We start from the raw sequence: 72,089 nt of genomic DNA on the forward strand, positions 1-72,089 counted from the left end.
AGGGCCGAATGGCCTACTCCTGCACCTAATTTCTGTTTCTATGGTTATATTAACCAGTCAATCTATTTATTTCATGCCTACAAAAGATCCAATAAAACCATCCTCTCCAGTCTGTCATTGCCGTCTAATCCTGTAAATACGTGGCAACAAAATCACCAGATCCCTTCTTAGAAAATGTCTCCAGATCTGCTTGTGACAATATTATAGATAGACACAGAGTGCTGGAGTAACTCAGCGGGACAGGTAGCATCTGTGGAGAGATGGAATGGGTGATGTTTCGGGTCGAGACCTCACTTCAGAACATGACGTTCGGTTGTCTGTAAATGCATCTTATTCCCCTCTCCTGTTTAAATTAACAAAATCTCCAAAGCCACTCTAACCAGGCCTTTCATTATTATGTAGGCTTCGATGAGATCCCCCCTCATTCTTCTAAACTCCAGCGAGTGCAGGCCCAGTCTTTGTACGCTCCTCATATATTAATATGCTGGGTCTGGAGAGGGTCGAGGAGGTTTACAAGAATGATCCCAGGATTGAGTAGGTTAACCTATGAAGAGCGTTTGTCAGCACTGGGCCTGTACTCGCTGGTGTTTAGAAGAACGAGGGGGGGACCTCATTGAAACGTACAGAATAATGGAAGGCCTGGATAGAGTGGATGTGGAGAGGATGTTTCCACTAGTGGGAGAGTCCAGGAGCAGAGGTCACAGCCTCAGAATTAAAGGACATTCTTTTAGGAAGGAGTCGAGAAGAAATTTATTTAGTCAGAGTGTGGTGAATCTGTGGAATTAATTGCCACAGACGGCTATGGAGGCCACAAGTCAGTTGATATTTTTAAGGCAGAGAGATAGATACTTGATTAGTCAGAGGTTATGGGGAGAAGGCAGGAAAATGTGGTTAGGAGGGAGAGATAGATCAGCTATGATTAAATGGCAGAGTAGACGATAGGCCAAATGGCCTAATTCTGCTCCTATTCCTTATGACCTTTGAACTCAATCATCTCCAGAATGATTCTTATAAACCTCCTCTGGACCCTCTACCACCATACAAACAAAACAATTCCACCAAGGCACACAAACAATTCAATTCACACAAACATCCATCACAGTGAATCTCCTCACTGTGATGGAAGGCAAAGTCTTTTCTCCCCTGCACCATTTTCCCCACGGCCATTTAAGGCCGCCCCAGGTGATGTACGGACGCGCTCCAGGTCTTAATGTCACAAAGTTGGAACCCCCGGCGGGCGTTGGAATGTCCCGCTGCCATTAAAGCCACACCGGGCGATGTACGGCCTTGCTCCGGGTTGCTCCAACCCCGCAACACGGGCTGGAGAAGTTGCATTGTGGGAGCTCCGGAAAGCGGTCTCCTGATGTCACGATATGGGGCCCAGAACTCCTCACAATACTCCAATTGTGGCCTCACCAGCACCTAATACTGCCTCAGAATTACACCCACATCTCTAAACTTCTTCTGAGTCATCGAGTCACCCTGCACGGAAACAGGCCCTTCAGCCCAACTTGCCCACATCGACCAACCTGCCCCATCTATGCCAGTCCCACAGAAATAGGCCCTTCAGCCCAACTTGCCCATACCAACTGGTGGGCCTGTTTCCACGCTGCAAACTAAACTAGGCGGATCAGGCAGCATCAAAGGGTGACAGGGATGAGGGAGCAGTGTGGGAAGGATAGGGAGTGGAAGGAGTGGGTGAGGGGAGGGGGCAGAGGGGGGGAGCTTCACTGTGATTATGTCTGACCCCAGATCTGTCCAACACTCTTCTTGGGATTGAAGCACATAAACACACACACCGTGCGTCTCCCTTTGTGTTTGTCTCCCTGTATGCGTGTATGTGTCTCCATGTGTGTGTGTCTCCCTGCGTGTGTGTGTGTCTCCGTGTTTGTCCGGATGAGTTTGACAGATGTGTTAAACGCCTTGGATTCTCCCGAGCAACAGGTCGCTGCTTGATGGTATGATGTTGATGATGAAATCCCAAATACAGACGAGAGCGCGGGCGGGCGGGGAAGAGGTTGCAGCTCTTTCTAGTGGCTCTTAAAAGGGCCTTTGTTGGACAGAGTGAAATTGAGACAAGAAGGGAGTCTTGCAGGGTCAGGATCCAAAACGTCGTCTGTCCATTACATCCACAGATGCTGCCTGACCCGCTGAGTTTCTCCAGCTGCTTTTCTTCTGACTGAGGAGATTGAAGCTCACCGATCTCCGACAAGATTTCGGGCTGGAATCACATCTCGGTCGCGGTCTCCCTCCTATGCCATCGTCATCAAGGCTGGTCGCAGAGTGGTCCAGTGGCACTGGATCATCTCGGAGCCAACCTGACCTACAGATGTTTGTGTGTAGCTGGATTTGCGGGGACTGAGCGCCGGTGAGTTTGTCACCGTGAACACCATCAATGGAGCAGAATGGCACAAAGTGACTCCCCGCCCTCACACTCACCCCTCACTCCTCAAGGGACCCGATCCGTCGGTCAGCGGCCCCTGAGAAGATATTTTATTCAACTGCGGGAGGGGCGATGTCTTTCACCTTGACCCTTGGTCATGTCTGTAACGCAGACCCAGTCCGGCTGGTGAAGCCTCGCTGACCAGTGGGATGACCAGAGTGATGGATTGTGACTTGAAGGAACCCTGGCGGGCGGGGACGGGTACGCACGTCGAGGTCTCTCTCCGGCCATTTGCCCGCGGACACTGGACTGCAGCGCCGCCTTTTATACACCCCGCCATGGCGTATGGTGTACAATTTTGGTCGCCAAATTATTGGAAAGATGTCAACAAAATAGATTACAGAGGAGATTTACTAGAATGTTGCCTGGGTTTCAGCACCTAGAGAAAGATTGAACAAGATAGGTCTTTATTCTTTGGAGCGCAGAAGGTTCAGGGGGGACTTGATAGAGGGCTTTAAAATTATGAGAGGGATAGACAGAGTTGACGTGGATAAGCTTTTTCCATTGAGGGTAGGGAAGATTCAAACAAGAGAACATGATTTGAGAATTAAGGGACAAAAGTTTAGGGGCAAAATGAGGGGGAACTTCTTTACTCAGAGAGTGGTGGCTGTGTGGAATGAGCTTTCAGTGGACGTGGTGAAGGCAGGTTCAATTTTATAATTTAAAAATAAATTGGATAGGTATATGGACGGGAAAGGAATGGAGGGTTATGGTCTGAGTGCAGATAGATGGGACTAGGGGAGAGTAAGTGTTCGGCATGGACTAGAAGGGCCGAGATGGCCTGTTTCCGTGCTGTAATTGTTATATGGTTAAATGTCCCACCTCCCTCGTTGACCATGGCTTTGGGCCATGGTGGGGGGGAGGGGGTGTGTTGGGGACAGTCCGTCCGATTGGCAGAGACCGCTGTCCGTCTGCGCGAAACCCCGCCAAACTTCCACGTCAAGGAAAGTTGGTGCGAAGCAATTGTCCGCTCGCTGCGGCCACGACCCCGTGTCACCGCACCCCCCCCCCCCCCCCCCCCCCCCCCCCCCCCGCCAAGCCGGACGTTGAGGAGACTTCAGGATGATTTTGAGGGAATGTGAGCTTATCCCCGTCTTATTCTCATTGCTTCACAGTTCTTTCATCATAACTGTGTTAAAACTCTCTTTATGTACATGTCAAATGTTGTCTGTCTAGGAGATGGAGCTGTTCTCTCTGCATTTGGCCTGTCACAGTCACAGATAATCTGGGATTCCTGTACGGTAGCAGAGCAGTAAAGGAACACTGCACTGCCGGGACTTACTGTTTAGCATCAACATCCTGGTAGCACTTACCTAACAGCATTGAAAAGGATGTCACAACCTCAGTGCCAAGGCCCCACTGCGAGCACCAACAAATGACACTTCCATCACATCAGAAGGCTGATTCTGTTGTTAATATAATAATATGAATGCTCAGATTCGGGTTACAGTAAAATCCCAGGGTCAGGTGGTGCTTCTGCACTTGTGTTTACCTCACGACAGCACACTAACTCATCGTGACTGAGTTCTGCTGCGTCTACGAACTATGGTCCATGATTTCACTGTGAATAAAATGCAAAGATTGTTGTGAATGAGGGGTGTCCATCCTTCTTTCTATGTTACCAGTGACGAGCTTCAGTGTTTTGTTGAGACCCATTTGTACTCAGACTGTGTGGAATGATATATTTTGCTAGTGGTTCTGTGACTGGGAATCTGCTGGTAGCCTGATCACCACCACAGTGCTCCATGCCCAGGGCTCCCATTCATTCCAACCTCACCTGTGCCTTAATGAAAGGACCCAGTAGGAAGAGGCAGCTTACAGCTGAGGGTTCTGTTCTGTGAGTGAGGGAGACAGAGATTACATAGATGTTTCAGCATTAGTGATGGCGATATTTTCTTCTGCCTATACCACAGAATGTTTATCGGCAGGTCCAGCGTGATCAGGAAGGCAATTGGATTATTGGTATTTATTGCAAGAGTCTGGAGCTGACAAAAAGGCTAGTGTTGTTCCAATTGCACAGAGTACTGGCGAGGCCACACCTGGAGGAATGTGCACAACTTTGGTTCCATTGTTTAAGAAAGGATATACCGGCATTGGAGAGAGTCCAAAAAGATTAATGGAGTCAGAACTAACTTCGATGTAGACCTTTTCAGACCATCTCACTCATGCACTTGTGTTTACCTCACGACACTGAGGGATACTGAGTTGGATGATCAGCCATGATCATATTGAATGGCGGTGCAGGCTCGAAGGGCCGAATGGCCTACTCCTGCACCTAATTTCTATGTTTCTATGTTTCTATGCCAATTATGGTGCCCATCTATACAATCCCATTTGCCCATATACCTCGTTGCCTTTCTTGTCTAAGTACAGTCCAAATGCCATTTAAACACCATCAATTCCCCTGGCAATCATTCCAGATAACCTGTATCCCTCCATTCCCTGCCTATCCAAAAGTCTTCTAAATGTCACTAATGTATCAGTTTCAACCACTAGGCAGCACGTTCCAGGCACTCAACACCCGCTTCAAGTAAACGTGCCCCGCACATCTCCTTTAAATTGTGCCCCTCTAACCTTAAAGCTATGCCCCCTATAATTTGATTCTTCCATCCTGGGAAAAAAGATTCTGACGGTTCTTCCTCTCATAATTGTATATAGTTCTATCAGGTCCCTCCTCAACCTCAAGTGTACCTGTGGAAAACTATCCAAGTCTCTCAACCTCTCCTGGTAGCTAATACCCCTTAATCCATGTGTCATTCTAGAAACCTTCCTCTGCACCATTTTCAAAGCCTCCATATCCTTGGAACAGGAATTGCACATTACACTCCAAACTAAGCAAAGTCTTGTAAAGCAGCATCTTGACTTCCTGACTCTTATACTCAATGCCCCAATCTATGAAAGCAGGCATACTATATGCTTTTCTTTTTAACCATTATCAACATTTCAAGGCATTTTAGATTTAGATTCCATGATCCATCTGTACTTCAAAAGCTGTTAGAGGCCATGCCATTAATTGTATTACTCTCCACAATTATAACCATATAACAATTACAGCACGGAAACAGGCCATCTCAGCCCTACAAGTCCGTGCCGAACAACTTTTTTCCCTTAGTCCCACCTGCCTGCACTCATACCATAACCCTCCATTCCCTTCTCATCCATATGCCTATCCAATTTATTTTTAAATTATACCAACGAACCTGCCTCCACCACTTCCACTGGAAGCTCATTCCACACCGTTACCACTCTCTGAGTAAAGAAGTTCCCCCTCATATTACCCCTAAACTTCTGTCCCTTAATTCTGAAGTCATGTCCTCTTGTTTGAATCTTCCCTATTCTCAAAGGGAAAAGCTTGTCCACATCAACTCTGTCTATCCCTCTCATCATTTTAAAGACCTCTATCAAGTCCCCCCTTAACCTTCTGCGCTCTAGAGAATAAAGACCTAACTTATTCAACCTATCTCTGTAACTTAGTTGTTGAAACCCAGGCAACATTCTAGTAAATCTCCTCTGTACTCTCTCTATTTTGTTGACATCCTTCCTATAATTGGGCGACCAAAATTGTACACCATACTCCAGATTTGGTCTCACCAATGCCTTGTACAATTTTAACATTACATCCCAGCTTCTATACTCAATGCTCATAAAGGCTAGCATACCAAAAGCATTCTTTACCACCCTATCTATATGAGATTCCAGCTTCAAGGAACTATGCACGGTTATACCCAGATCCCTCTGTATTCTTCAATTCCCTACCATTTACCATGTACGTCCTATTTTGATTTGTCCTGACAAGGTGTAGCACCTCACATTTATCAGCATTAAACTCCATCTGCCATCTTTCAGCCCATTTTTCCAAATGGCCTAAATCACTCTGTAGACTTTGGAAATCCTCTTCATTATCCACAACACCCCCTATCTTGGTATCATCTGCATACTTACTAATCCAATTTACCACACCTTCATCCAGATCATTGATGTACATGACAAACAACAAAGGACCCAACACAGATCCCTGAGGCACCCCACTAGTCACCTACCTCCAACCCGATAAACAGCCATCCACCATTACCCTCTAGCTTCTCCCATTCAGCCACTGTTGAATCCATCTTGCTATTCCTGATTTGCTAGCCCTTGCTGTCTCCTCCCCTTCCTTAACCCTTGAGCTGTCTCCTCCCATCCCCCCTGCCCTCGGGCTCCTCCTCCTCCCTTTTTACTTCCTTCTCCCCCCCCCACCCCCAATCAGTATGAAGAAGGGTTTTGGCCCGAAATGCCACCTATTTCCTTCGCTCCATAGATGCTGCTGCACCCGCTGAGTTTCTCCAGCATTTTTGTGTACCTGCTTTTCAAATGTCCTACCTTCACTTGAAACTAAGCCTCTTTTCAATCACAACGTAGTTTAGTCTCCATAATGCCTTATTTCTTCTCAAAATGGCTGCTCACCAACTCAACTTTGAAGATGCATGGACTAACACCTCAAGACCCTCTGTACATTCTCATAATCAGTGCGTAAGTCCCAGGCATTTATTTTATATGTCCTACCAGAATTTAACTTTCCAAAGTGCTTCACTTCACATTTGAATGGATTCAATTCCATCTGCCACCAATCTGCCCAACCTATATCCCACTGTAGCCAAGAAACTCTTCTCACCATCTATGACTCAAACTGTTTTCATGTCTGTTGCAAACTTGCTAATCAGATCACTAATAATTTATACAACACCTCACATTGAAATCCCCATGCTATACCACTAGTGACAGATATCCACTGGGCAAAACACCCCAACACCAACCACCACTTCCTATCAACAAGCCAGTTTTGGACCCAGTTTGTTTTCCTTCTGGCCCAGCCTACCCATTGGGACCTTGTAAAACTCTTACTGAAGATCATTTTAACCACAGCTACCATTCTAGTTTCATCGCTTTTCCTAGGTACCTCCGCAAAAACTCATTTGTGAGATTAGATCTCCCTTACACAAATCTATGCTGACTCCTAATCAGTCCCTCATTTTCCAAGTGGACATAAATCTTGTCCCTCAGGTTCTTCTCGAATATCTTGAGGTGCTATCCATGCTCCTTCAATAAGGATGTTTCCACTGGTGGGAAAGTCTAGGCCCAGAGGTCATAGCCTCAGAATTAAAGGGCGTTCTTTTAGATAGACGGTGAGGAGGAAATTCTTTAGTCAGAGGGTAGTTAATCTGTGGAACTCATTGCCACAGAGGGCTGTGATGGCCACCAGTGGATATTTTTAAGGCAGAGATAGACAAATTCTTGATTAGAACGGGTGTCAAGGGTTTTGGGGAGATGGCAGGAAAATGGGATTAGGAGGCAGAGATCAGCCATGATTGAATGGTGACGTAGACTCGATGGGCCGAATGGCCTAATTCTACTCCTGTAACATGAACTTCCCCACCACGGACTTCAGTGGTTTCTTGGCTTATCTCTGCTGCCTGATTTGAACAAGAGGACAATGTTAGCTATCCTCATGTCCAGGTACCTCACTCACGCAAGATATGCAGTAAATATAATGATAGTTTCTCAACCACAGACAATAGATGCAGAAGTAGGCCATTCGGTCCGTCGAGCCAGTACCACCATTCACCGTGATCATGGTTGATCATCCACAATCAGTACCCCATTCCTGCCTTCTCCCCATATCCCCTGACTCCGCTATCTTTAAGAGCTCTATCTAACTCTCTCTTTAAAGCATCCAGAGAATTGGCCTCCACTGCCTTCTGAGGCAGAGAATTCCACAGACTCACAGTGTTGATAAAGCATCAAAATGAGCACTTACTATGCTTGATAAACATGATAAATATCAACCATGAAATGAAAATATAGGCCATGGCAGCAGAGACAGCAGTTCCTGAAGTCTCTATGACGGGAAATTGGCAGATTTTAACTGTGGGGTGAGAATGATCATTGTTAGTAAAAATCAGCAATGTCAATTTTTACTGATAAAATTCTAAACCCGCATTTAAATAGTACAACAAAATGAACTGCCACCGGGCAGCATGGTAGTGCAGCAGTGAAGTTGCTGCCTTACAGCACCAGAGACCCGGGTTTGATCCTGACTACGGGTGCTGTCTGCACAGAGTTTTTACGTTCTCCCCATGACCACGTGGGTTTTCTCTGGGTGCTCCAGTTTCCTGCCACACTCCAAAGACATACAGGTTTATATGCTTATTGTCCCTAGTGCTCGTGTACGGGGTGATTGCTGGGCGGCATGGACTCGATGGGATGAAAGACCTGTTTCCGCACTGCACCTGAAACTAAAACTAACTGGGGAAATGTACAACAATTTGTCCCAGCCTATGAATATCACTGCTGGGCAACGGTGTAAGGGTTTATTTACTGGGCTGATGCACAGGGGATTGTGGAGGAAAGTGAGAGCTAACAGACCAGACATTTATCCCCTGGAGCTCAAGAGAATGGGAGCTGATCTGCCTGAAAATGACATTGAGGTTTGACGGGTAGATCTTTCCCGGCCATGGAAACAAGACTTAGCACAGAAAATTGTGAATTATGAGAGGCAGACAGTAGGATGGAAAAATCACATTCTAGTGGCATCGCTTTAAGCTGAGTGGGAGTACGTTTTTCAGAGCTGTGAGGGGCAAGTTCTTTTATACACAGAGGGAGATGAGGGCCTGGAATGCACTGCAGGGGATGATGGTGCAGGCAGACAAAATAGTGGCATTTAAGAGGCTTTTATTTAGGCACATGGATATGCAGGGAATGGAAGGATATGGCTCAGGTGCAGGGAGATAAAGAATAGGGTCTTGGCATCATGTTGGGCACAAACATCATGGGTTGAAGGGCCTGTTCTTGTGCTGTACTGTTTTAGACAATAGACAATAGGTGCAGGAGGAGGCCATTCGGCCCTTCGAGCCAGCACCGCCATTTAATGTGATCATGGCTGATCATCCCCAATCAGTACCCCGTTTCTGCCTTCTCCCCATATCCCCTGACTCCACTATTTTTAAGAGCCCTATCTAGCTCTCTCTTGAAAGCATCCAGAGAACTGGCCTCCATCGCCCTCTGAGGCAGAGAATTCCACAACCTTACCACTCTCCACCACCAGACAAAATGTATCCTTGTCTCCGTTCTAAATGGCTTACTCCTTATTCTTGAACTGTGGCCCCTGGTTCTGGACTCCCCCAACATCTGGAACATGTTTCATGCCTCCAGTGTGTCCAAACCCTTAACAATCTTATATGTTTCAATGAGATACCCTCTCATCCTTCTAAACTCCAGAGTGTACAAGCCCAGCTGCTCCATTCTCTCAGCATATGACAGTCCCGCCATCCCGGGAATTAACCTTGTAAACCTTCGCTGCACTCCCTCAATAGCAAGAATGTCCTTCCTCAAATTAGGGGACCAAAACTGGTTTATGTTCTTCAACCATAGAAAGTGTAACATGCAGCACTCATATTTAGTCCACTCTATCTGTACTGGTTGTAAGCACAGTCAACCTTTTCCCAACACAATAATTCTTTAGGTGAGGGCTTTCAAGTACACATCTGCACTTTTGAAATGTGATGAGCATTTCTACTTGAAACAGGGCAGGGAACGGAACGCCAGCCATTCACCACCATCTGGCTACCATACATTAAATGAATGCAATGGGGTGGGAGATTGCAACCGGCACATGGTCCGCCCCTTTTCGACGAATGCAATCAACCTGGTGTGCACAATCAAATAAGATCAAATCAAACAAGTTGTCCTCTAACTTTAGGCTGTGCACGCCATACGCAAGAATAATAATCAATGCAGCATGTTTTGTCACCCTCAATCCGTAAATCTATTCACATCCTACCCTGCACAGAAGAAATAAAACCCAGTGCATCAAATCCTTCCTCAGTTACAATATTTAACTGTGGCAATGTGCTCAAATCTCCTCTGCATCATGTGTCTTGCACCATTACATCTTCCTGTCTGGTGCTATCATATAAACCTGTGGATGAAGGTATGTGCACCAGGTGGGAGAGTGTAGACCTGTGGATGATGCTCTGTGGACCAGGTGGGGGAGTGTAGACCTGTGGATTAAGTTCTGTAGACCAGGTGGGGGAGTGTAGACCTGTGGATTAAGTTCTGTAGACCAGGCGGGGGAGTGTAGACCTGTGGATTAAGTTCTGTAGACCAGGTGGGGGAGTGTAGACCTGTGGATTAAGTTCTGTAGACCAGTTGGGGGAGTGTAGACCTGTGGATTAAGTTCTGTAGATCAGGTGGGGGAGTGTAGACCTGTGGATTAAGTTCTGTAGACCAGGTGGGGGAGTGTAAACCTGTGGATGAAGGTATATGGACCAGGTGGGAGAGCGTAAACCGGTGAATGATGCTCTGTGGACCAGGTGGGAGGGTGTAGACCTGTAATAGGTCCCTTTCCGAATGGCAGGCAGTGACAAGTGAGGTACCACAAGGCTCAGTGCTGGGACCGTAGCTATTTACAATATACATCAATGTTTTGGATGAAGGGATTCAAAGTAACATTAGCAAATTTGCAGATGACACAGTGCTGGGTGGCAGTGTGAACTGTGAGGAGAATGCTATGAGAATGCAGGGTGACTTGGACAGGTTGGGGGAGTGGGCAGATGCATGGCAGATGAAGTTTAATGCGGATAAATGTGAGGTTATCCACTTTGGTAACAAAAACAGGAAGGCAGATTATTATCTAAATGGCGTCAATTTGGGAAAAGGGGAAGTACAACGGGATCTGGGGATCCTTGTATATCAGTCTATGAAAGTAAGCATGCAGGCAGTGAATAAAGCGAATGGCATGTTGGTCCTTATAACAAGAGGAATCGAATATAGGAGCAAATAGGTCCTTCTGCAGTTGTACAGATCCCTAGTGAGACCACACCTGGAGTATTGTGTGCAGTTTTGGTCCCCTAATTTTAGGAAGGACATTCTTGCTGATTAGGCAATACAGCGTAGGTTTACAGGGTTAATTCCTGGGATGGCGGGACTGTCATATGCTGAGAGAATAGAGCAGTTGTGCTTGTACACTCTGGAGTTTAGAAGGATGAGAGGATATCTCATTGAAACATATAAGATTGTTAAGGGTTTGGACACGCTAGAGGCAGGATACATGTTCCCGATGTTGGGGGAGTCCAGAACCAGGGTTCTCGGTTTAAGAATATGGAGTAAGCCATTTAGAACGGAGACGAGGAAACACTTTTTCTGATAGAGAGTGGTCTGTGGAATTCTCTGCCTCAGAGGGCGGTGGAGGCAGGTTCGCTGGATGCTTTCAAGAGAGAGCTAGATAGGACTCTTAAAAATAGCGGAGTCTGGGGATATGGGGAGAAGGCAGGAACAGGGTACTGATTGGGGATGATTAGCCATGATCACATGATAGCTGGCTCGAAAGGCTGAATGACCTACTCCTGCACCTATTGTCTATTGTGTATTGAATGATGCTCTGTGGACCAGGTGGGAGTGTGGAGACCTGTGAATGAAGGTATATGGACCAGGTGGGAGAGTGCAGACCTGTGGAAGATGCTCTATGGACACTAGATCTCTGTGAATTGGACAGGAGTCTGGTAAAGGATGATTGTGCACTGACAAAGGGAATGCTAAAGAGATTTGTGCTGCTGGACACAACATGCTGAGCCTGACTTACACAATACAAAATAATCATCAGGGTTTGTGCTCTTCACATCAGCATCAATACTCACTGTTGTAATGTGCTCTGTAAATTGGTGTAGCTGCAATGAACATTGACAGGATTCCATACGCCAGGAAAACATAACGATGTTCTGGCAAAGAGATTCCATTAGAGGCCGTGACGCAGGTAGATGCACGTGCATGTACATATATACCCCACAACCCAAAACATATTTCACTATTACTTCAGTAATGGATCTTTATGAATTTCTGTGCATTTGTCTGTTTATTATTTGTCTAGTTAAGTTTTTGGTTTTTAGGTTGTGTTTATGTGGGGGGTTGAAACGGGGCTTGCTGTCTCTCCCTTCGGGGGAATGCGACTTTTTTGTCGTATCCCCCTTCTCTGCCTCCGTCTGCGCTGAGGCCTAATGGCGGAGCTGGTGACCTCGTGACTCCGGAGGCAGCCAGTCAGGACTCACCCTGGGCTCGCTCCCGTGAGGGCGGTCCAGCTCGGGGCTGGAACGGCGCTCCCGTGAGGGGCTGTGACGCTCCCGTGAGGGCGGCCTGGCACGGGGCTGAGACTCTCCCATGACGGGCTGTGGCGCTCCCGTTGGAGCGGCCCAGCTCGACGGTGGAATGGCGCTCCCGCGGAGCAGCCCAGCTCGAGGGAGGAACGGCACTCACGTGAGGGCGATCCGGCTCGGGGCTGGAACGGTGCTCCGGTGGCTGGGACAGCGTTCTGACGGCTATGACCTGAGTCCGGGGTTCAGCCACGGGCCAGCGGCTGCGTCCGCTGGACTGAAAGGCGGCAGCTTCGACCACCCCGGGCCATGGTGTTTGAGCCGGCCCGTTTGCGGGGTTCGGTGAGCCGCGGGACTGTTTGTGCCATCGCCCGGTGGGGAATCGCATCTGCGCAGAGGGAGAAGAGGAGGGAAGAGACTGCAGCCCTAAGATTTTTGCCTCCACCACAGTGAGGAGGTGCTTGGAGGATACACTGTGGTGGATGTTAATTTGTGTTTAGTGTTGTTTATTATTGTATGATTGTATGTTTGACTGCAGGCACGAAATTTCGTTCAGACCGTAAGGTCTGAATGACAATAAAGGAATTCAATTCAATTCAATTCAATTCCACTGACATATAGTCATAGAATCAGTGAAATAACCCCATCTGCACACCACAGCCATACGTGTCTTTTGGCCCAAATACTCTCATCCCATTTGATGCCTATTAATTTTGAATGCTTCTATGCATCACCTATTTAAGTGCATCGTGTGGGAGAAAGTGAATGAAAACGGATAAAGCATTAGTGTTGCCGTAGTGGGATAGTATGTTGCAGGCACAAGAGACTGTAGATGCTGGAATCAGGAGCAACAAAACAAAATTGCTGGATGAACTCAGAGAATCAATCGACAGTTTTGGGGTGAGGATCAACTGGATTACAAGTTGGCCTTGCTCTGGACAAAACTGTAAATGTAAGTCATGTAGATTCAGATTTCCACGATATTGTCGACACCCTCTGTAGGAGGCCAGCCCAGAGGACAATTGTGAATGATTAGAATTATCTGGCTTGGACTTTCAGCAGTGGAGTGGATGTCCATCCCTCCCAGATCACCCTACTGCAATATTCAGCCTACTATGCAATATTACAATAATCATCAGCTTTACTATGGAGAAAGACAAGAACAGGGATGTAATACTGAGGCGCTATAAGGTGCAGGTCAGGCCGCATTTGGAGTATAGTGAACAATTTTGGGCACCATATTGGAGGAAGGGTGTACTGGCTCTGGAGAGGGTCTAGAGGAGCTTTACAAGCATGATCCCAGAAATGAGTGAGTTAACTGATGAGCGTTTGACAGCACTGGGCCTGCACTCGCTGGAGTTTAGAAGGATGAGGGGGACCTCATTGAAACGTATCGAGTAGTGAAAGGCTTGGATTGAGTGGGTGTGGAGAGGAATTATTCAACAGAGTGTGTGTCTAGGATTGGTGGCCATTACTTCGGAGTCACGTGAGTACTGGGCTGACTCCGATTTCGGCGGGATGGCTGAAGATCATACTGGTGTGCATGGGGTGCATGAAGCACAGGATTTGCCGGCCATAGCTTCCAGATTTCCGATACCCTCGCAAACAGGGGAGCCATTACAGGAAGAGCTGGCTGCAAGTATCAATTATCTCACCTCCCACCAGCTGCGGGATCAGGTGATGACATATACAGCTGCCAAATACAAGGCAACTGCTAATTGTGCTTAGTTAAGTGTACCAGCAGTAAATAACTCAATTTGGGGATACTTTGGAGGGGGCATCAGAGCCCAAAAACTAAAAATCCAGAAAATCCTCAAATTAGTGGCTTTGGGCATAACAGCGTTTGCCAGGTCCGTGGATGGAGTACCATTGTCGAATGAGCAACAGGATGCTCTGGCACTCATGTGCAATGCACATTTTGAGATTACTTGTTTCTGGAAAAGTGCCATACGACCTGCCCTGAACCCCAAGTTTGCGGGGTTGTGTAAAGCCAGCAAAATCCAGCCGCCAAATCTCCTCTTTGGGGAAAACCTACCTAAACAGGTCAAGGACTTGGATGAAGAGGCGAAGGCTGTCGGGCTAATGAAGCTTCCGTCAACCAGCAAAACCTCTCAATTCCGGCAGCAGCACCCCTATGTATCCACCAGCAGAAAGTGATTTCCTGAGACTAGTGAAAGCTCGAAGGCCGGATATTCAGGGCAAATGTCTTTTTTAGGCCAAGGCCTAGACCGGCCTTCTTGGAAGATGCGCCATCCCCACATTCCGGCACCTCTACCCTCCAAATCTCGGGGACAGAAGTAATAACCTTAAAACATGGTAACCATGGAGGTAGGTGGGTCTGGTTCCTTCTGGAACATGGGGTGTGGGAACCATTTACAAGTTGGTGGGAGATTACACTTGTTTTTGGATGCATGGAGCTTAATAACATCTGATCCATTTATACTGCACAGTATAAAAGGGTTCCAAATTGAGTTCCTTCCCAATTCATTACCACCCACACAACATGAACCAAACCGTAACTTCATTCTTTCACAGCAGGAAAGATTGGAGGTGCAAACAGAAATACAGAAGTTGCATTCAAAACGGGTAATTGAGATGTCAGGGCATGACTCACAAATTTGTTTCTAATATATTTATGAGGAAAAAGAAAGATGGAGGATGTCGTATCATCCTTGATTTGACTCAGCTTAACGCTTTCCTGCAGTATAAACATTTTAAAATAAAAACCTTTGTTACTGCCAAACAACTGATTTCCAAAGGATGCTTTATGGCATGCATCGATCTCAAAGATGCATACTGTTCGGTACCTATTCACAGGGATCACCGGAGGTATTTGAAGTTTAATTGGATGGGGCAACTGTGGCAGTTTAAGGCGTTGCCTAATGGATTGACATCAGCCCCCAGATTATTTACCAAAATATTAAAACCAGCTCTTGCCCTTCTCAGAGCTCAAAAATATATTGTCATAGCATATTTGGATAACATCCTAATCATAGGGAAAACTATGGAATTAGCTAAATTAGCTCTTTCAGCCTTTTTTGAGAGATTGGGGTTTCTCATCCATCCAGATAAATCTAAGTTGGTACCATCCACGTTTATTGATTATTTGGGGTTCACTATTAACTCAGTTCACATGTCTGGGACTCTGCCCTGGGCCAAGAGATTAGAATTAATAGAAGCCTGTTACAACTTTGTTGTTACTGAGCAACTATCTATTTGGCAAGTGGCCAGGGTAATTGGTAAATTAGTGGCTGCATTTCCAGCTGCAAAGTTTGGACCTTTGCATTATCAAAATTTACAACGTGCAAAGGAGCAAGCACTCAAAAATCATGCAGGTCATTTCAACAGAGCTATGCAATTACCAGCCGATGCTATTTCGGAATTACAATGGTGGACGACCAACATTCGGCATTACTCCAATACCATTTTAGTCAGCAGTCCTTCAGTTATCTTACAGACTGATGCTAGTGCTCAAGGATGGGGAGCTACTAATACCATCTCTAGTTGTGGTGGCAGATGGGATTTGCATGAATCATAATTTCTTCAGTCACATGATATTAATTATCTGGAGTTGTTGGGAGCATTCTATGGGCTCAAGGCTTATTGTACAAATTTGCATCATCTGCATGTTCAGCTTCAGATTGACAACACCATAGCGGTGGCATATATTAATCACATGGGGGGAATTAAGTCAATATCCTGTGATAATTTGGCTAACCTTATTTGGCACTGGTGTATTATAAGAAACATTTCGATTTCAGCTATCTACCTACCAGGCAGGCTCAATACAGTGGCGGACACCAGGTCACGGAAATTTAATGACAACACCAAATGGATGTTGGACCATAAAGTGTTCACCGACATTGTTGCTCGGTATGGAACGCCGGATATCGATCTGTTTGCATCCCGGCTTAATCACCAATTGCCAAAGTATGTTGCATGGGAGCCAGACCCTGGGGCAGTGGTGATGGATGCATTCTCGCTACACTGGAGAAGATTGTTATTCTACACATTTCCTCCCTTTTGCTTTTTCTGGGGCTCGGACTGACGGATCGAACTTTGAACATGATCACTGTGGCATGGAGCGATGCCACCAAAAAGCAGTACATCAGTATTGGGGGTTCAGTATTGATGTGGATAGAGAACTGGCCAGCAAACAGGAAGCAATGAGTAGGAGTAAACGGGTCCTTTTCGCAATGGCAGGCAGTGACTAGTGGGGTACTGCAAGGCTCAGTGCTGGGACCCCAGCTATTTACAACATATATTAATGATTTGGACGAGGGAATTGAATGCTACATCTCCAGGTTTGCGGATGACACGAAGCTGGGGGGCAGTGTTAGCTGTGATGAGGATGGTAGGAGGCTGCAAGATGACTTGGATAGGCTCGGTGAGTGGGCAAATGCATGGCAGATGCAGTATAATGTGGATAAATGTGAGGTTATCCACTTTGGTGGCAAAAACAGGAAAGTAGACTATTACCTGAATGGTGGCCGATTAGGAAAAGGGGAGATGCAACAAGACCTGGGTGTCATGGTACACCAGTCATTGAAAGTAGGCATGCAGGTGCAGCAGACAGTCAAGAAAGCAAATGGTATGTTAGCATTCATAGCAAAAGGGTTTGAGTATAGGAGCAGGGAGGTTCTACTGCAGTTGTACAGGGTCTTGGTGAGACCATACCTGGAGTATTGCATACAGCTTTGGTCTCCTAATCTGAAGAAGGACATTTTTGCCATAGGGGGAGTACAGAGAAGGTTCACCAGACTGATTCCTGGGATGACAGGACTTTCATATGAAGAAAGACTGGATAGACTCGGCTTGTATTCGCTAGAATTTAGAAGATTGATGGGGGGGTCTTATAGAAACTTACAAATTCTTAAGGGGTTGGACAGGCTAGATGTAGGAAGATTGTTCCCAATGTTGGGGAAGTCCAAAACAAAGGGTCACAGTTTAAGGATAAAGGGGAAATCTTTTAGGACTGAGATGAGAAAAACATATTTTACACAGAGAGTGGTGAACCTCTGTAGTTCTCTGCCATAGAAGATAGTTGAGGCCAGTACATTGGCTATATTTAAGAGGGAGTTAGATGTGGCCCCTGTAGCTAAAGGGATCAGTGGGTATGAAAAGAAAGCAGGTATAGGATACTGAGTTGGATGATCAGCCATGATCATATTGAATGGCGGTGCAGGCTCGAAGGGTCGAATGGCCTACTCCTGCACCTATTTTCTATGTTTCTATCACCTATATTAGGAAATGGGAAACATTCTGCTTACGGTGCAACATCACGTATAACACGGCACGTGTGAGGGATGTTTTAGAATTCCTGTCCAGTCTATATTTTGATGAAAGACTGAGTTACAGTGCCATTAATTGTGCCAGGAGTGCACTATCATCATATTTATTGCTGGGGTCTAGACACCACACTGTCGGGTCTCACGCACCAGTATCGAAGCTCATGAAGGGTATCTTCAACACCAATCTCCCCAGGTCTAGATACTCAGAAATTTGGGATGTGAACATTGTACTGACGCTGCTTTGGCGGTGGGCTCCAGCTGCATCTCTATCTCTGGCCAAATTAACTTTTAAAGTGGTCATGCTCATGGCACTGGTTTCGGCACAACGGGTCCAGTCTCTGCAGAAACTGCGACTGGACACTATGGTAATAGCTACCAATAAAATAACTTTCTATGTGCAGGGCCTAATCAAGCAGAGCAGGCCAGGGGCATCAGGTCTCAAATTGGAATTTGTAGCATACCCCTGGACCTTCGCCTGTGTGTAGCCACACATTTATTACATTATATCAATGTCACAAAAAACCTCAGGGGGAATGAACTAGCAATGTTTGTTAGTCACAAACAACCTCACAAAAGAGTGTTAGTGCAGACCATCTCAAGGTGGTTAAGACAGGTGTTGGCTTGGGCTGGTGTGAACACTGATATTTTTAAATCTCACTCTACCAGGGCTGCAACAACGTTGGCAGCGAGGGGTTTTGAAGTTCCTATGGACCACATCCTTGTGGCGGCAGGATGGTCAAATGAGAGAACTTTTCAGAAATTCTATAACAAACCCCTTTGCAAGCCAGGGGTGTTTGCTAATTCTATTTTGAATTCTGTCTTATAATTTACCCCGAGTGATAAGGGTCATTTTTGTTTCATAGTTATTATTTGTTTTAATAAAGCATCAGCATGCTTTAAATCCAGGTCATGTCTGAATGCATTATAATTTCACTCCTCCTTGGTCAACTAATGCAGTATGTGACGCATGGACTCGTTTCCACGGCATGAAATCACAGAGCTTTGAAATCCTCACGTAGTCACTCACGTGACTCCGAAGTAAAATAGTAAGATTAAACGAGAACTTACCAGTTTGAAGTTTGATCTTTATTTTATGAGGAGTTACGTTGTGGGATTATGTGCCCTCCACTCCCAACCCTCTCTCATAAAAGTCAGCTGGTAGTTCTAGTTTCTCAAATCTTACTATGTTCAGTTCAACAACTGTTATCTGTGATTTCACACCGCTGCTTTGAAGATTGACGCACATGCAGGCTGGCGGGCTCTTCACGTAATCCCTCAACGTAACTTCTCATAAAATAAAGATCAAACTTCAAACTGGTAAGTTCTCGTTTAATCCTACCATTAAAGAACCTTAAAGTTCCTTTAAGAAGGAGGTGAGGAGGAATTTATTTTGTCAGAGGGTGGTGAATCTGTGGACTTCTTTGCCACAGAAAACAATGGAAACCAAGTCAATTGATATTTTTAAGGCAGAGATAGATAGATTCTTGATTAGTACGATATCAGAGGTTATGGGGAAAAGGCAGGAGAATGGGGTTAGGAGGGAGAGATAGGTCAGCCATGATTGAATGGCAGAGTAGACTTGATGGGCTGAATGGCCAAATTCTGCTCCTATGACTTATGACCTGATGAACAGCTTCATTGGAAACTGTCCTCAACATCCTACTGGCTACACATCATCCTGTCTTGGAGATTTATTGCTCCACGTTTGACATTGGTGATCCACAATATCCTGATAAGAGTGATCAAAATAATAAAATCCAAGGTTTTTTTCAAACTCGTACAGCTAATTAAATATTTCATCCAAGAACAATGAGGTCATCCAAAATGTTGGGCTCCTGCCTGCAATTTCAGAAGCAAAATATTCCAACATGATACAAGTTGAAGAGTATCTACAAAAATATTCAAACATTATTGTTTAAACTTACTCCTCTTAATCAAAAACGATCTTTGGAGTTTTGTTTCAGGATGCAAGTAAACCACGAGAATATAAACGACCATTGCTACCACCATTAAAAATCCAAAGCTTTCGATAATCCTGTACGCGATGGGAAACTCTAGAAAAGGAAATCAAAACTTGTGCGAAAAATATGAACTACATGCCAGAACAGAGTTTGCTTTTCAAGATCAATGCATCGCAGTTGTTTCAGCTCTTCCCTGATATTGAGCATGAAATGGGACGGATATGAGAATTTTAATATAGACAATCTTGTAATTTGGCTGCAGGAAAAATAAGTCTAAGGGGATTTAGTTCCCACAAACTATTACAGATGCACGACAGAATGTGTATATATTTATGCAATGGTATATGAACACACTGATCTGTTCAGTATTCGTGCCTACTATGCTCTGGTGTGCTAAAGCAAAGCAAGAATTTCATTGTCCTATCAGGGACACATGACAATAAAACTCTCTTGAACGCTTGAAAGTATTCTAACGGGATGCATTGCAGCCAGGCATATCAACTGCTCTGCTATTCACCACTTGAACTGGCAGAAGGCAGTGTTCACAGCCCAGTCTAACACAGGCTTGGCACTTCATCTTCATGGTATGTTGCTTTAGTAAGCCAGGAAATATTATCAAGGATCCTGTCACCTTGGCTATTCCCTTTTCATTTTTCTACCTTGTGAAGATACAGAAGCTTGAAAGCCCAGATGTCCAGACTTAAATACAGCTTCTTCTCACTTCTATCAGATTCCTGAACTTATTGTTCCTACAGGGCTGCCACGTACTCTTACTCATAACTTTACCTCATTCTGTTATTGTCATTCTTTTTGTGTGTACTATTTCATATTACATTACAATCTTGCACCATTCTGCTCTATTGAGCTTGTATTTATTGTTGTAATATCTTCATGCCTGTATGGACATTGCCCCCTGGTGTATTTGACAATAAACAGATCCAAATGTGAATTGGGATACTGACCTGGATCGAAAATACAGAAGAGTGATGCAAACAACAAAGTGATGAAGCTGAGTAGCTGGAAGAATACAAAGAAAGCCGTCAGCTGTACATGCCGCTTGTGCACTGGAAAGACAGACGGACACTCTTTCACCGTCGGGTACAGATGGATAATACACAAACTCATGATATAATGAGTTACACAGTACAAGTGTTACCTCTGTATGTCCCCAGAGCAAAAAAGATAATGAAGACGGATGCAGCAAAAGTTGTTGTTGTGCTCACCAGAGCAATTATGGCTGAGATAAAAGAGTACTGATTGAGTAGCACCAATCCTGAAACAGGAAACTGAAATCAACCTTTGTAAATACAACGTGCAGAAATTAATAACAACTCCATGTAATGTGAAAGCAGCAAGTAACACGTCACTCCACGGCAAATATTCATTTAACAGTGGCTCCACATACAGCATGGAAACTGGCCCTTTGATGCTGACCAAGATGCTCCATCATTGCTAGTCTAACCTGCCCATGTTTGGCTCAAATCCCTCTAACACTTTCCTATCCATGTACCTGTAGGTGCCATTTAGCTTAGTATTATAATCGTCTGATATTTTTTAAATGGCAAATTACCTTTTAAATGTTGCTTTAGTACCTGCCTCAACTTCCTCCTCTAGCAGCTCATTCCATATACCCACCATCCTCTGTGTGGAAAAAGTTGCCCCTCTGATTTCTATTACATTTTTGAGCTCTCACATTAAACCTAACTCCTCTGGTTTTCTGATTCCCATTCTCTGGGTAAAAGACTGCGTGCAACTACCCAATCTATTCCCCTCATGATACATCTCTATAAGATCACCTCTCATCCTCTCCACAATACATTGCATTAGTAAGACTGGAGATATAGTGAAGGATCCCACCACCTTGACCATTCACTTTTCTCTCTTCTACCTGAAAATACAAGAGCTTGAAAGCCCAGCTATCCAGACTTAAAAACAGCTTCCTCTCACATCTACCAGACTCCTAAACTAATCGTTCCCAGATCAGGAATAAAGTCCCAGCCTGCTCAAACTCCCTATGCCTCAGGCTCTCAAGTACGGGCAACATCCTTGCAAATCCTCTATGCACTCTTTCCAATTTAACAACAGGGTTACCAAAATTGAACACAATACTCTAAGTGCGGTCTCACCAATGCCTTGTTCAACTGTAACACAAGAGCCCAACCTCTATATTCAATATCCTGTAGATGAAGGCCATTGACCATTTTCAGGGAACGATCTCACTGCACTCCTAAATCCCTCTGCCCTGCAGCACTGCTCAGGGCCCTCCCATTCACGTGCAGAACGTACCCTACCCTGCCCAAAATGCAACACCTCGCACATATCTGCATTAAAAACCAACCATTCCACTGCCCTCTTGTCCAACTAATCACCATCCTGCTGACATTTTTGCTAAACATCTTCACTATCTACAATTCCACCTACTTTAATATCATCTGCAAACTTACTAACCATAACTTGTACTCCTCCAAATTGTTGATATAAACAACAAAGAGCAATGGGCCCAGTACCGATCCATGATGCACCCCACTAGTCACATCCTCCAGTCTGAAAAAACAACCTTCCACCATCACCCTCTGCTCCCTTCTATGAAGCCAATTCTCTATCCAGTTGGCTAGCTCTCCCTGGATCCCATACAATCTCATCTTCCCAGGCAGCCCATCACCTGGAACCTTATCAAATGCTCCATTTAGACAACATCTATAGCTTGGCCCTCATCAACCTTTTTGGTCACATCTTCAAAAATCTCAATCAGATTCATCAGACACTATCTCCCATGTACAAAAGCATGCTGACTATCATTAATTAGCCCCTGCCTATCCAAATGCATATATTATTATTATTAAGCTTTATTTCAGACTCAAGGTCCAGACAAGAGACGACATTACATAAAATACATTGCATATAAAAACACCATAAAATACATATAAAAGCTTAGTATATTCCTTATAAAAGCATCATAATATGCAAAAACACAATACATTATTTAAAATCCAGAATAAAAAGAAAGATGCTGTAGTGTCCTACAATGAGACAACGATACCAGTGTCTCCACAACTGGGATTCATAGCGTGTAGTGCTAAACCTTATCTTTGACAAAGCCACGATTATTACATTTTTAGAGTCATTTATCCTGCAAATGAATTTATACATATGATTTCTTAGCATAGCTTCTTAAGTACTGACTCCTGCAGCCACAAACATGTTACTAGCACTACACCATCTAGGTTTCCTTAACAGTGTTATCTTGGCATCATTAGAGGCCACCTTTAGTCTCTGCAAATTTATCTTTCCGTAGTTTGACCACAGGTGCGCAGTATAGAGTGGTGTGCAATATGCTCTAAACAGAGACATCTTCACCACATTTGTACATGCACCAAACTTATGCAAGAGAATATTCACATGTATATACAGCATGCGTCGTTGCCTATAAATATCCTCATCATCTGTCATTTGTTCTGTAATAAAATGCCCAAGATATTTTACCTTACCACAGACACTAAGATTAGACAATAGACAATAGGTGCAGGTGTAGGCCATTTGGCCCTTCGAGCCAGCTAATTATTTTCAGACAATTTAAAAGCAGGAAATTGTAGACATTTATCCTCTTTGGTTCTACAGATCATAACAGCACTCTTACAGGCATTATATTTAATATCATGTTCCACACCATACACAGAACATATATCTTATCCCACAGAATACTCTCCAGCAACTTGTCTACCACAGTTGTTAAGCTCATGGCTCAATATTTTCCAGGCTTTTCCTAGTAGCCCTTCTTAAACAGAGACATTATCCACCCTCCAGTCTTCAGGCACCTACCCCTGACTAATAATGATTCACAATATTCACATATTGCAGTTGTACAGAGCCCTAGTGAGACCACACCTGTAGTATTGTGTGCAGTTTTGGTCCCCTAATTTGAGGACGGTTTTGCTACAAGGTTGATTCTAGGGATGGCAGGACCGTCATATGCTGAGAGAATGGAGCGGTTGGGTTTGTACACTCTGGAATTTAGAAGGATGAGAGGGTATCTCATTGAAACATATGATTGTTAAGGGTTTGGACACGCTAGAGGCAGGAAACATGTTCCCCATGTTGGGGGAGTCCAGAACGAGTGGCCACAGTTTAAGAATAAGGAGTAAGCCATTTAGAACGGAGGCGAGGAAACGCTTTTTCTGATAGAGTGGTGAGTCTGTGGAATTCTCTGCCTCAGAGGGCGGTGGAGGCAGGTTCTCTGGATGCTTTCAAGAGGGAGCTAGATAGGACTCGTAAAAATAGTGGAGTCTGGGGATATGGGGAGAAGGCAGGAACGGGGTACTGATTGGGGTGAGTTGTGAGTCTGTGGAATTCTCTGCCTCAGAGGGCGGAGGAGGCACTGCCAGTGGCCCTCCCTCCCTCCACCACTGCCCCCCCTTCCTCCACCACTGCCCCCCCTCCCTCCACCACTTCCCCCCCCTCCCTCCCTCCACCACTGCCCCTGTGCTGTCTGCTGGTGTTGATTCAGTGACAAAGATCACAGTTTAACTCAAAACAACAATGCAAACAAAATCTCTTCCCATCTAAAGGAGACAGTGCACAGACCTTCAAATCCCGTTGGGTGACGTAACACGAAAAACTCACCGTTGATAGAGAGCATACGAGTGTTCATGCTCTCGCTGATCTTGTTTTTGATCACACAGGTGTACAATTCACAGTTTTGAACTTGATCAGTTTTGATTGTTAATGTTCTGTTGTTACTGGACATTGAGTAAATCTCATTATTTTCAAGTGGTTTGCTTCCTTTAAACCACAAAATTGAATCTGTATTCCAACTATTTGAAACACAAATGAGTTGAGCAACTTTCACTGCAGTCACAGGGTGCTGTAATATCAATGGTGCTGCCAAAATATCTGTTGAAAGATTACATGAGTTTACTTTAGTATAGTTTAGAGATATAGCATGGAAACTGGCTCTTCGGCCCAGAGAGTCTGCGCCAACCAGCGATCCCCGCACACTAACATTATCATACACACACTAGGGACAATTCGCAATTTTACAAAAGCCAGTTAACCTATAAACCTGTATGTCTTTGGAGTATGGGAGGAAACTGGAGCACCCAGAGAAAACCCATGCAGGTCACAGGGAGAACGTACAAACTCCATACAGACCTATCCTGGTCAGGATGGAACCCGGGTCTGTGGCACTCTGAAGCATTAATTCTACCTCTGTGTCACCCTGCCACCCCAAATCAATCAATCAATCAAAAGACTTTATTGTCATTCAAAAATACACCAACAAATGCAAGACTGAACGAAATTTCGTTGCATCTGGCTCACCGTGCAACATAAAAATAACAAAAGGATAAAATAGATAGTAAGATAAAATAGATAATAGTGGCGGCACATTACATGGAATTAAAGGGTCTGATGGATCGGGGGAAAAGCTGTTGCAAAACCATATATAACCATATAACAATTACAGCACGGAAACAGGCCATCTCGGCCCTACAAGTCCGTGCCGAACAACTTTTTTTCCCTCAGTCCCACCTGCCTGCACTCATACCATAACCCTCCATTCCCTTCTCATCCATATGCCTATCCAATTTATTTTTAAATGATACCAACGAACCTGCCTCCACCACTTCCACTGGAAGCTCATTCCACACCGCTACCACTCTCTGAGTAAAGAAGTTCCCCCTCATGTTACCCCTAAACTTCTGTCCCTTAATTCTGAAGTCATGTCCTCTTATTTGAATCTTCCCTATTCTCAAAGGGAAAAGCTTGTCCACATCAACTCTGTCTATCCCTCTCATCATTTTAAAGACCTCTATCAAGTCCCCCCTTAACCTTCTGCGCTCCAGAGAATAAAGACCTAACTTATTCAACCTTTCTCTGTAACTTAGTTGTTGAAACCCAGGCAACATTCTAGTAAATCTCCTCTGTACTCTCTCTATTTTGTTGACATCCTTCCTATAATTGGGCGACCAAAATTGTACAGCATACTCCAGATTTGGTCTCACCAATGCCTTGTACAATTTTAACATTACATCCCAGCTTCTATACTCAATGCTCTGATTTATAAAGGCTAGCATTCCAAAAGCTTTCTTTACCACCCTATCTATATGAGATTCCACCTTCAAGGAACTATGCACGGTTATTCCCAGATCCCTCTGTTCAACTGTATTCTTCAATTCCCTACCATTTACCATGTACGTCCTATTTTGATTTGTCCTGCCAAGCTTTTAGCACCTCACATTTACCAGTATTAAACTCCATCTGCCATCTTTCAGCCCATTCTTCCAAATGGCCTAAATCACTCTGTAGATTTTGGAAATCCTCTTCATTATCCACAACACCCCCTATCTTGGTATCATCTGCATACTTACTAATCCAATTTACCACACCTTCATCCAGATCATTGATGTACATGACAAACAACAAAGGACCCAACACATATTCCTGAGGCACCCCACTAGTCACCTGCCTCCAACCCGACAAACAGCCATCCACCATTACCCTCTGGCTTCTCCCATTCAGCCACTGTTGAATCCATCTTGCTACTCCTAGATTTATACCCAACAGTTGAACCTTCTTAAAGAACCTTCCATGAGGAACCTTGTCAAAGGCCTCACTAAAGTCCATATAGACAACATCCACTGCTTTACCCTCGTTAATTTCCCTAGTAAGCTCTTCAAAAAATTCAAGAAGATTAGTCAAACATGACCTTCCAGGCACAAATCCATGTTGACTGTTCCTAATCAGACCCTGTTTACTCAGATGCTTATATAAATTATCTCTAAGTATCTTTTCCATTAATTTGCCCACCACTGAAGTCAAACTAACAGGTCTATAATTGCTAGGTTTACTCTTAGAATCCTTTTTAAACAATGGAACAACATGCGCAGTACGCCAATCCTCGGGGACTATTCCCGTTTCTAATGACATTTGAAATATTTCTGTCATAGCCCCGGCTATTTCTACACTAACTTCCCTCAATGTCCTAGGGAATATCCTGTCAGGACCTGGAGACTTATCCACTTTTATATTTTTCAAAAGTGTCAGTACTTCTTTTACTTTGAAACTCATAGTATCCATAGCTACTCTACTAGTTTCCCTTACCTCACATAATTCAATATCCTTCTCCTTGGTGAATACCGAAGAAAATAAATTGTTCAATATCTCCCCCATCTCTTTAAGCTCTGCAGATAGCTGTCCACTCTGTCTCTCCAATGGACCAATTTTATCCCTCGTTATCCTTTTGCTATTAATATAGCTGTAGAAACCCTTGGGATTTACTTTCACCTTACTTGCCAAAGCAACCTCATATCTTCTTTTAGCTTTTCAAATTTCTTTCTTAAGATTCGTTTTACATTCCTTATACTCCTCAAGCACCTAATTTACTTCATGCTGCCTATAATTATTGTAGATCTCTCTCTTTTTCCGAACCAAGTGTCCAATTTCCCTTGAAAACCATGGCTCTTTCCAATTTTTACTGTTTCCTTTCAACCGAACAGGAACATTAAATATTCTGTACTGTTAAAATTTCCCCTTTAAATGTCGTCCATTTCTCTTCTACATCCTTCCCATAAAACAAAATGTCCCAGTTCACTCCTTTTAAATAATTTCGCATCTCATCAAAGTTAGGCTTTCTCCAATCAAAAATCTCAACCTTAGGTCCAGTTCTGACCCTCTCCATAATTATATTGAAACTAATGGTGTTGTAATCACTGGACCCGAACTGCTCCCCAACGCATACCTCCGCCACCTGTCCCGTCTCATTTCCTAACAGGAGGTCCAGCACTGCCCCTCCTCTAGTAGGTACCTCTATGTATTGCTGCAAAAACTATCCTGCACACATTTTACAAACATAATAGCAAGAATGTTCTTATTCAAATTAATATCCCAAAACTACACACAATACTCCAGATGTGGCCTTACTAGGGCCCTGTACAACTGCAGAAGGACCTCTTTGCTGGAGTAACTCAATACGTCAGACAGCATTTCTGGAGAACATGGAGCAGTGACATTGCGGGTCAAGACCCTTCTTCAGACTGATTGTTATAGTCATACAACACGGTAATGGGCCCTTTGGCCAAACTTCCATATGCTGACCAAGATGATCCATCTACACTAGACCACCTGCCTGTGTTTAGCCCATATCCCTCTAAACCTTTCCTAAACCTAATCCTGTCCATATGTGTTCTAAATGTTGCTAGAGTACTTCTAGTGGTGGTGGGAGAAGCTAGCAGAGAGGAGGGATGGGACAAAACCTGGCATGGGATGTGTGGATGCAGGTGAGGGGGAGAGCGTCATGGACAGATGTTTGGACAAAGGCCAGAGATGAAAAGACAAAAGATGGTAAGTCAAAGGAAGGAATATAGGTGGAAGGGGAGGGGAGAAGGTTGGTGGTTGTAGATGAGTTACCTAAAATGAATGGAGGAAACAGGCAGGGTGTAATCATACTTTATTCCTGCGGAATGAGCATTTACTTCTCCAATTTCAGGTAGTCCCTGCTTTCTAGTTCTCTCCCATCCCCTTCCCAGCTCTCCCACAGCCCACTGTCTCTGCCTCAAGTCAACTTTATTTGTCACATACACATACAAGATTTGCAGTGAATTGAAAGTGGCAATGCCTGTGGATTGTGCAAAAACAGAACAGAATAGAACAGATTCAGTATTTACATGTTTGAAAAAAAAAATGTTTTAAGACAAAACACATCAGTAAATTAGTACAGTAAATTAGTCCATGGTGAGATAAGAGTTTACAGGCCAGACAGTCTGTGGGAAGAAACTCCGTCTCATCCTCTCTGTTTTCACAGCATGACAGCTTCCTGTCCTGGGCAGAACAGTTCCTAAACCAGATTGTGATGTTCCCAAACAAGATGCTTTCCACAGCCCCAGAATAAAAGCACTGAAGGATCCTCAGAGCCACTCTGAATTTGTTCAGCTGCCTGAGGTGGTAACGGCGCTGCCTTACCTTACTCACCAGTGTGACAGTGTGTGTTGTCCATGTCAGATCCTCTGAGATGTGGACTCCAAGGTATTTAAAACAGCTCACCCTATCCACAGTAGTCCCGTTTATCTCCAGTGGCATGTACATCCTCAGATGTTGTGCCCTTCTAAAGTCAACAATCAACTCCTTAGTTCTAGCGACATTCAAGAGGAGGTTGTTGTTCTGACACCAGAGTGCCAGATCAGCCACCTCCTCCCGGTAGGCTTTCTCATCGTTATCGGAGATCAGGCCCACCACCACAGTGTCATCAGCAAACTTGATGATGGAGTTGGAGCTGAACCTAGCCACACAGTCATGTGTGTACAGGGAGTACTGTTGAGGGCTAAGGACACAACCCTGGGAGGATCCTGTGTTCAAGGTGAGGGGGTTGGATGTATGTCTCCCCATCTTGACCATCTGGGGCCTGGCAGTGCGAAAATCCAGGACCCAGGCACACAGGGAGCATTCAGCCCCAGTTCCAGCAGCTTCTCAGCAAGTCTGGTGGGGACAATGGTATTGAAATCTGAACTTAAGTCAATGAACAGCATCCTCACATAGCCCCATTTCTGGCTATCAAGGTGAGAGAGGGCGGTGTGCAGAACCTGGAAGACCACATCTTCCATGGATCTGATCGGACAGTATGCGAACTGCAGCGAGTCCATGTTGCGAGGGAGGAAGGCCCAGATATGGTTCTTGATCAGACTCTCGAAGCATTTCATGACCACCGAGGTGAGGGCCACCGGTCGGTAGTCATTCAAGCAAGCTGGAGAGGCATTCTTTGGCACTGGTACAATGGTGGATCTTTTGAAGCAGGCATGGACCACAGACTTGGCCAGGGAGAGGTTGAATATTGTGGTGAGCACTGGAGCAAGCTGAGTAGCACAGGACTTTAGTACTTGAACAGATTTACCACCTGGGCCTACAGCTTTCCTCGTGTTCACATGCATCAGAGCCCTCCTCACGTCGTGCTCGGACACCGAGAATGTGTGCACATCCCCAGTGGTGGACCTCCCTCCAGCCTCGCTAGCCAGTCCGCTTGCGGTGTTGTTTTTAGACGGCGAGCTAGGGGTGATGTTGCCTGTCTCGAATCGTGCGTAGAAAGAGTTCAGTTCATCAGCTAAGGAGGTGCCGGCACTTACGGTTGAGGGGGGGCTGCTCCGGTAATTAGTTATAGTCCGTAGCCCCAGCCAAAGGCGCCTGGTGTCCTGCTGCATCATCTGTGACTCCATCCTGTCCCTTAACACCCTTTTGCATCCTTCACAGCCCTTTGCAGTCTGTAGGACTCTGCGTTGTAGTCGTCCATATTGCCGGATGCCAGGCCAGAGTTGTAAGCAGCGGTGCAAGTATTCAAGTCAACGCAAATGGACCTGACCACCCAGGGTTTTTGATTAGAAAAGATACTAACCCTTACCGTGGGAATGATGTTATCGGCTATTGTTGCAATGAAGTCCGTGACCGCTTACGCAAACTCACTGATGTCTGCAGAACTTGCTTCAAACATATTCCAGTCGACATCGCTTAGTGCATCTTGCAGCATGGCCTCTGAATGGTCAAACCACCACATTACATCCCTCGTCACTGCCGCTTCCCGTACTATCCGTTCTTTATAATCCGGTAACAGGAAAATGGCAACGTGGTCAGATTTTCCAAAAGGAGGGAGAGAAACGGCCTTGTGGCCTTTCCTGAATGGCGTGTAGCGGTGGTCCAGTTCTTTTCCCCCTGGTGACACACGTGATGTGTTGGCAGAAAGGCATGATCTTTTTTAAATTTGCCTTTTCTTTTCCTCTCTTCTTCCCTTTTTGAGATTTTTGCCTTTTCTCGTCCTTTCTTCTTCCCGCCCCCCACCCCCCCCCCACCACCTCCGTATCAGAAGGGTCTCGACACGAAACGTCACCTGTTTCCTTCGCTCCATCCGCAGCCTCACCCGCTGAGTTTCTCTAGCATTTTTGTCTACCTCCCATACTTAACACAAATATCAGAAACAAATTAAACAAATTAAACAGCACCCAGCATGCTATGTCCTTACCTAAAACGTCCAGAATTTTTTTATAATAAGACTTCTGCACAGTTTTTTCATATGTTGTTACACTGTTCTCATAAACGCCACGGTCATCCAGATCTACATTGTTCAGTACGAGAGACCCATTCTCTTTGTGATAATTTATCCGATTAATGTAATAATCACTGTAACGAATATGACTTGAGCCAACGGTATGAATCACTATCAAGGTATGCCGATGTCGTAAGACAAGTGACCATTTGTTCACTGTTCCTTTTGGAAGTCTGGTTTCTTTGAATCCTTTCAGTAAAACTGAGGAATAACGGCCGGCAATAATATATTCCACAGTCACAGCAGTAGCGTGCAATTGTGAATAAACTGTAAAACACAAACACATGATGCATTGCTTCTTGTAGAACCTGTGCAACGATGGACTACAGATGAGAGTGCAAGGAGATGGCAGAGGATTAGAGGGCATCAGTTGCAGGGAAGGTTGGACATATTTAGATTCTGATTTGTCTGGAATGTGGGAGGTTATGGGGAACTTTATATAAGTATATCAATGATAAATTGCATAGACGAAGTAGAAAGTCAGACCATTTTGCCCAAGATGGAAATATCACAGGCAAGAGGTGTTTGATGCATCAGCTTTAAGGTGAGAGGGACTACTTTTAATGTTTTGTTTACACAGTGGTGATTTGCTGGAATGCGCAGGCAGGGTGTGGTGGTGGAGGCAGAAATGATAGTGGCATTTAAAGACAATTTTAAAGAAGCACAGATATATGGAGGGATATGGATTATATGCAGATAGACAAGGGTCGGTCTGGGCATCATGTTTGGCTTAGATATTGTCAGCTAAAGGGCATGTTTTTGCGTTGTACTGTTCCATGGTGTTCCAGAGTGAAGGGAGGTAGATGTCCCAGAGCAGAGGTATACATTTAGGAGGTGGGGCAAGTTATCCTGTGGGGAAACTGTTACCCCTGCTTCAGTTCAGTTTAGTTCATTGTCACGTGTACCGAAGTACAATGAAAAGCTTTTGTTGTGTGCTAACCAGTCAGCAGAAAGGCAAAACATCATTACATTGATTACATTAACAGTCTAAAGATATGCATAAGGGAATAACGTTTAGTGCAAGGTTAAGCCAGCAACGTCTGACCAAGGAGAATGAGGGTAAACAAAGCGGTAGTGGGTGTGTCCTAATGGGGGAGGTGGTTTAGGGTCATGTGATGTAAATCCCCCCCCCTACAGTCCTCACCCGACACTGTCCCAACCCAGCCCCACTGTCTCCATCCCAATATTGTCCCCACCCCCACAATGTCCCCACCCCCCACCTCCACACTGTCCCCACCCCACTGTCCCTGTCTCCACTGTCCCCACACTGCCCCTGTCCCCACTGTCCCTGTCTCCACACTGTCTCCTGTTCCTATCCCCCCACTGTCCCTGTGCCTACACGGTGTTCCAGTCTCCACACTGTGTCCCTGTCCCCACTGTCCCTGTCTCCACACTGTCCCTGTCTCCACTGTCCCTGTCACCCCACTGTCTCTGTCCCCACACTGTCCCTGTCCCCACACTGTTCCTGACCACACCATCCCTGTGTCACCACTGTCCCTGTCCCCGCACTCTCTCCTCACTGTCCCTGTCCCCACACTCTCTCATCATCCCCACTCTGTCCCCTTCCCCTTTCTCCACACTGTCCCTGTCCCCACTGTCCCTGTCCCCACACTGTCCCTGTCCCCACACTGTCCCTGTCCCCACACTGTCCCTGTCCCCACACTCTGCCTGTCCCCACACTGTCCCGGTCCCCACACTGTCCCTGTCACCACTGTCCCTATCCCCACTCTCCTCACTGACCCTGTCCCCACACTGTCCCTGTCCCCACTGTCCCTGTCACCGTCGCGACACTGTCTCTATCACTGTCCCCACACTTCAAACCTGTCTCCACACTGTCCCCACACTATCCCTGACCCCACACTGTCCCTGTCCCCTCTCTCCACACTGTCCCACTGCCTCCAATGTACACTGTCCCTGTCTCCACACTGTCCCTGTCCCCACACTGTCCCTGTCCCCACACTGTCCCTGTCCCCACTGTCTCCTCACTGTCCGTCTCCCGTGTCTGTCCCCACTGTCCCTGTCCCCACTGTCCCTGTCTCCACTGTCCCTACGCTGTTCCTACACTGTCCCCACACTCTCTCCACACTGTTCCCACTGCTTCCACACTGTACACACTGTCCCTGTCCCCACACTGCCCCTGTCACCACAGTCCCTGTCCCCACACTGTCCCTGACCCCACGCTGTCCCTTCACTGTGCCTGTCCTCACGCTGTCACTGTCCTTACACTGTCCCAACATTGTCCGTCCCCACACTCTCCCCACTGTCTCCGCACTGTCCCCACACTCTCTCCACACTGTCCCCACTGCTTCCACACTGTACACACCGTCCCTGTCTACACATGGTCCCCACACTGCCCCTGTCCCTACACTGTCCCTGTCCCCACACTGTCCCTGTCACCACACTGGCCCCGTCCCCACACTGTCCCTGTCCCCACACTGTCTCTATCTCCACACTGTCCCTGTCCTCACTGTCTCCACACTATCCCTGTCCCCACTGTCCCTGTCCTCACACTGTCCGTCCCCACACTGTCCCTACTGTCTCCGCACTGTCCCCACAGTCCCTGTCCCCACACTGTTTCCTCACTGTCCTTGTCCCCACTGTCCCCATCACCACTGTCCCTGTCCCCACTGTCCCTGTCCCCACACTGTCCCTGTCCCCAGTCCCTGTCCTCACATTGTCCCTGTCCCCACTGTCCCTGTCTCCACACTGTCCGTCCCCACACTGTCCCTGTCCCCACTGTCCACTGTCTGTCACCACTGTCCACCCTGTCCCCACACTGTCGCTGTCCCCACACTGTCCCTGTCCCCACTGTCCCTGTCCCCGCACTGTCCCTGTCGCGACACTGTCTCCCCCACTGTCCCCACACTTCCAACCTGTCTCCACACTGTCCCCACACTATCCCTGACCCCTGTCCCTGTCCCCACACTCTCTCCACACTGTTCCCACTGCCTCCAATGTACACACTGTCCCTGAGCCCACTGTCCCCGTCTCCACATGGTCCCCTCAATGCCCCTGTCCCCACATAGTCCCTGTCCCCACACTGTCCCTGTCCCCATACTGTCCGTCACCACTGTCCCTGTCTCCACTGTCTCCACCCTGTCCCTGTCCCCACCCTGTGCCTGTCCCCTCACTCTCCCTGTCCCCACTGTCCCTGCCCCACACTGTCCCTGTCCCCACACTGTCCCTGTCCCCACTGTCCGTCACCACACTGTCCCTGTCTCCAGTGTCCCTGTCCCCACAGTCCCTGTCCCCACTGTCCCTGTCCCCTGTCCCTGTCCCCCCACTGTCCCTATCCCCACACTGTCTCCTCACTGTCCCTGTCCCCTCACTGTCCCTGTCGCCACACTGTCCCTGTCCCCACACTGTTCCTGTCCCCGCTGTCCTTGTCCCCACACTGTTCCTGTCCCCGCTGTCTTTGTCCCCACTGACCCTGTCCCCACATTGTCCTATCTCCACATTGTCCCTGTCTCCACACTGTCCCTGTCCCCACTGCTGTCCCTACAATGTCCCGGTCCCCACACTGTCCCCCCCTGTCCACGTCCCCACTGTCCCTGTCTCCACACTGTCCCCACGCTGTCCCTACAATGTCCTTGTCCTCACTGTCTCCACACTGTCCCCACTCTCCCCACACTGTCCCCTTTGTCCCCACCCTGTCCACGTCCCTACACTGGCCCTGTCTCCATTCTGTCCCTGTCCCCACACTGTCCCCATCCCCACCGTCCGTCGAGACACTGTCCCCACACTATCCCTGTCCCCACACTGTCCCTGCCCCCACCGTCTGTCTCCACACTGTCCCTACACAGTCCCTGTCCTCACACTGTCTCCACACTATCCCTGTCCTCACTGTCCCTGTCCGCACACTGTCCCTGTCCGCACACTGTCGCTGTCCCCACACTGTCCCTGTCCCCACACTGTCCCTGTCCCCACACTGTCTCTGTCCCCACACTGTCCCTGTCACCACACTGTCCCTGTCCCCACACTGTCCCTGTCACCACACTGTCCCTGTCACCACACAGTCCCTGTCACCACAGTCCCTGTCACCACACTGTCTCTGTTCCCACACTGTCCCTGTCATCACTGTCCGTCCTCACACAGTCTCCACACTATCCCTGTCCCCACTGTTCCTGTCCGCACTGTCCCTGTCCCCCCACTGTCCCTGTCCCCACTGTCCCTGTCCCCACACTGTCACTGTCCCACACTGTTCCTGTCCTCACACTCTCTCTACGTTATCCCCACACTGTCCCTGTCCCCACACTGTCTCTGTCCCCACTATCCCTGTCCCCTCACTGTCCCCGTCACCACTGTCCCTGTTCCCAGTCCCTGTCCCCACACTGTCCCTGTCCCCACTGTCCCTGTCCCCACTGTCCCTGTCTGTCCACACTGTCCCTGTCCCCACACTGTCCCTGTCCCCACACTGTCCCTGTCCCCACATTGTCCCTGTCCCCACACTGTCCCTGTCCCCACACTGTCCCTGTCCCCACATTGTCCCTGTCCCCACACTGTCCTTGGCCCCACACTGTCCCTGTCACCACTGTCCCTATCCCCACACTGTCACTGTCCCCACTGTCCCTGGCCCCACACTGTCCCTGTCACTATTGTCCCTATCCCCACACTGTCTCCTCACTCACCCTGTCCCCACACTGTCTCTGTCACCAGTCCCTATCCCCACACTGTCTCCTCACTGACCCTGTCGCCACTCTCCCTGCCCCCACTCTGTCCGTCTCCCAACTGTCCCTGTCCTCCGTCCCCGCTGTCCTTGTCCCCACACTGTCCCTGTCTCCACTGTCCCCACGCTGTCCCTACACTGTCCCTGTCATCACACTGCCCCCCTTGTCCCCACACTCTCTCCACTGTCCCCACACTCTCTCCACACTGTCCCCACTGTACACTTTCCCTGTCTCCACATGATCCCCACTGTACCTGTCCCCACACTGTCCAGCACCACACTGTCCCTGTCTCCACTGTCCCCACTATCCGTCTCCACACTGCCCCTGTCCCCACACTGTCCCGGTCACCACACTGTCACAGTCCCCACACTGTCCCTGTCCCCACACTGTCCCTGTCCCCACACTGTCCCTGTCCCCACACTGTCCCTGTCCCCACTGTCACACTGTTCCTGTCACTCACACTGTCTCCACACTGTCCCTGTCACTAGTCCCTGTCCCCACACTGTCCCTGTCCCCACACTGTCCCTGTCCCCACATTGTCCCTGTCCCCACTGTCCCTGTCCCCACATTGTCCCTGTCCCCACACTGTCCTTGTCCCCACACTGTCCGTCCCCACACTGTCCCCGTCACTACTTTCCCTATCCCCACACTTCCTCACTGACCCTGTCCCCACACTGTCCCTCACCAGTCCCTATCCCCACACTGTCTCCTCACTGACCCTGTCCCCACACTGTTCCCCCGCTGTCCTTGGCCCCACACTGTCCCTGTCTCCAGACTGTCCCTACAATGTCCCTGTCCTCACAGTCCCCACTGTCTCCGCACTGTCCCCACACTCTCTCCAGTCCCCACTCTCTCCACACTGTCCCCACTCTCTCCACACTGTCCCCAGCCTGTCCACGTCCCCACACTGTCCCTGTCTCCACACTGTCCCCACACTTCCAACCTGTCTCCACACTGTCTCCACATTGTCCCCACACTGTCCCTGTCCCCACTGCCTCCAAATTGTCCCTGTCTCCACATGGTCTCCTCACTGCCCCTGTCCCCACATAGTCCCTGTCCCCACTGTCCCTGTCACCACTGTCCCTATCCCCACACTGTCTCCTCACTGACCCTGTCCCCACCCTGTTCCTGTCCCTGTCTCCAGACTGTCCCTACAATGTCCCTGTCCTCACAGTCCCCACTGTCTCCGCACTGTCCCCACTCACTCCACAGTCCCCACTCTCTCCACACTGTCCCCACACTGTCCGCAACCTGTCCATGTCCCCACACTGTCCGTCCCCACAGTCCCTGTCTCCACACTGTCTCCACCACTGTCCCCACACTTCCAACCTGTCTCCACATTGTCCCCACACTCTCTCCACAGTCCCCCACTGCCCCCCCACTGTCCCTGAGCCCACTGTCCCTGTCTCCACATGGTCCCCTCACTGCCCCTGTCCCCACATAGTCCCTGTCTCCACACTGTCCCTTTCCCCACACTGTCCGTCACCACTGTCCCTGTCCCCACACTGTCTCCTCACTGTCCCTGTCACCTCTGACCCTGTCCCCACTGTCCCTGTCCCCACTGTGTGCTGTCTCCCTGTCCCCACACTGTCCCTGTCCCCACACTGTCCCTGTCACCACTGTCCCTGTTCCCACATTGTCCCTATCCCCACACTGCCCCTGTCCCCACACCGTCCCTGTCCCCACAGTCCCTGTCCCCACTGTCCCTGTCACCTCACTGTCCCTGTCCTCACTGTCCCTGTCCCCACTGTCCCTCTCCCCTCACTGTCTCCTCACTGTCCCTGTCCCCACTGTCCCTGTCCCCACTGTCCTTGTTCCCACTGTTCCTGTCCCCGCTGTCTTTGTCCTCACTGTCCCTGTCCCCACACTGTCCGTCTCCCCACTGTCCCTGCCCCCATACAGTCCATCTCCACACTGTCCCTGTCCCCACTGTCTCTGCACTGTCCCCACACTGTCCCCACTCTCTCCCCACTGTCCCCACTCTCCAGTCTCCTCTGTCCCCACCCTGTCCACGTCCCCACTGTCCCTGTCTCCACACTGTCCCCACGCTGTCCCTACAATGTCCCTGTCCTCACACGGTCCCTGTCCCCAGTCCCCACTGTCTCCGCACTGTCCCCACACCCTCTCCACTGTCCCCTCTCTCCACACTGTCCCCACTCTCCACAGTCCCCTTTGTCCCCACCCTGTCCACGTCCCCACTGTCCCTGTCTCCATTCTGTTCCTGTCCCCCCACTGTCCCTGTCCCCACACCGTCTCTGTCCCCACTGTCCGTCACCACACTGTCCCTGTCCTCACACTGTCTCCCCACTATCCCTGTCCCCACTGCCCCTGTCCGCACTGTCCCTGTCCCCACATTGTCCCTGTCCCCCCACTGTCCCTGTCCCCACACTGTCCCTGTCCCCACTGTCCCTGTCCCACTCTCCAAACTGTCCCTGTCCTCACAGTACCCGCTGTCCTTGTCCCCACTGTCCCCGTCTCCACTGTCCCTGACTCCACACTGTCCCCACGCTGTCCCTACACTGTCCCTGTCCTCACTGTCCCTGTCTCCACATTGTCCCTGTCCCCACACTGTCCGTGTCCCCACTGTCCCCGTCACCACTGTCCACGTCCCGTCCCCACTGTCCCTGTCCCCACATGGTCCCCACATGGTCCCCACACTGTCCCTCTCCCCACACTGTCCCCGTCACCACTGTCCCCCCTTTGTCCCTGTCACCACTGTCCCCACACTGTCCCTGTCCCCACATTGTCCCTGTCTCCACACTGTCCTCACCCACCGGGCCAGACCCAGGACAACATCAACCAAATCCGGAGCCACATTTTTCCCGCTCGAGCGCCAACCGCCGGCCACCAGACGTTTCCCGTATCCTCGCGCCGTCGCCAGAGCGCCCCCCAGTGGTGAACCAGCTCCAGAGCCCACCCCCCCGCAATGTGCGAGGTCAGGGTCGGGCCGTGCTGCTGTTTCCATGGTGAGCCGGCCGGCCCGCGGGAAATGAAGCGACTGGGCCTGGATGTGGGCCGGTGGGGGGATGGAGAGAGAGAGAGGGAGGGGGGGGGGGGGAGGGAGAGAGGGGTTGCAGGGGGGGGGGGGGGGGGGGGGGGGGGGACGGAGAGGAGAGGGGAGAGAGGGGTTTCAGGGGGGGGGGGGGAGAGATGGATGGGAGGGGGGAGAGAGGAGAGGAGCGGGAGAGGGAGGGAGGGGAGAGGATTGAAAAGGGGAGAGAGGGAGGGGAGAGAGGGATGGGAGGGGGAGAGAGGAGGAGGGGGTGATAGAGGAGAGGGAGGAAGGAGGGGGGAAGGTTAGAATTTCATACTTCCGTTGTTGGCACATATGACAAATATTCTGGATCGACTCTTCCCTCCTCTCTCCTCCCTTCCCGTGGCATCTGGAGTTCCTGATCTGGAAGCTGTTGGGGGATCTAACCCACGCAACAGGGTGTCGGGGTTATGGGGAGAAGCAGGAGAATGGGGTTAGGAGGGAGAGATCGATCAGCCATGGTTGAATGGTGGAGTAGGCTTGATGGGCTGAATGGCCTAATTCTGCTCCTATCACCTGTGGGCTGATAACAACCCACCCCTACCAGTGACGGAACTGTTCTCCAAGAGCCGTTCTCTAAGATCAAGTTGCATTCCCTGGATTTGTTGCTATGCTTTGTGTTTTTCGTGATATTTTTGCTTTTCACCCAGTCCCGTGTGCTAACCTGTGGCACTGTTGCAGTTGCAGGGATGCTGGCCCGTATATTAGCCACTCCGTGGCATACTTCTCAGCTGCCCGCTGCTGCAGCTGAAGGCAAAGAAAGTGAGGATGAGCAAAAGTGGGAATACGTCACCCGAGCTTCTGAACATGTCGTGGAGGGACTGGACACTAGACAAGACCTATTGAAAGTAAACAGGCACTTTGAACAGATGCGTAAGACTGGTAGGGAGAGAGCGGCATGGTGGTACAGCGGTAGAGTTGCCGCCTTACAGTGCAGAGACCCGGGTTCCATCCTGACTACGGGCGCTGTCTGTGCACCACCATCTTGGTGCTGAGTGATGCTCTATCTAGAGCTTTTCAGCGTATTAGACCAAATCCTGTACGGAGTTTGTACCTTCTCCCCGTGACTGCTTGGGTTTTCTCCGGGTGCTCCTGCTCCCTCCCACATTCCAAAGATATGTAGGTTTGTAGGTTAAATGGCTTCTGTACATTATCCCTAGTGCGTAGTGTAGAATTAGAGATTGGGAGCGTGAAGTGGGGGGAACTAGTGCGAATGGGAGATCCTTGCTTCACACAGACCCGCGTGACGTGGGGGCATGGGGGGGGGGGGGAGCGTGACATGGGGGTTGGGAGCATGGGGGGAGCATGGGGGGTTGGGTGGCAAGGGGGGTGTGAGAGAGGTGGGTGCATGACAGAGGGGCAGGTGGGCGCACGGGAGTTCATGATGCACGAGGTGTGACGTGCAACTGTGAGGTTGGATTGTTACGTGCGACTGACGTTCAAACATTATGCGTGACTGACATTTGACCGCTACGTGCGACTGGGACGTTCAAACGCTACGTGCGACTGGGAATTTTTGTGTTGTTTTTTTAGTCAAAAAATGTATTCAATTATTAATTAATAATATTTCCACTACAATGAAACAAGCCAGAACCCACCACCATAATACAATACCAACATATATCCATAATAAACTAATATACAACTATGATACAATCCTTATTGAGGATATATTCAACACCCTGCGGAGCCCAGCGGTCCCGGAACTCCCCCAGGGTACCCGTGGACTGGGCTTATTCTCTTTCTAACCTCACCTGGGCATGGACGTAACCCCGGAAAAGGAGCAGGCAGCCGGCTCGGGTAGAGCCCTCCACCGCCTGGCGCCTTGACTCACGGATGGCCAGCTTGGCCAGGCCCAGGAGCGACCCAACCAGGACATCTTCAGCCCTACCCTCTCCCCTACGCACAGGGTGTCCAAAGATGAGGATGGTAGGTGGAAATTGCAGCCAGAAGGCAAGGAGCAGCCCCTTTAGGTATTCAAACAGTGGCTGCAGCCTCACGCACTCTTCAAGATTCTTCCAGCCCGCAACAGTGGCAGGCAGCTGGCGAGTCTGAACCGCGAGAGAAACAGGTTGCATGGAACACCTCGGTGCAATACCCTTCACCCCAGGTCCCCAATGTAGAGGGGGAGAATCATTGCGTAGAGGGATCCCCACCGGGGCCCCCCCTCGCGACCGGAAGGCAACACCGACCGCCACTTGGTGTCTGGACGGTGGACCAGGGTGAGCAAGTGCAGGGTGTGGAGGAGGAGCCCGTACAGGACACGCCTCCCTGCATCTCGGAAGGAGATGAAGGGTGTCAAGGAAAGGCGGTTCAAGTTGTGTGGGACTGGCTCCCGGGCTGGATTACGGCACCTGGGTCCGATGAATAATTCCGGCTGAGCGGGGGTTTGCTCAACCATAGGTACTGCAAACATTTGAGCCCCCACGACACCCGGTGGGGCAGGACAAGGACCGGCTGCGCTCACGCCCGGGCCATCACCCTATGCCGGCGGAGGGTGGGCCCGGTCGACAGCAACCAGGTTCCAGACTCAACAAGTCCCTGTAAATGCCGGGCATCCCCAACAGGATCACACGGCTGATGCCCACCATCGGGATCCGCGTACCTCCTTGAAGGCAGCGGCCCTGTTAGAAAAAGTGCGTCGCCAGCACTTGCCACTTGGGTGGATGCCATGAGTACAGGTATCTGCAAGGTCCTGAGGTGGAGAGCTGCCAATTTGGTGCAAATACCCTCCTCCGGGAGGGAGTCCACTTGCCAGGGACCCACCAAGAGTCCAGAACATTTCCCGCAGTTGATCCTGGCAGAGGAGGCGGCCGAGAAGACTCGTTGGCACTCACGCATCTTCTGCAGGTCGAAGGGGTCGGTGACCATGAGGAGCACATCATCGGCGTAGACCAAGAGGACCATCTCCATGTCCGGCTCGCGTAGAACCATGCCAGTCAACTTCCTCTGAAGCAGACTTAGGAATGGCTCCACATAGATGGCGTACAGTTGGCCTGACATGGGGCACCCCTGACATACTCCTCTGTGAAAGGGAATGGGGGCTGTCAAAGATCCGTTGACTTTCACAGGGCACTCTGCGATGGCATATAAAAGCCTTCTCCTGAGCGAGGGGGAGAAAGGCAGTGGGTACACCGGTCTCCTGAGCCAGGTAAACCAGGTCCCGGACCAGATGGATATTGTCCTGGATGGGGCCGTGAAAGACTGGTCAGGGTGGATCACTTGGGCCAGCACTATGCCCAGGCAGTTTGCCATTGCCTTGGCAAAGACCTTGTAGTCGGTACAGAAGAGGGAGACTGGGCGCCAGTTTTTTAGACGGCAAAGATCACCCTTCTTCGGCAGAAGGACCACGACAGCCCTTCACCAGGACTGGGGCATCTGTCCGGTCGCCAGGCTCTCCCTCAGTACCATGGTGTAGTCCTCCCCCAGAAAGTGCGGAGGAACTCTGCTGTCAGTCCGTCCAGACCAGGGGATTTGCCCCTGCGACTGGGATGTTGGATTGCTCTGTGCAACTGGGATGTTGGATTGCTACGTGCAACTGTGACATTGAAGCCGTTACGGAAACCTGGCAGAGACGGACAGGACTTGCAGCTTTAAGTACCAGGGTACAGGCCTGCAGCAGAGACAGAGGGGGATAAATGAAGAGGGGGTGTTGCTTTACTGATCAAGGAGAATGTCACGACAGTAGTCTGAGAGGATATTACTGATTTGTCCAGTGAGGCGATATGGCTGGAGCTGAGAATGAAAATGGGGATAGTTTAATTACAGTATGTGCAAGACTAATAGGGTTGTCACAGATATTGGAGATGTAACATCTGTTCCTGTATCTCCTCTCTCACATCCACACAGCAACGTTCAGATTTGTGTTGCCGAACATCAACATGAAGCAACCAGTCGGCTCGTCGGTGCTGCTGTCTGTTAATCCCAACAGGTTGAGGAGGAAGGCGGTGTGGACGTTTCGCAATCATGAACGTGAGCTGGCCATCCTGGAGCACGTGTCCTACAGTAACATGGTGTCCTTCAATTCATACTTCGGATACCGGGCTGATTATGATTTATTGACTGGTTCACTTTTAGTAACTAAATTGGAATTGACAGATGGTGGCCTATATGAAGTAATTTTGAGTGAACTCACAGATGACAAGACCATTAAATCCAAAAATGTCTATTATTACTTGGAAGTGCAGGGTATGTATGCCTGACATACATGCTCAACAAACATCTCTCTCAGTTGGGGCAGAAGGTGGTTTTGGGAAAGAGCCATACTTTGATCCACCACCCAGCTTCTTAGATGGTAGATAGAATTTATTTGCCACACAACCAGGGTCGGTGGAATTTGGGTTGTCAGCAGCGGTACAATAATAAAGAACACACCACCACAATAAAAATGTAACACAAACATCCACCACAGCATTCATCACTGTGGTGGAAGGCATAGAACTTGGCCAGTCCTCCTCCATTTTCCCCCGTGGTCAGGACCTCCACCCTCCGCAACCATTGCTGCGGGCGTCCAAATGGTAAGGGACAAAGTCAAAGTCAAGGTAAGTCCAGGATCGGCTCTTCCCCACCGGAGACCGCGGCTTCAGGTTGGTGTAGGCCGCAGGCCGGCGGTCGAAGATTTAAGGTTCCCGCCGCGCCGCAGCTAGAAGCACCGCAGGGCCGATGGTCGAAGCTCCCCTCCAGGGGTGATGGTAAGTCTATGCCGCACCCGCGGTAGAAGTTGGCCGTGGGCCAGCCGTGATGGCTTCTTCCCCCGGGTCCCCCACGAGGGATCCTGGGCTGCGGACGCTGCGCCACCTGGAGCTCTGCAGACTGCGGCTTCAGGCTGCCGGCTGCTGCGGGCCAGCGAAACGGAGCGTTCCCCTCCAGCGAGGGCTCGCCCGCTCCACGCCGAGAGTCCATGTTGCGCCCGCCGGTGAAGCCCCGGCCGCGTCTCCGGAAAAGGCCGCGCCGATCCTCGTTGTTAGGCCATGGGGGAGGCGACCTGGAAAAAGTCGCCTCTCCGTGGAGGAAGTGACCGAAGCGGTTTCCCCCTTACCCTCCCACACCACCCCCCACACAAGACACACAAAGGAACATTAAAACAAACTTTAAAACATACTAAAAATTGAAAAGACTAACGTGCTGCTGACAGGCGCTGCCACTGCAGCGCCCCCTACGACTCCCCCTTCTATCATTGTCCTTTCAGTTTCTGGTCTTCTGTTACCTTTCTGACTTTGCTGACACAGCTGCCAGCAGCTTCTTCACCCATGTGGAGGAAAGGCAGGGCCTCGAGTGCCAAAGATTGGTGGGAAGCTAGTGGATTGGGCAGCTTTTAAAAAACAACGGAAGGCAACCTAAAAAGCAACATGGGGACTAAAGATGACATATGAAATTAAGCCAGCCAATATTATAAAAGAGGACACCAAAGGCTTTTTCAGATATATATATATATATATATATATAGAGTTAAAGAGAGGCAAGAGTGGACTTTGGACTGCTGGAAAGTTGTAATAGGGAATGGCAGGTGAACTGAATAAGTTTTTTGTCATCTTCGCAGTGCAAGATACCAGTAATGTGCAAGATGTTGCCAGGAGTCATGAGGCAGAAGTGACATACACTTACTATTACTGAGGAGAAGGTGCTTGGGAAGTGAAAGGTCTGAAGGTGATTAAGTCACCTGGACCAGATCATTGACCACACCCCAGGGTAGCTGTAGAGATTGTGGAGGCATTGATAGTGATCTTTCCAGAATTGATCGTCAGGAGTGGTTCCAGAGGACTGGAAAATCATAAAAGACGGTTGAGACAAAAGAAAGGTAGACAAAAATGCTGGAGAAACTCAGCGGGTGAGGCAGCATCTATGGAGCGAAGGAAATAGGTGACGTTTCGGGTCGAGACCCTTCTTCAGAGACAAAAGAAAAGATGCGTTAGGTCAGTCATTTTGACTTCTGTGGCTGGTACCATTTTAGAGTCCATTATTAAGGGTGAGGTTTCAGGGTACTTGGAAGCACATGATAAAATAGTGCGGAGCTTTGCTGATAAATGTGTTGGAGGTTTATGAGCAGGTAACAAGCAAGATGGACAAAGGAGAGATGGGTGGATGCTGTTTACTTGGATTGTCATAGGCCTTTGATAAGGTGTTACATGGGGGGCTGCTAAACAGGTGAGCTACTTGCTCGGATAGAAGTTTGGCCGACTGGCAGAAGGCATAGAGAGTGAATAAAGAGCAACTTTTCAGGTGTGGTTCCACAGGGGGGGCGCTGTTGGGTCCGCTACATTTCATGTTTTAAAAAAATTATCTATATAATATAATTATATTATGAAATTGTAATATCTCATTATATGGAATTGAAGGCTTTGTGCCCAAGTTTGCGAATGATACGATGATAGGTGGAGGGGCCACGTAGTGTTGAGGAAACAGGGGGACTGCAGAAGGACTTGGACATGTTGGGAGAATGGGCAGAGAAGTGGCAGATGGAATATAGTGGAGCAAAGTGTGGAGTCATGCACTTTGGTAGAGAATAAAGTCATGGACAATTTTCTAAATGGGGAGAGGATTCAGAAATCAGAGGCTGGAAAGGACTTGGGAATGCTGGATTTCCAAAAGAAGAATTTGCAGGTTGAGTCAGCGGTAAGCAAGGCAAATGAAATGCAATGCAATCCTTCATTTCAAGAGAACTAGAATATGAAAGGAAAAACATAACACTGAGGCTTTCACACGGTGAGGCCACATTTGGAATAATGTGAGAGGGATGTTGGGAGAGGCTCCAGAGGAGGTTTGTGAGAATGATCTGGTGATGATAGGATTAACATATGATGTGTGTTTGACGGCACTGGGCCTGTACTTGCTGGAGTTTAGGAGGATGAGGGGGGGAGTCATTGACAACTACCGGATAATGAAAGGATAATGAAAGATAGAGTGGATGTGGAGAGGATGTTTCCAGTAAAGAGAGTCAAGTACCAGCGGTCACAGACTCAGAATAAAAGGACATGACTTTAGAAAGATGAGGATGAATTATATGAGCGAGAGCTGATATAAATATAATTAGCAATCTGAACACAGATTAGGTTTAACCAACTTTGTGTTGTTACTTTCTGACAAAGCTGCTGCCTACCCCAAAGATGTATCAGAAACCTGACTATATCATGGATAGTGTTCAGCTGATCTGCTTTATGCAAGATAGTAAAAACATCCACGCCGAAAGGACAAAAAACAGTGTGTCATTGATGAACAATTCCCATTTCGACATGAATAATGATGGCACTATGCTGCTCATTAAAGACCTGAAAGTGTCGGACTGTGGCTCGTACATCTGCCGAGTGCACAATGACATCAGCGCCAATTTCGCCTCATGCTTTGTCAGTGCTGACGGTAAGATCTCACTGAAAATGTCGAATAACTCAGAATCCAGTTAATTTGGATTCTGAGCTATGTTGTTTATTAAGAAAGGACACAGAGCTCAAATACATAGGTGTTATAAGCTCAAGCTGAATGAGGAATGTAACTAGAGGCTGGACTAGCAGGCTAGATAATATATGAGACACTGAACCAGATAGCTGTTTGAGTGTGCAGTGGTATGCAGTAAAACATAACATGGATCAGGTCAACTAGTACTGACCGATCTACATCCTCCTTCTTAAATGTAATAAATCATGCAACAAAATAAGCATACAACTAAATCTTCTAATGTACAGTAGGAAGATACAGTGCTTTTCAAATCGCAACTAAACCGTGAAGGATATGAATAAGGAGGATTACAATGTGGCCTCGGTAATGGAAGCCTGTAATCCGTATTTAATATAGTCTTTGTATTTAGGGTAAGGCCGACAAACCCGCCCTATACTTGTACGGTCCAGGTTGTAGCAGTTGCTTAGCTACTGGAGGGTAGTGCGGGTTTGTCTGGACATCGAGAGTTGTGCAGGTGAACCTAACGCTGTGTCCCGTGAAACGTTGCTAGGTTGAGATGGTCCAGGAAGACATCTGATCCCGCTCTTTTAGATTTTTCCATTACCTGTTTCGCACTTCGAACGGCTCTTTCCACTAACCCGTTCGACTGCAGATATTCTGGGCTGCTGGTGACATTTTGAAATCCCAGCATTGGGTAAAGTCTTTGAAATTTTGGCTTATAAATTGGCTTATAAATTTCGCTTATAAATTGTCCTGCATTGTCTGTCATGAGGGAGAGAGGGGCCCCGTGAACTGACATGTGTCTTGCAAGTTTCTGAATAACTGCCGCTGATGAAGCAGGGCAGAGCAAATCAATTTCAGACCAAGTAGTAGGAGCCACTAGAACCAGGTTGCCATTCCAATCAAAAATGTCAGTCGCCAGGGTTGTCCACGGTAGATCAGGAACCAGGTGATGCAGGAGCGGTTCCTTCTGCTGGTGTGGTGCTAGACATGCTTTGCTGGCTGAATTGATGCTAAACGGCATGCGCAGAAATCTGTAGCGTCCGACGGCTGTGCTGAAAGTAGTGAACACAGTAGAAACTGGGCTGAAAGATGATTGATTGTCAAGAGGAATTTGCCAAAATGAGCTCTTTGCATCCAATGCAGCCACCTCTTCCACAGTACGCATGGGGTGATGAGGTCTCTTTAATGCATTAATTAGGTCTCTAGGGTTGATACATATACGTATCTCCTGCTTGTTGTTATTAGTGGTAGCGACCATCGAGGATACCCAATCCGTGGGTTCAGAGCAACTAGTACACTTCCCGTCTCCACCACTGTAGCGTCAACCTGCTCATTCCTTCGCTAACCCTGTGCATATTCAATTGCCAATTCCATGTCACATTAAGTATTTCAATAGACAATAGGTGCAGGAGTAGACCAGTCGGCCCTTCGAGCCAGCATTTACTGTGATCATGGCTGATCATCCACAATCAGTACCCCATTCCTGCCTTCTCCCCATATCCCCTGACTCAGCCATTTTTAAGAGCTCTATCAAACTCTTGAAAGCCACCAGAGAATTGGCCTCCACTGCCTTCTGAGGCAGAGAATTCCACAGATTCACAACTCTCTGTGTGAAAAAGTTTTTCCTCATCTCCGTTCTGAATGGCCTACTCCACATTCTTAAGCTGTGGCCCCTGGTTCTGGACTCTCCCAACACAGGAACACGTTTCATCCCACGTGCGTGTCCAAACCTTTAATAATCTGTCCACATCAGTCTGAAGAAGGGTTTCGGCCCGAAACATTGCCTATTTACTTTGCTCCATAGATACTGCTGCACCCACTGAGTTTCTCCAGCACTTTTGTCTACCTTAATAATCTTATATGTTTCAATAAGATCCCCTCTTATCCTTCTAAATTCCAAAGTATTCAAGACAAGCCGCTCCATTCGATCAACATATGACAGTCCCGCCAATCTGGGAATTAACCTTGTGAACCTATTCTGCACACGCTCAATAGCAAGAATGCCCTTCCTTAAATTTGGAGACTACAGAAGGACCTCTTTGCTCCAATACTCAACTCCTCTTGTTATGAAGGCCAACATGTCATTCGCTTTCTTCACTGCCTGTTGTACCTGCATGCTTACCAGGGCCGGATTTAGATGAAGAGAGGCCCTAAGCTGTTCCACTTGTGAGCCCCCCCCCCCCCCAATCCCCCAACCCCATGGGTAGAAGAAGATGGTCCACCAGAATGATACCGATTTGCAGCCGTGCGTGACCAATGAGATAAGGGGCTGGAAAGCTGCACATTATTTGTTTATTTATTCATTGCCAGTGCTAGTGGCAAGTTATTGGCTTAAAACACTATTATTCTGAAATGGAGGGCAAGGAAAATTACTGAAGGGTTGTTTAGAGACTACAGTGCATTGTGACAGCATATGTAAGGAAGGTCTATGACAGTGTCAAAAATATTATACACTTTGCAGGGCTCTCACTTTTTTTTTCTCTGTTGTCAGCTGGGCAACCGTGGCAGCTTTTTAAGTTGCCAAATTTAAGACGGCTTGCATGACGCGTGCGATAATGTGCTTGGACGAAGTGCGTAGTTACCAGTCGGAATTATGCTCAATGAAGCACTCACGTATTATTTCTGCTTCAAATAAAGCCACAAACTAAACATATTCACCAATCAAGGCATGATATATACCACAATGTCATGCAACATAAAATTATAATACAGAATCTCAACTCGTTTTACATAGAAACATAGAAATTAGGTGCAGGAGTAGGCCATTCGGCCCTTCGAGCCTGCACCGCCATTCAATATGATCATGGCTGATCATCCAACTCAGTATCCCGTACCTGCCTTCTCTCCATACTTGTGGCTAAGGAGATCAGGGGGTACGGAGAGAAGGCAGGTACGGGATACTGAGTTGGATGATCAGACATGATCATATTGAATGGCGGTGCAGGCTCGAAGGGCCGAATGGCCTACTCCTGCACCTAATTTCTATGTTTCTATATATTGCTATGATCCCCTTAGCCACAAGGGCCACATCTAACTCCCTCTTAAATATAGCCAATGAACTGGCCTCAACTACCCTCTGTGGCAGAGAGTTCCAGAGATTCACCACTCTCTGTGTGAAAAAAGTTCTTCTCATCTCGGTTTTAAAGGATTTCCCCCTTATCCTTAAGCTGTGACCCCTGTTTACATGTTGCAATTAATGCAATTTCTATTATTTCTGTCCACTTCCAAACACAAATGTGGTTGGATTATTCAGCGTATGATCAACCTTGGTGAGACCAAGCGCAGGCTTGGCGATCGCTACGCACAACACCTCCACTCAGTTCGCAATAACCAACCTGATCACCCGGTGGCTCAACACTTCAACTCCCCTTCCCATTCCAAATCCGACCTTTCTGTCCTGGGCCTCCTCCATGGCCGGAGTGAGGCCCACTGCATATTGGAGGAGCAGCTCCTCATATTTTACTTGGGTAGTTTACACCCCAGCGGTATGCACATTGGCTTCTCTAATTTCTGGTAGTCCTTGCTTTCTCCCTCCTTCCCCTCCCATTCCCAGCTCTCACACAGCCTGCTGTCTCCGCGTCTTCCTTTCTTTTCCATGTCACACCCCTGTCCCCCCCCCCCCCCCCCCCGACATCAATCTGAAGAAGGGTCTCGACCCAAAACGTCGCCTATTCCTTCGCTCCACAGATGCTGCCTTACCCGATGACTTTCTCCAGCTTTTTGGTCGACCAAAAAATCTCACAACTGGCCACATCTTCCCATCTCCTACCCTGTTGGCTTTCCGCAGAGATTGCTCCCTCCATAACTCCCTGGTCAATTCGTCCCTTCCCACCCAAACCACCCCCTCTCCTGGCACTTTCCCTTGCAACCACAGGAAATGCTACACTTGTCGTTTTAATGAAGTTCAAAACTATGGGGCTGTACATTGGCCATAAAGTTGCTGCCTAAAAGTGCCAGAGACCCAAAATTGATCCTGAATATGGGTGCTGGCTGTATGGAGTTTGCTCCTTTTCCCTTTGATCGCATGGGTTTTCTCCGGGTCCTCTTGTTTCCTTCCACATTCCAAAGGTGTGCAGGAACCTATTTCATACCCAACCCAAAACGTAATATTTTCCTATAGTTCAGAGATTCTGTCTGACCTGTTGAGTTACTCCGGATTTTTGTGTCCATCTATTGTGTTTAAACCAGCATCTGCAGTTCCTTCTTACACACACAATACTATACGATAGAACTTTATTAATCCCATTGCAAAAAAAAATGTCTATTGGTTCTAAAGCTTGCAAAAAAATGTCTATTGGTTCTAAAGCTTGCAAAAAAATGTCTATTGGTTCTAAAGCTTGCAAAAAAATGTCTATTGGTTCTAAAGCTTGCAAAAAAATGTCTATTGGTTCTAAAGCTTGCAAAAAAATGTCTATTGGTTCTAAAGCTTGCAAAAAAATGTCTATTGGTTCTAAAGCTTGCAAAAAAAAGTCTATTGGTTCTAAAGCTTGCAAAAAGCTTGTATATTGGTTCTAAAGCTTGCAAAAAGTGTCTCTATTGGTTCTAAAGCTTGCAAAAAATGTCTCTATTGGTTCTAAAGCTTGCAAAAAATGTCTATTGGTTCTAAAGCTTGCAAAAAATGTCTATTGGTTCTAAAGCTTGCAAAAAATGTCTATTGGTTCTAAAGCTTGCAAAAAGTGTCTCTATTGGTTCTAAAGCTTGCAAAAAAGTGTGTCTATTGGTTCTAAAGCTTGCAAAAAATGTCTATTGGTTCTAAAGCTTGCAAAAAAAATGTCTATTGGTTCTAAAGCTTGCAAAAAAAATGTCTATTGGTTCTAAAGCTTGCAAAAAAATGTCTATTGGTTCTAAAGCTTGCAAAAAAAATGTCTATTGGTTCTAAAGCTTGCAAAAAATGTCTATTGGTTCTAAAGCTTGCAAAAAAATGTCTATTGGTTCTAAAGCTTGCAAAAAATGTCTCTATTGGTTCTAAAGCTTGCAAAAAAAATGTCTATTGGTTCTAAAGCTTGCAAAAAGTGTCTATTGGTTCTAAAGCTTGCAAAACGTGTCTCTAATGGTTCTAAAGCTTGCAAAAAAGTGTCTATTGGTTCTAAAGCTTGCAAAAAAAATGTCTATTGGTTCTAAAGCTTGCAAAAAATATTGTCTATTGGTTCTAAAGCTTGCAAAAAGCTTGTGTCTATTGGTTCTAAAGCTTGCAAAAAAAAAATGTGTCTATTGGTTCTAAAGCTTGCAAAAAATGTCTATTGGTTCTAAAGCTTGCAAAAAAATGTGTATTGGTTCTAAAGCTTGCAAAAAAGTGTCTCTATTGGTTCTAAAGCTTGCAAAAGGTGTCTCTATTGGTTCTAAAGCTTGCAAAAAATGTCTATTGGTTCTAAAGCTTGCAAAAAATGTGTGGTTCTATTGGTTCTATTGGTTCTAAAGCTTGCAAAAAGTGTCTATTGGTTCTAAAGCTTGCAAAAAGTGTCTATTGGTTCTAAAGCTTGCAAAAAATGTCTATTGGTTCTAAAGCTTGCAAAAAAATGTCTATTGGTTCTAAAGCTTGCAAAAAAATGTCTATTGGTTCTAAAGCTTGCAAAAAATGTCTATTGTGGTTCTAAAGCTTGCAAAAAAAATGTCTATTGGTTCTAAAGCTTGCAAAAAAAATGTCTATTGGTTCTAAAGCTTGCAAAAAAAAATGTCTATTGGTTCTAAAGCTTGCAAAAAAGTGTCTATTGGTTCTAAAGCTTGCAAAAAAATGTCTATTGGTTCTAAAGCTTGCAAAAATTGTCTATTGGTTCTAAAGCTTGCAAAAAAATGTCTATTGGTTCTAAAGCTTGCAAAAAATGTCTATTGGTTCTAAAGCTTGCAAAAAAAATGTCTATTGGTTCTAAAGCTTGCAAAAAATGTGTCTATTGGTTCTAAAGCTTGCAAAAAGTGTGTCTATTGGTTCTAAAGCTTGCAAAAAAATTGTCTATTGGTTCTAAAGCTTGCAAAAAAATGTCTATTGGTTCTAAAGCTTGCAAAAAAAAAATGTGTCTATTGGTTCTAAAGCTTGCAAAAAATGTCTATTGGTTCTAAAGCTTGCAAAAAAATGTCTATTGGTTCTAAAGCTTGCAAAAAATGTCTATTGGTTCTAAAGCTTGCAAAAAAAATGTCTATTGGTTCTAAAGCTTGCAAAAAAATGTCTATTGGTTCTAAAGCTTGCAAAAAAAGTGTCTATTGGTTCTAAAGCTTGCAAAAAAATGTGTCTATTGGTTCTAAAGCTTGCAAAAAAGTGTGTCTATTGGTTCTAAAGCTTGCAAAAAAGTGTCTATTGGTTCTAAAGCTTGCAAAAAAGTGTCTCTATTGGTTCTAAAGCTTGCAAAAATGTGTCTATTGGTTCTAAAGCTTGCAAAAAAAATGTCTATTGGTTCTAAAGCTTGCAAAAAAATGTCTCTATTGGTTCTAAAGCTTGCAAAAAAATGTCTATTGGTTCTAAAGCTTGCAAAAAATGTCTATTGGTTCTAAAGCTTGCAAAAAAATGTCTATTGGTTCTAAAGCTTGCAAAAAAGTGTCTCTATTGGTTCTAAAGCTTGCAAAACGTGTCTCTATTGGTTCTAAAGCTTGCAAAAAAAGTGTGTCTATTGGTTCTAAAGCTTGCAAAAAAAAGTGTCTATTGGTTCTAAAGCTTGCAAAAAATGTCTATTGGTTCTAAAGCTTGCAAAAAATGTCTATTGGTTCTAAAGCTTGCAAAAAATGTCTATTGGTTCTAAAGCTTGCAAAAAAATGTCTATTGGTTCTAAAGCTTGAAAAAAAATGTTTATTGGTTCTAAAGCTTGTAAAAAAATGTGTCTATTGGTTCTAAAGCTTGCAAAAAAATGTCTATTGGTTCTAAAGCTTGCAAAAAGTGTCTCTATTGGTTCTAAAAGCTTGCAAAAAATGTCTCTATTGGTTCTAAAGCTTGCAAAAAAATGTCTATTGGTTCTAAAGCTTGCAAAAAAGGTCTATTGGTTCTATTGGTTCTAAAGCTTGCAAAAATATGTCTATTGGTTCTAAAGCTTGCAAAAAATGTCTATTGGTTATAAAGCTTGCAAAAAAAATGTCTATTTGTTCTAAAATGGTTCATACTAGCGCTCCAGATTAAGTGACTTTTATATAAGCTAGGTAATTTGCAAAAGAAAAGCTAAAAGCTTTCCTGAACCGACATAAAGTGCAAACAGACACATACACACAGGCAAAGATGAATCAAAACATGGAGGCCTGAACCAGAACCTGCTTAGCTTAGGTCATTGTTTGGGGCAATTATAGCACTGAAAGAAAAATTGTATTTGATATGGCTTTGTGTTGAAGATTCGGAAGCTGAATAAGGGGCCTCTTCTTAGGCCATCTGCTCTGTCTCTATGGTACATTTTTGAGCTCCGAATGTGACATAAAGGTGAAGAGTTATGGCTTGTTTTGCTAGGTTTGAGAGAATTCAAGGCTGAGAGATGATAGACTGCAGTTAGCTTTGGCTGTGTACAATTATAATGTGTGATAAGGAATAAGATGCAAGTGAAAGAATAGTTGCTTTGAGAAATAATTAGATTGAGGGAGTAGTTTATAGAAGGTTGAAGCAGATGGAATTCTGACGTAATGGTCTGAGATGTAGTCTCTTGTGTTCTGCCTGGTACATGAGATTGGAAATCCTACTTCCCGATAACAGGAAAGGCACCAAACTCATATTAAGTAAATTGACAGATTTACGATCCATGTATCTTTGGATGGGAGATGGAAATGTGTGTTTTGAACTTAGAAACTGTAATTCAGCAAACTTATATAATTACTGTTTTAAAGACATAGGTAGTGGTATTTCAAAATGTGTAAAATTATAATAACACCAATTATGAAATGTATTGGCTTAATAGAAAGGTACACTTTAGACTTATAGAAATTGTTTAGATTTATAGAAATATATTTTCTCTTGGTATAGACAGTGTGTATGACGTGTGATCGTTGCGTTATATATACGCATCTTGTATTTTGAGGAGTGGTCTTTCATAAGAGCCTACTGGGGTTTTGCTGTGTTGAAATAAAATAATTCTAAAACAGTTATAAAGCACAGGTAAACGAAGGCTGTAATGAGGCCAGGGAAGGGGGATCATGTGACTGATGTTGTAAATCACCAGAAGGACTCAGATGATTGGTTACTAGCTTGTCATACCCTCTGTATCTAAAATGTCTAATACCTATATAAATGCCATGAGTTTGTATCAAAGTTACTCCTCTCTGGACCCGCCCCAGAGCATCAGCTCTGTGTTGGAAGGTTCAAGAGACTAGTCTCAACTGAATAAAGAATTGATTTTAACAGCAACAAGTGTTTGAGTCAAGTTGACTTTAGATTGAAAGAACTCAGTTTAACAGCTTGAAGTTGAAAGGCACTACTTACTGCAAATGATGGCTTGGGAGCTTTGAAGTTGAAAGGTACTACTTACTGCAAATGGTGGCTTAGGAGCTTTGGCTTGAAGTTGAAAGGCACTACTTACTGCAAATGGTGGCTTGGGAGCTTTGGCATGAAGTTTAAAGGCACTACTTACTGCAAATGGTGGCTTGGGTGCTTTGCCTTGCAGTTGAAAGGCATTACTTACTGCAAATGGTGGCATGAAGTTGAAAGGCACTACTTACTGCAAATGGTGGTTTGGGAGCTTTGGCTTGAAGTTGAAATGCACTATTACTGCAAATGGTGGCTTGGTTGCTTTGGCTTGAAGTTGAAAGGCATTATTACTGCGAATGGTGGCTTGGTTGCTTTGGCTTGAATTTGAAAGGCACTACTTACTGCAAATGGTAGCTTGGGTGTGGCTTGAAGTTGAAATACATCAGTTACTGCAAATGGTGGCATGAAGTTGAAAGGCACTTCTTACTGCAAATGGTAGCTTGGTTGATTTGGCTTGAAGTTGAAAGGCACTACTTACTGCAAATGTGGCTTGGGAGCTTTGGCTTGAAGGTGAAAGGCACTCCTTACTGCAAATGGTGGCTTGGTTGCTTTGGCTTGAAGTTGAAAGGCACTACTTCCTGCAAATGGTGGCTTGTGTGTGGCTTGAAGTTGAAAGGCACTACTTACTGCAAATGGTGGCTTGATTGCTTTCGCTTGAAGTTGAAAGACACTGGGGGTTCAGTATTGATGTGGATAGAGAACTGGCTGGCAAACAGGAAGCAAAGAGTAGGAGTAAACGGGTCCTTTTCACAATGGCAGGCAGTGACTAGTGGGGTACCGCAAGGCTCAGTACTGGGACCCCAGCTATTTACAATATATATTAATGATCTGGATGAGGGAATTGAAGGCAATATCTCCAAGTTTGCGGATGACACTAAGCTGGGGGGCAGTGTTAGGTGTGAGGAGGATGCTAGGAGACTGCAAGGTGACTTGGATAGGCTGGGTGAGTGGGCAAATGTTTGGCAGATGCAGTTTAATGTGGATAAATGTGAGGTTATCCATTTTGGTGGCAAAAACGGGAAAGCAGATTATTATCTAAACGGTGGCCGATTGGGAAAGGGGGAGATGCAGCGAGACCTGGGTGTCATGGTACACCAGTCATTGAAGGTAGGCATGCAGGTGCAGCAGGCAGTAAAGAAAGCGAATGGCATGTTGGCTTTCATAGCAAGAGGATTTGAGTATAGGAGCAGGGAGGTTCTACTGCAGTTGTATAGGGTCTTGGGGAGACCACACCTGGAGTATTGCGTGCAGTTTTGGTCTCCAAATCTGAGGAAGGACATTATTGCCATAGAGGGAGTGCAGAGAAGGTTCACCAGACTGATTCCTGGGATGTCAGGACTGTCTTATGAAGAAAGACTGGATAGACTTGGTTTATACTTTCTAGAATTTAGGAGATTGAGAGGGGATCTTATAGAAACTTACAAAATTCTTAAGGGGTTGGACAGGCTAGATGCAGGAAGATTGTTCCTGATGTTGGGGAAGTCCAGGACAAGGGGTCACAGCTTAAGGATAAGGGGGAAATCCTTTAAAACCGAGATGAGGAGAACTTTTTTCACACAGAGAGTGGTGAATCCCTGGAACTCTCTGCCACAGAGGGTAGTTGAGGCCAGTTCATTGGCTATATTTAAGAGGGAGTTAGATGTGGCCCTTGTGGCCAAGGGGATCAGAGGGTATGGAGAGAAGGCAGGTACGGGATACTGAGTTGGATGATCAGCCATGATCATATTAAATGGCGGTGCAGGCTCGAAGGGCCGAATGGCCTACTCCTGCACCTAATTTCTATGTTCCTATGTTTACTTACTGCAAATGGTGGCTTGGGTGTGGCTTGAAGTTGAAAGACACCACTTACTGCAAATGGTGTCATGAAGTTGAAAGGCACTACTTACTGCACATGGTGGATTGGTTGTTTTGGCTTGAAGTTGAAAGGCATTACTTACTGCAGATGGTGGCTTGGGAGCTTTGATTGAAGTTGAAAGGCACTACTTCCTGCAAATGATGGCTTGGGTGTGACTTGAAGTTGAAAGGCACCACTTACTGCAAATGGGGGGCGTGGGTACATTGGCTTGAAGTTGAAAGCCACTACTTACTGCAAATTGTGGCTTAAAGTTGAAAGGCACTACTTACTGCAAATGGTGGCATGAAGTTTAAAGGCACTACTTACTGCAAATGGTGGCTTGGGTGCTTTGCCTTGCAGTTGAAAGGCATTACTTACTGCAATTGGTGGCATGAAGTTGAAAGGCACTTACTGCAAATGGTGGCTTGGGTGCTTTGGCTTGAAGTTGAAAGCACTACTTATTGCAAATGGTTGCTTTGGCTTGGTTGCTTTGGCTTCAATGCTTGGTTGCTTTGGCTTCAAGTTGAAAGGCACTACTTACTACAAATGGTGGCTTGGGAGCTTTGGCTTCAAGTTGAAAGGCACTACTTACTGCAAATGGTGGCTTGGGAGCTTTGAAGTTGAAAGGTACTGCTTACTGCAAATGGTGGCTTGGGAGCTTTGGCATGAAGTTTAAAGGCACTACTTACTGCAAATGGTGGCTTGGGTGCTTTGCCTTGCAGTTGAAAGGCATTACTTACTGCAAATGGTGGCATGAAGTTGAAAGGCACTACTTACTGCAAATGGTGGTTTGGGAGCTTTGGCTTGAAGTTGAAATGCACTACTTACTGCAAATGGTGGCTTGGGAGCTTTGAAGTTGAAAGGTACTACTTACTGCAAATGGTGGCTTGGGAGCTTTGGCTTGAAGTTGAAAGGCACTAATTACTGCAAATGGTGGCTTGGGTGCTTTGCCTTGCAGTTGAAAGGCATTACTTACTGCAAATGGTGGCATGAGGTTGAAAGGCACTACTTACTGCAAATGGTGGTTTGGGAGCTTTGACTTGAAGTTGAAGCACTACTTACTGCAAATGATGGCTTGGGTGTTGCTTGGGTGCTTTGGCTTGAAGTTGAAAGGCACTATTACTGCGAATGGTGGCTTGGTTGCTTTGGCTTGAATTTGAAAGGCACTACTTACTGCAAATTGTAGCTTGGGTGTGGCTTGAAGTTGAAATACATCAGTTACTGCAAATGGTGGCATGAAGTTGAAAGGCACTACTTACTGCAAATGGCGGCTTGGGAGCTTTGACTTGAAGTTGAAAGGCACTACTTACTGCAAATGATGGCTTGGGATGTGGCTTGAAGTTGAAAGGCACTACTTACTGCAGATGGTGGCTTGGGTGCAATGGCTTGAAGTTAAAATGCATTACTTACTGCAAATGGGGGCGTGGGTGCATTGGCTTTAAGTTGAAAGGCACTACTTACTGCAAATGATGGCTTGGGTGCTTTGGCTTGAAGTTGAAAGACACTACTTACTGCAAATGGTGGCATGAGGTTGACAGGCACTACTTACTGCAAATGGTGGCTTGGGTGCATTGGTTTGAAGTTGAAAGGCACTATTTACTGCTAATGGTAGCATGAAATTGAAAGGCGCTATTACTGCGCATGGTGGCTTGGTTGCTTTGGCTTGAAATTGAAAGGCACTACTTACTGCAAATGGTGGCTTGGGAACTTTGACTTGAAGTTGAAAGGCACCTCTTACTGCTAATGGTGGCTTGGGTGTGGTTTGAAGTTGAAAGGCACTATTTACTGCAAATGGTGGCGGATGCAATGGCTTGAAGTTAAAAGGCATTACTTACTGCAAATGGTGGCTTGGGTGCATTGGCTTGAAGTTGAAAGGCCCCACTTACTGCAAATGGTGGCATGAAGTTGAAATGCACTACTTACTGCAAATGGTGGCTTGGGTGCTTTGGCTTGAAGTTAAAAGGCACTACTGTAAATACATTTACTTCCTGTTTGCACTGTATATTGATTTTCGATAAAACGCTTTCACTTACGGCTGTGATTTTTGGCCATCTTACTCAGTCCCCCTCCGCTGAGCAGGTGCAGAGAATTCTTCCCATCAATGAAGAATAAAAGTGTTATTAATTTTTTTTTAATGTTGAGAATCTCTCTCCTGTCAATCACTCCATGAAAGCCACGCCTTTTCCGGTGGGGGGGGGAAGGGTTATAAAACCCAGAAATGTGGGTGTGGCTCAGTGTCTGCAAGATGGAGGAGGGAGTGGTCACGACTCGCTGTCTTTAGTGGCTTTGCACCCTACTTCAAATGGTATGAAACTGCACTTGAATTTGGTGGCCTTGCACCCTGCTAGAAGTGGTAATAAACTACACTTGAATTTGGTGGCCTTATACCCTGCTTGAAATAGAATTTCAAGGATTAGCCGTGAGTCAACTACCAGCCCACCAGCCATGAGTGAGTGAGTTGCCAGCACAACAGGCTTGATTGACTGAGACGCCAGTCCAAGAATCCATTTGGCGCACAATTTGCATACTAGCCCTCTGGAAACCAGTCCCTTCAGCCCACAACACCCATACTAGCGCTCCAGAAAGCCCCCCCCCCCCCCCCAACTGGCCACCAATATTAGAATTGGTGGAGAGGTGGAATATTGCGTTGGATGACCAGCCCTCCTGTGTGATGCTGGGACCCAACGTCTAGTATATTTATATAGTTACTAGACCAAGTGCAGATCTGTTGGGTCTGTTCCCCGAACGTGCAGTAGGGGGGGGGGGAGGGAGGGGTGATGGAGAGAGAGGGAGGGGGGGCGAGGGGGGGGGGGGGGGGGAGAGGGAGTAAGGGGAGAGAGGGAAGGAGGGAGGGGGGGGGGAGAGAGGGAGGGAGGAGGTAGGGAGGGAGCGCGGTGGAGGGAGGGAGAGGGAGGGGGGAGAGAGGGAGGGGGGGGGGGGGTGAGAGGGGGGAGAGAGGGAAGGAGGGGGAGAGGGGGAAGGAGGGGGAGAGAGGGAGGGAGAGAGAGAGAGAGAGAGGGAGGGAGAGAGAGGGGAAAGAGGGATGGGGGGGGGAGAGATGGGGGAAAGAGAGAGAGCGAGAGGGGGGGGAGAGAGGGGGGAAGAATGGGGAGGGAGGGAGGGGGAGGAAAGTGGGGAGGGGGAGGGGGAGAGCGGATTGGGGGTGGAGAGAGAGGGGGGATGGGAGAGAGGGAGGAGGGGGGGAGGGAGAGGAGGGAAGGGGAGGGGGAGAGAGAGGAGGTGAGTGGGGGAGAGAGGGAGGGAGAGGGGGAGAGAGGAGGCGCGAAGGGAGAGAGGGGGAGAGGAGGAGGGAGGGGGGGGGTGGGTAGGGAGAGGGGTAGGGGGGAGAGAGACGCAGAGGGGGAGTGGGTGGAGAGAGAGGGGGATGGGATGGGAGAGGAAGGGGTTGAGGGGGAGGAAGGGGGGGAGGAGGGGGGAGATGAAGGATGGGAGGAACGGGCGAGAGGAAGGGGGGGAGGGGGGAGAGGGAGCATAAGGGGAGGAGAGGGAGAGAGAGTGGGGAGAATTTGAGGGATTTGGGGGGGGGGTGCGCGTCATGAAAGGCCGTGCGAGCGACGCGACTGGCAGCAGCAGGGAGGGGGGTGGGGGGAGGCTCCAGCCTGCAGGATTCAAGCCCCGGTGGGGGAGGGGGGGTGTCGAGGAGAAGGGGTGTGTAGATCAAAGAGGAGGAGGGGGAGAGGTGGAAGCGATCGGGCAGCCGAGCTCGCGTCAACTAAACCAAAGATCTTATAGCTTCGCTATAAGATCTTTGAACTAAACGACATCAGCGTCCTAAGCAAAGATCTGAGTGCAGAGGTCTTGACCTGACCATGAAGGCCTGTTTTCTGGGGGGTGGGGGGTGAGGGGCAGAGAGAAGAGAGAGGGAAGAGAGAGAAAGAGGGGAGAGACAGAGAGGGCAGAGACAGAGAGAGACTGCTGGCGGGCGTGGGGCGGCTTCTTTTTGGCCCCGGTCACGGCCCCTTCACAAACCACGGGTTTGGCCCTCACTCCAGCTCCAGGCTCTGCTCCAGCCCAGGCAGCAGCTTCCCCACCAGGCGCTGGGCAGCGGACATGGACTCGAGGGAGGCCATGGGCGGGGATCGACCTGAGGACCCCGAGCGAGGCTGTGGGCGGGCGGGCGTCGAGCCGGGCTTGGCCCGCAGCAGCAGCCTCCCCGCCGAGCACAGAGCTGAGGCTGTACCGCATCCTGCGCAAAGCCACCGGCACGGCCGCGCACCTTATGTGAACACGTTAAAAAAAGAACTGCAGATCAAAGATGATAAAGCATAGCAAGATATGGCTACGCTCCAACTGAACTTTATTGGGCATTCGCTTATTAACGCTACCTATCATTTGTACATACACCCGTACACATTCGACTGCACCACACACACACTCACCTGTACAACACACACCGCAGTACTTTCTATCCCTCCGTGGTGGACCGGTTGCGTGTCGGGGCAGGGGAGTCGAGCTCAGCCTTCCAAGCCTCAATCCAAGCTCAATTTTCCTCCCACGCATCCTAGCCCCGACGGGCCGAGTGCCGCCCCCTTCCTCTCCGGACAACAACTGAGGGGAAAAACACAGACGAAACCTCTTCCAACCACCCGAATCCCCCAGGGAATGCCCCTATCCTGTCTTTGAAATCAACCCGTCACAATTGTGCACGATCAGTCAGCACTATCCTTTTTTTAAATATACAGACGTAAGCTTATCAAGTTCAAGTTGGAATTTATTGTCACATGCACCAATTAAGGTCCAGTGATATTTGAGTTACCATACAGCCATACTGAGTAAAAAGCAACAAGACACACAGCCACATAAAATAAAATTTAACATAAACATCCACCACAGCGGAATCTACATTCCTCACTGTGATGGAAGGTAATAAAGTTCAATCATCTTCCCCTTTTGTTCACCCGTGGTCGGGGCTGTTGAACCCTCCGCAGTTGCCGCTCGCTGCCGACACACTACATAAAAGTCCCTTTAAACTTCCATGATCCAAAGACATCCTCATGAAGAAGGCCTCTGCTTGGACAGCTATCCAGCCAGAAGATGCGAAAGCATTGCGGGAGTTTGCGATATTTCTTAGAAGTATGAAAGAAATGACTACCCTCTTAGACCACATGCAAGAAATGAATGTTGTTAGCAATATGAAAATGATCACTCAAAAACTGCCCTATAGACTTAGAGAAAAGATAAAACTGGTCAGTTAGACGAAAATGGGAATCGAGAGGACATGCTTCCTGATCTGGGGAACTTCATAGAAAAGGAAGTATGGTTCATGTCAAATTTATGCTGTGGGAGTATCAAGATCCTAAACCAATCGCAACTGTCAAAGGTTCTACCTTTACTAAACAAAAGGAAGATCAGGACCTAAGGGAAGTAGTTTTGATTCTGCTGTAAATACCTGCAGAAACGAGAGGCCAAAAGGAAGAAAATACAATACTGTTAAGCCAAGATGGTTCTGCTTGTCATCCAGCGAGAAGAAGACAGAGGAATGACAAAGAGATGACCCACGTGGGGATGGGGGAGGGGGGGCTGTCGACGACTGGTCAGCTCAGACTTTGTATACCATCCCAAGAATGGACACCGCATTCCTGACAGGGCCAAGGAGAGCTTGTAATAGGAACACTTCTCCATCCGTTTCTCACCACGGATGGCTGACCTGCTGAGTTCTACTGGCACTTTGGAGGGGAATGGACAGGTGACGTGTCGGGTCTGGACCCTTTTTGGACTGATGGAGTCGGGGGAGAAAGCTGGGAAAAAGAGATGGGGTTAGGACAGACTCCTGGACTTGATTAGGAGGTGGGGAGTCTCCTTAATTTGGAGAATTCAATGTTCATGTCATTGGACTGTAAGCTCTGAGGTGCTGTTTCTCCAGTTTGCATGTCACCTCACTCTGGCAATGGAGGAGGCCAAGGACAGAAACATCAGTGTGAGAGTGGGAAGGGGAGTTAAAATGGTTGGCAACCGGGAGATCCAGCTGGTCTTGGAGGACCGAGCGCAAGTGTAGGGTGAAATGCAAGCCTAGTCCTCATACAATAGACATTAGACAAGAGACAATAGGTGCGGGAGTAGGCCATTCGGCCCTTCGATCCAGCACCACCATTCAATGTGATCATGGCTGATCATCCACAACCAGTACCCCTTTCCTGCCTTCTCCCCATATCCCTTGACTCCCCTATCTAGCTCAAGCTTGAAAGTATCCAGAAAACCGGCCTCCACCACCCTCTGAGGCAGGGAATTCCACAGACTCACAACTCACTATGTGAAAAAGTGTTTCCTCATCTCTGTTCTAAATGGCTTACCCCTTATTCTTAAACTGTGTGTGACCCCTGGTTCTGGACTCCCCCAACATCGGGAACATGTTTCTTGCCTCTAGCGTGTCCAAACCCTTAATAAACCTATATGTTTCAATAAGATTCCCTCTCATTCTTCTAAACTTCAGAGTGTACAAGCCCAGCCCCTCCATTCTCCCAGCATTTTGAATTTTAAATCTTCGACCGCCGGCCTGCGGCCTACACTAGCCTGAAGCCGCGGTCCCCGGTGGGGAAGAGCCGATCCTGGCCTGACTGGACTCCGGTCCCGACCACGGGGGGAAATGGAGGAGGACTGGCCAAATTTTGTGCCTTCCACCATAGTGATGAATGTTGTGGTGGATGTTTGTGTTAAATTTTTATTGTGTATTGTGTGTTCTTTCTCATTGTATCGTTGCTGATATATTCATTTCACTTGCACTTTATGTGCAATGTGACGAATAAACCCGTATTGTATTGTATTACATATGACATCCGCCATTCCAGGAATTATACTTGTCAACCTACGCTGCACTCCCACAATAGCAAGAATGTCCTTCCTCAAATTTGGAGACCAAAACTGTACACAATGCTCCAGGTGTGGTCTCACTAGGGCCCGATACAACTGCAGAAGAACCTATTTGCTCCTAAACTCAACTGCTCTTGTTATGAAGACCAAAATGCCATTCGCTTTCTGCACTGCCTGCTGCCTGCTTACTTTCAGTCACCAATGAACAAGGACCCCCCCAGATCCCGTGTACCTCCGCATTTCCCAACTTGACACCATTTAGATAATAATCTGCCTTCCTGTTTCTGCTACCAAAGTGGATAACCTGTTATCCACATTAAACTGCATCTCCCCACGCACCCAACCTGTCGAAGTCACCCTGCATTCTCATAGCATCCTCATCACAGTTCACACTACAGGTGCACAACCTTTTATCCGACGATCCAAATAACGAAAACCTCCGAATAGCGACATTTTTTCGGTCCTTGAAGAAAGGTCCTTGAAAACGTTCACTGAGGGCGGCCCGCAGAGGTGACAGCGGAACCTCCGGTCGGTCCTCGAAGAAAGGGGAACTAAATCCCCATTCATAAAAGAGAAGATGAGGGTATATTGCGCGGGAGGGTTAATAATTGACAATATGCTGCTACCTGCCAGCTGCGTTAAAAAGTTCCCACGGTAGACTCACGATACACAGCGTGCAGGCAGCAGTAGATTGTCGCTCCCTTCAGTTTCACCCCACCTACACCCCTCTGCTTCCCGGCCATGTGTGTGACCCTTTCCCTCCCCTCTTCAGCTCCCCGCTCATTGCACCGGCGCGGGGGCTTTGTACTGTCTTCACGTCGCGATGCTAGCAGCACAGTGCCAGTCACTGGAGACGTCAGGACCAATGGAACACCGACCCCCAGGCCCACTGCAAGCACGGAGATCCCAGATCAGCAACTCCAGCCCAGCCCCGTTCCAACTCCAGAAGAACACGCTCCCCGTATGGGCAGAAGCTGATGGTGTGCAAGAATAACGTCTTGTTCTTGGGTCGCACAGCTCGGGCTGTGGGCGAACTGCCACTTGTCGCCATAGCGGCCCATCGGGGAGCGGATTCCTCTGGAGTTGGAGGGGGGTATTGTGCTGTTTGATCGCCCCCTACTATTCCAGGGACAGGGAGACAGGACGTTCACCGAGGGCGGCCCGCAGAGGTGACAGCGGAACCTCCGGTCTGTCCTCGAAGAAAGGGGAACTAAATCCCCATTCATAAAATAGAAGGTGAGGGTATATTGCGCGGGAGGGTTAATAATTGACAATATGCTGCTGTCTGCCCGCTGAGTTAAAAGTTCCCACGGTAGACACGATACACAGTGTAGGCAGCAGCAGATTGTCGCTCCCTTCAGTTTCACCCCACCTACACCCCTCTGCTCCCCGGCCATGTGTGTGACCCCTTCCCTCCCCTCTCCAGCTCCCCGCTCATTGCACCGGCGTGGGGGCTTTGCACTGTCTTCAAGTCGGCGATGGCTGCAGGTCAGTGCAGTCACCGGAGACGTCAGGACCAATTGGACGTCGACCACCAGGCCCACCGCAAGCACGGAGATCCCAGAGACCCACAGCCAGCAGCAGCCCAGCCCAGCCCCGCTCCAACTACAGAGGAACCTGGGTTGCGGATGACGGGGCGCAGCTCGGGGCGTCGTAGGGGCCCATTGGGGAGCGGGTTCCTGTTGGTCCTGACGTCTCCGGCCACCTGCTATCCTCCGGGAACTGTACCGCCCTTGCAGGAGAGTGGGGTTGTTTCCAGTTGCAGAGGGAGGGGGCAAGGGCGGTACAGTTCCCAGTCTCAGCTCCAGTCCAGGGGGGTGGCCGGAGACGTCAGGACCAGCGGGACAGCGACCCCCAGGCCCACTGCAAGCACGGAGATCCCAGAGACCCACAGCCAGCAGCAACTCCAGCCCAGCCCCGCTCCAACTCCAGAGGAAAACGTAGGGGCAGAAGCTGATGGTGTGCAAGGTGTTCTTGGGGTGGCGCAGCTCGGGCTGTGGGCAAACTGCCACTTGTCGCCGTAGCGGCCCATCGGGGAGCGAATTCCTCTGGAGTTGGAGGGGGAGGGGGGTATTGTGCTGTTTGATCGCCCCCTGCTATCCCAGGGACAGGGAGACACAGCGGCTTTTTAGACTGGTGGGCAATCACTTCCAAAGTTCTGCCCACACAGTCAGTACACCTCTCCTACACTGCATTTCATACAAACATTTATTCTGCAAAAAAAAAACCACATTGAAGACTCAAACTCGCGACCGAGTAACTGCCGGGATCAAGGCGCAAACTCGCGACCTTGCGGACATGAGCCGAACACTCTACCACTGAGCCAGCCATTAAAATCTACGCAAAAAAATTTCTATTCCGAAGACCGACAAATTCTGAATTACGAAAAGTGTCTGGTCCCAAGGCTTTCGGATAAAAGGTTGTGCACCTGTATAACCATATAACAATTACAGCACGGAAACAGGCCATATCGGCCCTACAAGTCCGTGCCGAACAATTATTTTCCCTTAGTCCCACCTGCCTGCACTCATACCATAACCCTCCATTCCCTTCTCATCCATATGCCTATCCAATTCATTTTTAAATGATACCATCAAACCTGCCTCTACCACTTCCACTGGAAGCTCATTCCACACCGCTACCACTCTCTGAGTAAAGAAGTTCCCCCTCATGTTACCCCTAAACGTTTGTCCCTTAATTCTGAAGTCATGTCCTCTTGTTTGAATCTTCCCTATTCTCAAAGGGAAAAGCTGGTCCACATCAACTCTGTCTATCCCTCTTATCATTTTAAAGACCTCTATCAAGTCCCCCCTTAACCTACTGCGCTCCAGAGAATAAAGACCTAACTTATTCAACCTTTCTCTGTAACTTAGTTGTTGAAACCCAGGCAACATTCTAGTAAATCTCCTCTGTACTCTCTCTATTTTATTGACATCCTTCCTATAATTGGGCGACCAAAATTGTACACCATACTCCAGATTTGGTCTCACCAATGCCTTGTACAATTTTAACATTACATCCCAGCTTCTATACTCAATGCTCTGATTTATAAAGGCTAGCATACCAAAAGCTTTCTTTACCACCCTATCTATATGAGATTCCACCTTCAAGGAACTATGCACGGTTATTCACAGATCCCTCTGTTCAACTGTATTCTTCAATTCCCTACCATTTACCATGTACGTCCTATTTTGATTTGTCCTGCCAAGGTGTAACACCTCACATTTATCAGCATTTAAACTCCATCTGTCATCTTTCAGCCCATTCTTCCACTGCCACCCAGCTTTGAGTCATCAGCAAATTTGCTAATGTTATTTTTAAATCTATTCATTGATGTATATGGTAAATAGCTGCGGTCCCAGCACCGAGCCTTGCAGCACCCCACTAGTCACTGCCTGCCATTCTGAAAGGGACCTACTCTTTGTTTTCTGTCTGCCAACCAATTTTCTATCCATGTCAGCACTCTACTCCCAATACCCTATGCCCTAAATTTGCCCACTAATCTCCCATGTGGAACCTTATCAAATGTTTTCTGAAAGTCCTGGTACACTACATCCACTGGCTCTCCCTTGTCCATTTTCCCAGTTACATCCTCAAAAAATTCCAGAAGATTGATCAAGCATGATTTCCCATTCGTAAATCCATGCTGACTCGGACCGATCTTGTTACTGCTATCCAAATATGCGGCTATTTCATCTTTTATAATTGACTACAGCATCTTCCCCACCACCGATGTCATGCCCCACTGGTATATAATTCCTTGTTTTCTCTCTCCCGCCTTTCTTAAAAAGTGCGATAACATTAGCTACCCTCCAATCCAGAGCAACTGATCCTGAATCTATGGAACATTGGAAAATGATCACCAATGCGTCCACGATTCCTAGAGCCACTTCCTTAAGTACCCTGGGATGCAGACCATCAGGCCCTGGGGATTTATCAGCCTTCAGTCCCATCAGTCTACCCAACACCATTTCCTGCCTAATTATGGATTTCCTTCTGTTCCTCCATCACCCCACAAGTACATCAGGAAGATTGTTTGTGTCCTCCTTAGTGAAGACGGATCCAAAGTACCTGTTCAGCTCATCTGCCATTTCCTTGTTCCCAATATTAAATTCCCCCTTTTCAGTCTTCAAGGGTTCAACTTTGGTCTTAACTATTTTTTTCCTCTTCACTTTCGTAAAGAAGGAACAGCAGATGCTGGTTTAGAAAGAGAGACACAATCTCCTGGAGTAACTTGCACGTCTGGAGAGCATGGACAGGCAATATTCTAGGTTAGGACCCTTCTTCAGACTGCTTGGTGTGGGGGGTGGAGAAAGTTGGAGAGGAGAGGTGGGAGTGGTCGCCTTAGATTCCCTTCCCTCTATAGATGCGGCCTGACCCACTGAGTTCCTCCACTGCTTTAGAGGAAATGGACAGATGACGTTTTAAGTCAGGACCCTTCTTCAGACTGAGTGGAGAGGGTGGGGGAAGGAAGCTGGAAAAGAGATGGGGGCTGGACAAAGCCTGGCAAGTGACAGATGGACACAAAATGCTGGAGTAACTCAGCGGGACAGGCAGCATCTCTAGAGAGAAGGAATGGGTGACGTTTCAGGTTGAGACCCTTCTTCAGAAGTGAGAAGGTGGATATAGGTGAGGGAGACACAAGAAGCTGCAGATGCTGGAATCTTGCATAGAACACAATTTAGTTAGATGCACAGAATCTCTTGCCCAGAGTGAGGGAATCAAGGACCAGAGGACATGGGTTCAAGGTGAAGGGGAAAAGATTTAAACGGAAACTGATGGGTAACCTTTTCACAGAGGGTGGTGGGAGTATGGAACAAACTGTCAGAGGAAGTAGGTGAAGCTGAGACTATACCAAGAAACAGTTAGACAGTTACATGGATAGGACAGGTTTGGAGGGATATGGACCAAACACAGGCAGGTGGGACTAGTGTAGCTGGGACATGAGGCCCGAGAGCCATTGGAGAGGTCGCCGAGGGAGGAGATACACCCGAGCGGTAGGAATAAAACCCGAGCGCGGGGCTTGTTGCTTACAGAGGCCCGAGAGCAGTTGGAGAGGTCGCCGAGGGAGGAAATCTGCAACGTTCCAAGTTCCACTCGCACTTCAAAAACAAGTGGGCTTGAGGAAGCCGCTGATTGGTGGAAGCAGACAAGAGGGAGCAGCTGATTGGGAGTCAGATCCCTGCTGATTGTATTGTGACAGTTTGTTTTGTATTGTATCCTAGGTAAGAGGGGAGTATGAGTGCCAGAGCAGTTTGCTGTTCTGGATGTCAGATGTGGGAGATCAAGGAATCTGACAGCCTTACAGACGTCCACATCTGCTCCAGGTGCGTTGAGATGGGGCTCCTAAGGGACCGTATTAGGAACCTAGAGCAGCAGCTCGATGACCTCCGTCTGGTCAGAGAGAGCGAGGAAGTCATTGAGAGTAGTTACAGGGAGGTAGTCACTCCAAGACCACAGGAGGCAGGCAAGTGGGTCACGGTTGGGAGAGGCAAGGGGCACAGGCAGGGACTAGAGAGTACCCCGGTGGCTGTACACCTTGACAATAAGTACTCCAGTTTGAGTACTGTTGGGGGGGACAGCCTACCTGGGGGTAGCGACAGCGGCCGGGCCTCCGGTACAGAGACCGGTCCTGTTGCTCAGAAGGGTAAGGAAAAGAAGAGGAGGGCATTAGTAATAGGGGACTCTATAGTTAGGGGGTCAGACAGGCGATTCTGTGGACGCAGTCGGGAGACCCGGATGGTAGTTTGCCTCCCTGGTGCCAGGGTCTGGGATGTGTCTGAACGTGTCCAAGAAATCCTGAAATGGGAGGGAGAGGAGCCCGAGGTCGTGGTACATATAGGTACCAATGACATAGGTAGAAAAAGAGAAGAGGTCCTGAAAGGAGAATTTAGGGAGTTACGAGGGAAGTTAAAGAGAAGGACCGCAAAGGTAACAATCTCAGGATTACTGCCTTGCCACGTGATAGTGAGAGTAGGAATGGAGCGAGGTGGAGGATAAATGCGTGGCTGAAGGATTGGTGCAGAGGGCAGGGATTCAAATTTCTGGATCATTGGGATCTCTTTTGTGGAAGGTGCGACCTGTACAAAAAGGATGGGTTACACTTGAACCCGAGGGGGACCAATATCCTGGCGGGGAGATTTGCAAAGGCTACTGGGGAGACTTTAAACTAGAACGGTTGGGGGGAGGGACTCAAATAGAGAAAGCTAGTAGACAGTGTGTGAGGTAGGAGGCAGAGGGAGGGGAAGCAATAGGTAGCAAGGTGAAAAGTAAAAGTGGCAGGCAGACAAATCCAGGGCAAAAATCAAAAAGGGCCACTTTTCAACATAATTGTAAAAGGGGTAAGAGCGTTGTAAAAACAAGCCTGAAGGCTTTGTGTCTCAATGCAAGGAGCATTCGTAATAAGGTGGATGAGTTGAATGTGCAGATAGCTATTAATGACTATGATATAGTTGGGATCACGGAGACATGGCTCCAAGGTGACATCCAGGGATATTCAATATTCATGAGGGATAGACAGAAAGGAAAAGGAGATGGGGTAGCGTTGCTGGTTAGAGAGGAGATTAACGCAATGGAAAGGAAGGACATTAGCTTGGAGGATGTGGAATCGGTATGGGTAGAGCTGCGAAACACTAAGGGGCAGAAAACGCTAGTGGGTGTTGTGTACAGGCCACCGAACAGTAGTAGTGAAGTTGGGGATGGCATCAAACAGGAAATTAGAAATGCGTGCAACAAAGGTATAACAGTTATAATGGGTGACTTCAATCTACATATAGATTGGGTGAATCAAATTGGCAGGGGTGCTGAGGAAGAGGATTTCTTGGAATGTATGCAGAATAGTTTTCTAAACCAACATGTAGAGGAACCAACGAGAGAGCAGGCTATTCTAGACTGGGTATTAAGTAATGAGGAAGGGTTAGTTAGCAGTCTTGTTGTGCGTGCCCCTTTGGGCAAGAGTGACCATAATATGGTTGAGTTCTTCATTAGGATGGAGAGTGACATTGCTAATTCAGAAACAATGGTTCTGAACTTAAAGAAAGGTAACTTTGAGGGTATGAGACATGAATTGGCCAAGATTGACTGGCAATTAATTCTAAAAGGGTTGACGGTGGATATGCAATGGAAGGCATTGAAAGACTGCATGGATGAACTACAAAAATTGTTCATCCCAGTTTGGCAAAAGAATAAATCAGGGTTGGTAGTGCATCCGTGGATAACAAGGGAAATCAGGGATAGTATCAAACCAAAAGATGAAGCGTACAAATTAGCCAGAAAAAGCAGCATACCAGAGGACTGGGAGAAATTCAGAGTTCAGCAGAGGAGGACAAAGGGCTTAATTAGGAAAGGGAAAATAGATTATGAAAGAAAACTGGCAGGGAACATAAAAACTGACTGCAAAAGTTTTTATAGATATGTGAAGAGAAATAGATTAGTTAAAACAAATGTAGGTCCCTTGCAGTCAGAAACAGGTGAATTGATCATGGAGAACAAGGATATGGTGGACCAATTGAATAACTACATTGGTTCTGTCTTCACGAAGGAAGACTTAAATAATATGCCGGAAATAGCAGGGGACCGCGGATCAGAGGAGATGGAAGAATTGAGTGAAATCCAGGTTAGTCGGGAAGTGGTGTTGGGTAAATTGAATGGATTAAAGGCCGATAAATTCCCAGGGCCAGATAGGCTGCATCCCAGAGTACTTAAGGAAGTAGCTCCAGAAAAGTGGATGCATTAGTGATAATTTTTCAAAACTCCTTAGATTCTGGAGTCGTTCCTGAGGATTGGAAGGTAGCTAACGTAACCCCACTTTTTAAGAGGGAGGGAGAGAGTAAACAGGGAATTACAGACCAGTTAGTGTAACATCGGTAGTGAGGAAACTGCTAGAGTCAGTTATTAAAGATGGGATAGCAGCACATTTGGAAAGTGGTGAAATCATTGGCCAAAGTCAGCATGGATTTACGAAAGGTAAATCATGTCTGAAGAATCTTATAGAATTTTTCGAGGATGTAACTAGTAGAGTGGATAGGGGCGATCCAGTGGATGTGTTGTATCTGGACTTTCAGAAGGCTTTCGACAAGGTCCCGCATAAGAGATTAGTATACAAACTTAAAGCACACGGTGTTGGGGGTTCAGTATTGATGTGGATAGAGAACTGGCTGACAAACAGGAAGCAAAGAGTAGGAGTAAACGGGTCCTTTTCACAATGGCAGGCAGTGACTAGTGGGGTACCGCAAAGCTCAGTGCTGGGACCCCAGCTATTTACAATATATATTAATGATCTGGACGAAGGAATTGAAGGCAACATCTCCAAGTTTGCGGATGACACTAAGCTAGGGGGCAGTGTTAGCTGTGAGGAGGATGCTAGGAGACTGCAAGGTGACTTGGATAGGCTGGGTGAGTGGGCAAATGTTTGGCAGATGCAGTAAAATGTGGATAAATGTGAGGTTATCCACTTTGGTGTCAAAAACAGGAAAGCAGACTATTATCTAAATGGTGGCCCATTAGGAAAAGGGGAGATGCAACGAGACCTGGGTGTCATGGTACACCAGTCATTGAAAGTAGGCATGCAGGTGCAGCAGGCAGTGAAGAAAGTGAATGGTATGTTAGCTTTCATAGCAAAAGGATTTGAGTATAGGAGCAGGGAGGTTCTACTGCAGTTCTACTGGGTGAGACCACACCTGGAGTATTGCGTACAGTTTTGGTCTCCAAATCGGAGGAAGGACATTATTGCCATAGAGGGAGTACAGAGAATGTTCACCAGACTGATTCCTGGGATGTCAGGACTTTCATATGAAGAAAGACTGGATAGACTTGGCTTATACTCGCTAGAATTTAGGAGATTGAGAGGGGATCTTATAGAAACTTACAAATTCTTAAGGGGTTGGACAGACTTGATGCAGGGAGATTGTTCCCGATGTTGGGGAAGTCCAGGACAAGGGGTCACAGCTTAAGGATAGGGGGGAAATCCTTTAAGACCGAGATGAGAAGAACATTTTTCACACAGAGTGGTGAA

The 72,089-nt window shown here is 47.4% G+C and overlaps 1 protein-coding gene across 1 annotated transcript; it reads right to left on the reverse strand.

Annotated features, from left to right (window-relative positions):
• Positions 1-6,723: 6,723 nt before the first annotated feature.
• On the reverse strand, positions 6,724-38,514 carry LOC129693966 (uncharacterized). Its single transcript, XM_055630688.1, has 8 exons — positions 38,338-38,514; positions 30,813-31,163; positions 24,437-24,706; positions 20,973-21,089; positions 20,779-20,880; positions 19,781-19,909; positions 12,115-12,195; positions 6,724-8,345 (listed from the first exon to the last, which is right to left on the reverse strand). The coding sequence occupies exons 1-8, from the start codon at positions 38,378-38,380 to the stop codon at positions 8,221-8,223; spliced, it is 1,218 nt and encodes a 405-aa protein (XP_055486663.1). The 5' UTR covers positions 38,381-38,514; the 3' UTR covers positions 6,724-8,220.
• Positions 38,515-72,089: the final 33,575 nt, after the last annotated feature.

This window comes from Leucoraja erinacea, unplaced genomic scaffold (genome assembly GCF_028641065.1).
Source record: "Leucoraja erinacea ecotype New England unplaced genomic scaffold, Leri_hhj_1 Leri_506S, whole genome shotgun sequence".
In the NCBI taxonomy this organism is placed as follows: Eukaryota; Metazoa; Chordata; class Chondrichthyes; order Rajiformes; family Rajidae; genus Leucoraja; species Leucoraja erinaceus.

Bases quoted from the DNA above. Each gene is read 5' to 3' on its own strand.
- LOC129693966 (XM_055630688.1), bottom strand. From the start codon at position 38,380: ATGTGGCTCCGGATTTGGTTGATGTTGTCCTGGGTCTGGCCCG. The intron at 31,164-38,337 runs GTGGGTGAGGAC...TGTGTTTTACAG, and splicing joins GTTGTCCTGGGTCTGGCCCG to TTTATTCACAATTGCACGCT. The intron at 24,707-30,812 runs GTAAGGACATAG...ATCTTTCAACAG, and splicing joins AAAAATTCTGGACGTTTTAG to ATATTTTGGCAGCACCATTG.